Genomic DNA, 72,089 nt, shown 5'->3' on the forward strand with positions numbered 1-72,089 from the left:
TTACATAGTCTTAAAATTCATTTATTTGAATGATGCAAAATGTTCTGAGGAACCTTACATTCATCTCTTATTGAGCATTGACAGCAACAACCTTGCAGCATTTCCCTCTCCTTTAGCATAACAATGTATATACACTACAACGGCTTCTGAAAGCCTAAGATTCTCCACAGATAGTAAGAACATTTTATAAATTAAAAAGCAGCATCTAGGATTACGATTGTTCAATCATCCAAACAAATCAAGCACTCATTTAGAGACTGGTAGTCTCAAGGGCCCCATGCATGTGCCGCAGACTGTAAATCTCCTCTTACTCTACTCCTGGCAGCAAGACCAAACTGTTAACTTCAAGAAGCCTCTTTCCACTCTATTAAGGCTACCAGTTCCAGCACCAGAACCAACCTTGTCAGTCCCAGAGGCATAACTAGATGTGTGTATATATATATTATATTATTTTTTTTCCTATGATTTGAAAGGAACATGAAATAAAATAGTTTCAGAAATAAAAATATAATATATATTTACAAAATCAGCACAGGACTAAATCTGAACAAGAAAAAAGAAATCCCATTAAATAAAGGTCTGATAACAGACAGGGCCATTTGAGCTCTGAACAAAAACACAGAGCAGAATATTTATTTTCCTCTCTCTAGGTAGAGAGAAAGAAATGGTTATATTCATTAGCTAATTTCCAGTAATGCACAGGTGCCCATCATCATTGTATGATTGCTAACTTCTGTGACAATTAGCCAATACACTGATTTTTATCACTGGCACAACAGGGTCACATTTTCTTTTCCTGCAGAAGCTTTCTTTAAATAGCATCTTTTGGAGACAGCTGAAGTTCATCAGCTGATGACAGGAACTAGACAGTGCCATCTGCCTTAGCAGCAGTTCAGGTAATAGCAAAGAAAAGGTAATCGCCAAATGTGAAGTGTGCAGGAGTAGAATATTTTTTATAGCTTGCCATTAAAAGTGGATCTATGTGCCACTACATGATACTTTGAAGAAGCACTTTCCCAAAAAGTATTCAAACTGGAGGAGCATCTAGAAAAGGGGATGTGTGAAGAAGTCACTTTTAGGAAGCCCAGTGGCAGCCACTGCAAGAGGTGACTGATGACTCCAGGGAGCAGAAGCCCAGAGGTGCAGTGCTCCAGTCACAGAGGGCTGCCAAGCTCTGGAGGTGTGGGGGGAAATCCCAGGCAGCCTCACAGGGAAGGGGAAATGCTACCATTCCTCCATACAGCAAGGCTGAAAGCTCAGGACAGCTCTCCCCCTTCTGAGGGTGTTTTGCAGGTACATCAAAGAGAGAGGAAGGAAAATATTCAAATGGCAATGACAGGGACAGTAACGCTATTCCTGTTTTTCATTTGGCAGCCATTTTGTTTAAAACACCTAACTGCAGTCAGGGACAATACCTCAAGTCTGCTGCATCCCACATGGATTTTCTTAGTTCTAGGTCACAGATTCATGTTTTCTCCCACTTGTTTCTTGCATAGATACATCATTTTTCCCCAACCCCAGTAGCCCGGGTTCATGAGGAAGAGTTACTTAACACCAGGTAGTCTGCAGTGAAAGTTGGGAAATGCAGGGTTTTCTCATTAAAGTGAAGCAATCCATGGATCAGGACCTACTCCCCAGGTGCTCATGTACCCCACCACACAAGCTGGTATCTCAACAAAATAGCAGCACTGTTTCAAAGGGAAATATATATATATATATATATATATATGGTCACTCTGGACAACTCACCTGTTTCAAGATTAGGTTATAGCCCCTAGAGCTGCACAGGTCCTGCCGCCCTTGCAGCTGTGGCTAGGTGGGCCCAGGACAGTAATCTGAGCTTACAAATGTTCCTGCACTTGGAAGAATTTTAGACCACACTATGGGGAATCATGGAAAAAGTAATGGCCTGGGTTTCTGGTGCAGGCCTATGAATACCATGCAGAGAGCCAACTGCCCAAGTCTGGGGAAGAGCACAAGCATCAACAGATGTTTACATAAGATTACGCTCAAATAACTTCTTGGAATTACTGCCTGTTTCTTAGAGATTATCAATAGTAAAACTCTAGTAAAAAATAGCGTACACCTTTCAACATTGTCTTCTAATCAAACTCCAGTAATTATTTATATTACTGAGTAAAACTATTTCATATTTAGAAGATCCTTTTGCTGGCTCGTACACAAAAATTTCTTGGACTCGTGCACTGATTAGAATATAATTTCTATATTGGGGATCATTAGAAAAATTAAAACAATGTCTCCTGTAAAATTAAACACAAGCTGCATGGGGAATCTGTACAGCCATGTTCTCACTTTAGAATTTGGCAATAATACTCAGCCCTTTAGGCCAATATCTGTGTAATCTAGATGTATTATTATCATTTCTGAAGTGCCTATAACACTGGTATCTACACACTGAAGTATGCCAAGAATCTGAACTCCCAAAGCAACACCTTTCAAAAACTATTAAAAAACTACCTTATATACTATGTTCTAAAGTGGATCATACACTTAAAAAGGTCAAATTCTGAATGTGTGCATAGAATAGACTCCACACAGCAGACATCAAGATGAGAAAGGCAGTACTTCATCTTATCACTGCCTGTACAAAGATATTCATACTAATTAAAAACATGAGAATTTCTAAAGAAGATTTGTGTCCTGCTCTGCTTCTGAGACACCAGGGTTGAGAACACCCAGTCTTCTACCCACTAGCTTTAAGTTTAGCATCAGCAAAATCTTTGCACCATCACAGATCTAAAAATGAAAATCTGTCCTTCTCCAGAATACACTAGAAAACATTTTATGCCTATCCTTTTTTTGAACCTTATAATCTCTTTAAAAGTCTTTTTATTTCTTCATCCTCTGAATCAGAACTGGATAATAGTCTGGGAAAAATTCTATCAAACTAAATTCATCTCTAAGATAATACCTTTAACCAAGATTTTCTTTAGATCGATGAGAACTATAACCTTCAGCCTGTGATAATGCAGACTGTCTTTGACAGGATTACAGAAACCATGTCTAAATTATGCTTCTCTATGAAGTTGTCCTGGACTGCCACATTCTCTCTGATCCAAATTCCCATGAGCCAAAAATGTCGGATTTGGCAAGTTTGCAGTTACACATGGTCTCCAGCTGTTCTATGATAGGTTAGGAAATAAACTGGCCTCTAGCCAACCCAAGAGACTCATATCAAAAGCTGTGTAGTAAGCATTATATGAGTGCAAATGTAAACATTCACATTTTATTTCCCCTTTCTCAGCAGTGCACAGATAATTTTCATATTACTGATAGAAAAGGAAACAATAGCCAGGACTTGAAAAAGGAAAGGATATGTTTAACTCAAGCTGAGAACTATATGAAGTCTTAAGTATTAAGCACAGTCTCCTAACAAGCATATACCAAAATTATAGCTGCTCCACAGTTCAAGCAATATATACCTAGTTTTCATATAGAAATAGTGGTTCAGAAGAGACTCAGCATTCATTAACAAAGGTATAAGTGGTTGTATTTTTGTTCGAAGCATTAGAAGTACCTTAATGGCATTTCTCAACCATTTAAAGCCACACATACATTACAGGAATTTGTGTGCATTTTCTTATAGGAAATTAAATTGAGTTCAGTGATACACTTTAACTGACAGGATAAGGTCAGTTAAAAAAAAAAAAGAAAAAAAAAAAAAGAAAAGAGAGAAAAAAAAACTTTTATAATGAAAGAAATGTGTCCTTAATCAGCATAGAAATGAAAATCCATCCATTATCCACTGATTCTTATCACCAAAAGGCACTATAAATAGCATCTAATAGAAGACCAAGAACAGTGCCCTCTTGCATGCCATTTCTGAAGCAGAGAAAACCATTGAGTTAGTTAGGTACAGAAACTATCTGAACAAGAATCACAAGATTAAATTCAACCAATTTGATACTTAAATAGAATTTCTGGCATCAGATCTTAAGAGAAGTAATAAGATAGAGTGATAAATTATATCAGAGAGGTGACTAATAAGTCTAGAAAAGTAAGTCAGTAATTGCATTAGCACCTTTTGCTAGTAAATCATTCAAAGAATCTAAGCAGGTCTTACTGTAGTACTGATTTTGATTAGACCCATGACTGAAATGTGTTAGTTACTCAGCATGGACCAAACGAATTATATAAAGTGAAGGAACTGCACTTCATAAAACTCTTGACAAACAATATTCTGCGACTGGTATGTGAATAGAATGTAACTGGCTACATTTCTGTAAGATTAGATTTTTATTAAAAGCCTTTTTATTTTCATCCTATTTTTATTCTACTGTGGAATTTTGTATAACTTATTGTTGTGACAGTATACCTTTGTATATGTTTTGTATACCTTACTTTTAAATAAAAAGGATTAAGAAAAAAATAGCTAAATGATAATAATTTACATTTCCACTAACAAAAGATGTGATTTGGAAAGCATTTGCATCACAGCTGTCTCTACACAGCCTATCTGAAATAATGCTAAACCCTATATCAACAAATAGTGGGGTTCCGCTCCTAGGGTCCTGAACCTAAGAGTTTACAGTGTAAATGGGGGCTACCAAGGACTACAGTAAGTCTGTAAGTGGTGGCTACCAGGTCTCCACTACAGATTTCACTACTGTTGTTGACTTTATATGGAGAGTATTATAGGAGGTACAGAGTATACTACTGGCCTACTGGCTAAAATAGAGTCTTAAAATTGATTTCAGGATCCTAGGATATCTAAAACCATATAATTAACCAAAAAAAAAAAAAAAAAAATGGAAATGGGAGAGGCTTAAGCCACTACCCAACTGGGAGATATGCATAGGCACCACCAGCCCTCTGCTTGCTCTCTCACTTGTATTTGGGTGCCCTGGCCAGGGAACCTAGCACCCACCACTGCACACTGCCCATGAAACACTGGAATTAAGAGACCAGGACCCTGCCAAGTGCTATGGCACCCACCCGCAGATCACATCACAAGTAGCCTAAGTGATGTCAGGAAAAAAAAGTTAGGGATCATCCTGGAATAGAACCAAGGATAACTATCTCCTAGCCAAAAGACTGCTCATTTTTATATTGTGAAAGCTGACCAGGAAGAAAATGATTATGCAGTTTAGATTAAGAGTATCACAGAAGTGTGTGGAAGTAAAGGACTTCCAAGCACAATCAATGTGTTACCAGCTGCCCAAGTGGCCTCTGGATGCAGATAATAAAGAATGTTATGCTATCTCCCTTAATAGATTTATCTTCTGATCAATAGTAAAGAATTTGTTTTCCTCCAAAGGCCAGGCAGACCAGAAGTAAAACAACTTTATGCGTACTCAAAGGTAAAGGCAAGCACATGGAGCTTTAGCTGATTAGTGATTACAAGATTAGCCCTTGGAGGAAAAAAATCTTCAAGATATATAACAGGAGAGCACTTTTATAGGCCTTTGTGGACCATCTGATGGAATTTAACAGAAAATTATGCTTGCCTCATACAATTATTTGCTGGCACTTTCCATTACATCCAGGGCTTTCTCTGTCAAGGATTTCTCCATACATTTTGCTGACACTAGAATTCCCTGGGTGAAGAGATGAGCTCTGCGCTCATTATAATGGACAACTCCTCTCCATTCTCTCCTGCTATCCCTGGAAGCCTAGTAGTGACACTAAAAAGGCACATTTTGAGCCATTTGCTGGCAAGACATTAAGCAGTTCTGTTCCTCCTTTAACCTATAGGGCAACATGCACTGCACAACAAATATGCTCTATAGCTTCTTTGTGGTTCCCTTTTCCAGTCTTTTCAAAACTAACGAAAGCATGGCATTGCCCTTACTCGTGTCCATAGAGTATCAGTCTATTTCAACTTAGCCTATATTTTCAGTACCTGAAACTCCATTTCTTTTCCCTCTTCTTCAAACTAAAGTCTTTCCTTCCTGTTCCCTGCTTGAGACCAGTTTCTCATAGGAGACCTAGTCTGGCACAGCAGTGCAGTAAAAAAGGCATCATGATAGATTCTCTATGACGTAAATTAGAGTGCTGCAGTCCAATCACATCCCCATCAAGGTCCTCAAATGAAACCTCCCACTGAGATAGAAACTATTGGATTTCCATCTGTGTGTCTCTTGCTGTCAGTGGCTATTGTTTAAGTAAACATTGGTTTGTATTACTTTCTTTTTTTTTTATTCAATACATGTTGATGCCTGGTTAAAGGGAAAGAAAATTGCAGTATTAAAAGAGTAGTATTTTCAGTGTCTTGTGATGTAAATCGCTAATTTAAAACCCAAAATATTGTTAAAGTGTCTTTACTTAATAGCAGACGATTGCAAGCTGTAATTTGCAAGCTGTAGTTGCAGATGGCAATGTTTTTCTCTCTTTTCAGCAGTACAGTACAGTATTTACTGCAGTGATCTGCAGACAATGACACACCAACTGCGAAAGAAATGCTCAGGGGTAATACAAACTATCAGGATTCCCACGAGGTCCAGCATATGAGATACCTGCCATTAAAGCATGAAATTTAAATGCCAATTAAAATGTTAAATTCTCTTACCTGGTCTCAGAAAACAACTCCTTGCAGTATACATTTTTAGCACTTACAATTGCCGAGTGTGTTTCTAATCCAAAACAACAGCACTTGTTTTCTTTCCTGATTTTTAATCCCTTTGGATAGAATACACTTATTTTCCAATTCAGACCTGGAGGCCCAAGTCTGGATTTGAATCTGACAGCTACCATCTGGACCACACGAGCAGAAAGGGTTGTATGTGATCTGGCACATGTCTAGCGTGCCATTCCACTTTTTGTACATAAGGACATGCCAACATACCAAGCATGTATATTATCCTGCATTTATTAAACTAATTCTTTGCCTTCTATTTCATTTTGTTAAACAATTCGTTAATGTTTATTTTTCAAGACAAAAATTATTTAACATTGTCTATTCAGCAGCATTGTAAAAAAAAAAAAAAAAAAAAAAAAATTTAAATACTGTATTCTGTAGTGCCATCTAGGGGATTTAAAACCTGGAATAAAGTGCTCATCTGATAAAGAAACAATAGACATTAGGAAATCAACTATGACTGCCAGGGCAATTTCTTATGTATATCTAGTGTTTGGGATTACATTTTGTGTTACAATAGGAATATTAGAACAAGGTCACACACATAGTGTCATATCTGTAGAATCCATAAATAGGAGAAGATGTATTATGCTATACTTCTGCTTTATAGCCCAATAATTCACAAAAGCAATCTTTAAAAAAAAAAAAAAAAATCCCCAATAAAATCAGTGTCATGCTCTGAAACAGGATTTAGAAAAAATGTCCAATCTCAATTCAGATACCAGGAAATATATGGGATTTGTGTGTGCTAAAGATATTTATATAAAGATTAGACACATTCTTGTATAAAAATTATAGGAAACTGAAATAAAACAGGAGAGCTATGGGCACTTTCTTCAACACTCAACCTCATTCAGATTTTTTTATCTGAAGTTTCCTGATCCTTACATAGTAGATGTCATTACACAGTAATTTCCAGTGCATCACTGAGAACATTGTCAGAGATTATTAATTGTATAACATGTTGATAGCTGGACTGATAGCAGAATTACAGAATCATAAAATGATGGAGGTTGGAAGGGACACCAGGAGGTCACCCTGTCCAACTCCTTGCCTCTTGTCCTGGCATTGGGCACCCCTGAAAAGAGCCTGGCTGAGTCCTCTTTGCACCCTCCCTTCAGGTGCAAAGAATACATGTACACATACACATTGGTAAGACACATACACACAGTGAGCCTTTCCTTCTCCAGGCTGAACAGCCCCAGTCCTCTCACCCTCTCCTCATAGGAGAGGCATTAAGAGCTATCTCTTGACCATCAACAGGCATCAGTTGCCTAAACATCACAGAAATCAGTGGATAAGTTATACAGGTGAAGAACCCGGCTATGCACTCATGCGATCTTTTATATTTTCACAGTCCCAGTGATAGTACATTCAGTTTCCAACCATCAGGATGAGAGACAGGATCGCTACTTTGCATTTAAATCACCAAACCTCCTATTTTTGATATTCCATGTGGAAACCATGTGCATTAAATACTTACTTTGATGTCCTGAGCATTATTTGTTCATCAGGGCAAGACTCTAAAAGCATGTTAAAAGTGTCCTAAGAACACATACACAATGTTTTAAATGTGTCTTTTATTTGAAGCTATTTTAGACAGTTGTCAGCCTTTCATCCTGAGAGTAGTTTCCATATTCAACTGATTGCCCCCAGCTCACTATCCTGTCACTACAGACCCCATCACCCAGATATGCATTATGCTTTACATCCTCTAGTCACCCACTTTGCATCACACACACACATATACAAATAACAACATATTCCTGCATTATCACCTCCCTAGCCCATATTCCTGTATCTTCTCCACATTTTTTACCACGCTGCACCAACTCAGTGTTACACTGTGTCTTCCAAGGCCCCTGAACTTGCTTGCAAGGACACATTGCAGCACTGCCTTGGGCTCTTGAGGGTGCATAAAGGAGGAAGCAGTGGAGACAGGCTGTTCCTCCATGTTCTGATCAGTAGTCACTGTAGTTCGTAGGCTTCTGTCCAACACAGACCAACGGGTATGCCATAGCTTAATGAAAGGAGAGACAGAAGGTCCATATTCCTCTGGGAAGTCATTCTATTATCAATACTTAGCCCAGACCTATCTAAAACTGATTTATAGGGAATGACACAGTATCTGAAAGTCTGATTCTGCCACCTTGTGAAGAGACATGTCTTAGGCTCTGCCTGACCCTCACTGGCTGATGTTTTTGACCCACCTACCAGATGACAACACTGCAGATTTTTTCCACTTCTCATTTATTTTGTGGAATTGCTTTCCTAGCCCATTGTTTACTTCATACCAGTGCTAACCGCAGATGAAGTAGTGCTAATGAACAAAGGAAGGTATCTTCTTCATTTATTTTCCAGTAAGTACAGAAGGACTATGAAGACTACAGCACAAGAACAGGAAAGCAGTCAATATGTTTGAGGCTCTCCAGGGTACAGAACCTGGATTCACTTGAAAACTTTGAATGAAATAAAGTTTGAAGCAGTGTTGATATAGACAAGGATGCAAAATACAGGCTTTACAACAGCAATTATTTTTGAGGATAACAATCTGTTCACATAAAACACCATCTATATTTAAAATAAGAAGTCACAGGAGATCAGGGGAATTACAAAGCAATGAGACTTGCTGTGGTTTCAGAGAAAGTAATTAAGAGCCTAATTAAGGACAAAAACAAAAGTAAAGCTTGATGGAGGAAAAAAGCATCAAAGTTTCTACTAGGGGGAGGCACTTTTCCTTCTCTGATATATTTCTTTGAGGCAATGAGCACTCAGACAAGATTCTGTGGGCCAAACTGAGAGGAACTTGCAAGAAGTCAAATAATCCGTAGCAGGGATAACATCTATCTCACAGTAGTATAAGGTAGAGGCTTTTGTTGACAGCTTTAAACTTGGGAGTCTACATCCAAAGACAAGTTGGAAAGTGGTGCATATGGAGAAAGCTGAAATGGCTGAAATGGCACATTCCTGCTGCATGCGCTTCCATACCAATGTGTACAGCTCAGGCAAGAAACAAGACACAGAGCCTAATTTTTCTTTGTAGTGGACTACAGCAACACAAGATGCAACAGCCAAAAGCTGCAGCTTGGATGGCTCAAAATGAACTAGTAAAGCACATTTCACTGGGTAGTGCAGCATTCTTTCCCTAGAGAAGTTGTGGAGCCTCCATTTCTAACAGCTTTGCAGACTTGTCTAAAAAAGCTATCATTGAACCTGCTGACAGTAGTCCTCCATTGAGCTGGAAACTGGACTAGAGGACTTCCAAGCAGTACTTCGGGGATCTTGCGACGCATTTAATGCGCTTTAGCTGCTAATTTGAATTTAGTCTATCGGGCAGGACCGCAGCCCATCTGAAGAAAAACAGCCAGAAACTCTATAATGTGAATGTCAGCTCCTCAGCATCATTTCACTCTGCAAATCTGTTCCTACTGTGTTGCACTACTTACTAAAATAGACATATCCAAAGAAGACAGTTTTAATACCTGTAGGAACTTAGAGGCTACTGATACAAACCCAGTATGATTTTCAAGAATTTCAATATCCACCTGTATTTCTTCTAATGTGAAGCTGCATGCTTCTGAAAATCCCCTTTGGCATCTATCTGAATCTTCAGGAACCTTTTAAAATTTAGCCCTAAATTCTCTAAGCTCCTTTGGAAAATCCCAGCATTTATCCTTTTAGGATTGAAAAGAATGAACTGCACAACTTTAAGTTAAGAAAAAGTAATAACCCGTGCGCACAGTATCAGCAAATTAACTACAAATGTGTACTTAACATTCTTCAAGAGAAAAGCCTTGCAAGAGATAAGATGCATCAGAAAGCTTATAAATCAAGATAACAACTATTTTCCATATAATTCTTCCAACCTGATAGCAAAGGCCTCATTTTAAATTATGTAACAGTTTTGATCAGGCCACTGTGGTTTTATTCATTGTTCGCTTCACTGATTAACATAAGAAACATAATTATCCCTCAAATTTATAAAGTTTACATTTCATCACCTTTTTAATATTATTAAATTAATCATGCAGGAAGCCCAAATGCAAAGTTTAGAATGGATCATATTAAATGAATATGATCTGGGGCGGGGGGGGAATGCAAAAACAAAAACCATTTTATGGCAAGCTAGCATGTATGTATCATGTAAAGCTGTTGCCAGTTGTGAATGATTTCTTATTTCTACCAAACAAAAGAAAGGAAAATTTTAAAATGATTTTCATAAATCTGTGAGGAAAAATACAATGATAGTAAGTTGTACAGCGTCTTTCATCAGGGATCTCCAATGATTTTCCCAAACACTGAACTGCATTGGCCTTGCAACTCCTCTGTGAAGCACTAGTGAAACAAAACTGGGTAAACTAAGGCAGCAAAAATTATATTCTTTCTCATGGTAGAGCCTGAAGAAGAAAATAAATTTCTGGCTTTTATTTCAAAAGTGTATTTTGCCAGCTCATGTATAAAAACCAAATCCCTAATTCATTTATTTATTTTTTTAGCTTGGCCCAAAGCCTAGCAACAATCCTTTGGGAGAAAACACACTGATTTTACATGACTTTAGATCATCCACTCTCAGACATTTTTAGGTCAGGAAGGACAAAGACAGATTTGTGTAGCACACTACCTAATAAACTAGCAGCTGAATCAAAGAGCTGATGCATATAAGGAGCAAGAAGCATTTGTAATTAGATTGGCAGGGTATAAAAAAGCAGGTTCCCCCTCCATCCTATGCTATAGATAACCTTCTTCTTGTGATGTTCACCGCCCAGACTTCTATTATACTATTAGCAATCTTTTAGCATCAGAAATAATACTGGTGACACTTGTCGTCTAATCCTTTCATTACAAGTTAGAGTAGGATCAGCAAAAGAGAATTAAGGAAGAAGTTGTACTTCTCTCAAGTTATCTCCTTAGCAATGGCTGATTTAATCCTAACCTTCACTTTATCAGCTCATAACTTTGTCCTCTGCAACAAGAAACTACTTATAGAGCATGATACATTATTCTCTATTAATATTTTCATCTTTTGACACATTGCACATCTACACCATAATGAGACAATTAGAAACACCGTGGTAAATCTGCTGCTGCAGCTGAAACACGCTGAATATGTTGAGTCCTGTATTGAACAGCTAGCTTGAGACTTCTGCTCCTTGGCTTGTTTCTCCATTGTGCAAGTCAGCCACTTGGGTAGGTGAAGCAGCCATTATTACAATAGGTCAGAAGAGTACAGAAACCGCAAATGAATGGAAGATCTGGAAGCACGTGGGAAGTGATACGTAGAAGAGCTATTTGCTTAGTTCAGTGGCACTTAAATTAAATATTTCTTACATGACTCCTCTTTCATGGGAAGTGTACTGTTTTAATCTCATTGGCCTGGCAGTCCTACGCATATTTAACTCTTTATACCAGCCTGTATGCAAGCTCTCCGCAGCACTCCATCTGTGTGATATTCTTCAAAACAGCCCCAGCTTCTCTTCTTCATGCTGCATCCTCACAATCCCCAGAACTGGCATCATCTCAGCAGAATGATACTGAAGATGACAGCCCTTTGACATGGGACCATACATACCATAGTTGCTATGTATGGTCCCAACTGAATGAGAAGAAAGAGGAGAGTGATCCTATTGCTCAGGTCAGCTGGAGGCCATTTGTCCTGGATGCTGACATGGCTAAGAGCTCTGACATACAACTATATGCCAATGCCAACTGACTGGTAATTTCAGAGGTGTTTAACCTCTCCGCACCCGGCAGTCTGTGGCTGTAGTACATGCAGGAACTGTGGCAGTTGTCTCTCGGTTGCTCTTCACCTCCGTTTCAACAGGGTCTGCCCACCTGGGAGTCATTACACAAAGAAGTAGAAACAATAAAAAAAAAAAAAAAAAGGGTCAAATCATTCAAGCCAATAGAGAAGAAAACAACATATTCTAGGGAACAAAAGCCAGCTGAGAAAAAAAAATCTTTGTTCTTTTTTCATGCTCTTTTCACTTCCATCCATTTTCTACTATTACCATACATTACTTTTTTCTGATCAGTTTGGAACTGAGAAGCAGTAGTTGTTTTCCTGAACTTATTTTCCTTTCACTGTCAGTTGCTTCCTTTGTTTCTTCTTTCTCACTTTTTGCCCATCTTTTTTTCTCCACACATTAATTCAGTCCTTCTTCATTTTAGTTATTCATTTGATTCTTCAACATCTCTTCTCAATATTGTGTTCCCTTTTTCACCTTCACTGAGCTCTCTACCTGTTGTTAGGCACACATTAAAATCTCTCATATGTTGGGCTGTGAAAACTTAGTACATAAATGGATGCATGTCAGTATAAAACCACAGCTGTGTAGATGCATATGTGATCAGCTGGATCCTTCTGTTTAATTTCCATCCAAGGCAAATGAGATGCTTTGATTTAATTTCATATTTTGTCCAAAGAAGCAAGATTACTATAAATAAATGAGCAATCAAGAATGGTACAAAAATATACCTGACATGCTGATGCTCTCCTTGATACTTGAAGATAAAATGTATCATAAATGCCCAAAAATAAATGTTAAGTGATCATATTTCTATGGTCATTTTTCTCAGTCAGCTATATGAAAGCTAAATATGCTTATTCCCTGACACTAGTACGGATTACTTACCTAATGGTCTATTTATGATGGGTAAATCTCAGTAACGATTACTTTGTATCACTAAGAAGCTATGACACTGGTCCTGGTCCTTTAGGAAGGCAAGGAAAAAATAAATAAATAAAACTTCTAGAACCATAATGTAGATTCTCCACCAACAGGCAGCAAGTCATTAATTGCACTTGTCAGAATTTCGAAAAGAAAATTTAAATAAAAGCTTTAGTACTATCAAGATGCTGAGCAATTCACAAAATGAAATAGTGACTAGCCTCACAAACAGCATGCTGGACGACCTACACATATTTCATAAAATAGTTGAAAGGTCCTGTATGCTGCACAAAATATCTGCATAGGATGCCAAGAAATCATCAAGATGCTGCACAATTAATCTGGTTAGGATTGTTTATTTGGATGGGTTCTAAGAACATTACAATGTCTTTTTCTAGGTCCAGACTAATTAGAAATATTTAGTTGATATTGTTATTAAACTCAGAGTGATTCTGACAGACATAGCTTCATAAAACAGCTAAAATTCTAGCAGAAGAACAGAAAAACCAGACACAGAAGGGCTGGAGTTATAGCTGGATGTTACAATTAATCTTCAAGTTCCCCTCCCCTGCCACTGGGTTCCCTTTCCCATGTTCCTTTGTTTTCTTTGCTGGACCATGGGTCTGTACAGCTATGTTCGATCAGGGAAATATCTTTAAATACACGTATTTGGGGATCCTTGTTAGCTGGGTCAGTTCCTTAGCATGGGTTTACTGTGCAGTTGCCTACTCAGAAGTACCAACACAGTGATGGAAGCTGTGTGGGGATTCCCTGACTGTCATGTCATCTTAGAAGAGAGGCAATATGCATTTACATCCCAACTTTTAGAAGGGAAATGCTAGTTATTAGGTTGCCAACCAGAGGTAAACTCCTCCAACTGTGTTTTTGAAACAGATGTACCTTTTCTTGAGTCTATTATGACTGTCACGTGTTAGGCTTTCCTTAAGCATGGTTGCTGGACACAATTCCATGGAATTTCAATCAGGGACATCCATCTAATCACTGAGCCCTGTGAGGGGTTAGGTGAGAAATGAGTGCCAAGACTGGCAGCTTGGCAAAGGACTATTCCTCCAGGAATCCTCCACTGCTGGAACCTGAGTTCTGCAGACAGCATCAATACCTAAGAGGTTAGACTACAGATTTCCCAAGGCTTTAAACTCAGACATCTCTCCCACGTCTCATTTTGAGAATGATTCTTTTTTTTCCCCACAACAAGAGGATTTTCTTTTAACTTAAAACAAAGAAAAAATATCTTCTTAAAGTAGATATCATAAACTAGAATGCAGACTGTTCTTTTACAGCGCACTCCATGCAGCAAGTAAAGGTACACAGCAGGAAGCAATGAAGAGGCAGCAAGAACAGAAGAGAATATGAGGTAAACTGAAAGATGAAGGAAAAGAGGGGGAGAGAGAGGGAGAGAAGGACAAAGAAGAAAATGGCACCTGTCATCCTAATTATGCTTTGAATTTTTAGTCACTGACACTTTGCTTCAGAGGCCTTTCTCTGCTTTGTTGTTCTGCTTCTACTGCCTGTTCTCTAATACACCTGTTCCTCTCTCCCCCATCAATTCAAAACAGGGAAAATACTAGAAGAACTTCCATGTTCAAGATCAGCAGAGACTCAATTTCAGAAAAAAAAAAAAAAAATCTTTAGAAAATTTTAAAAAAATAAAAAACAAAAGGTTCAATTCAGAAACTTATTCAAGGAGTTTGAGATTCATGTTTCATCTGCAGTAAAATTATCTGACATAAAATGTGCTCTGTACTCCTAAAGGCAAATTTATATATTCTTCATTACTGAGACAGAATGTAATAACACCATGTTTTACCATTAAAACTACTGTTTATAGGACAATGTATTAATTTTCCTCCACCAATGAAAATCCGGAATATAGAGCCTAACGGACAAAACCAGCAAACGTGGCAATTTTGGTAAACACCGTTGTGTGTCTAACCATTTTAATTACACAGTTTCTTCTCCAATTGAGGAAATCCAATCTCACCCCATCTACAGTGCATGACTGGTCAACTACTTACATTGTTTTATTTCCTGTTTCCTGAGTGATTCAATGAATAGCAGGTATTTTTCTTCATGTATAAATACTCTTGTTCTAGCACAAATATAAGAAATTTCCAGGTGATTATGCAATCAAAATCCATTAGTGTTAACTTATATCAACAGCTATGAAAGAGTGATAGGTACATGGTCAAACCAAACAGCTGATTGCAGTCCATCCACTTAGAATTCATGAACACACTGATGGAGGTATTTCAGCACTCCTGACAAGATGTATGTCAGACAGGATCAGATAATCCAGCAAACAAACATGATATGTACCTTGCACTATTGAAGTTGATGGGTGCATTAGTCTAGATTTTCAAACATAACTCAAAGACACCAATATGGAGACAGGAATCAAAAATACTTTAGGAGTAAGTCTTAACTGGACAGGTTAATCGATCAGGATTCAGTGGTGACTTGTGGAATAAAAATGTTTCTATCTCCTGTTATAAAGAACAATCCCACTTCTATCTCCTGTTTTAACGCACAATCCTACTTCTCAGATAAAGAAAGAATGATATTTTACTAGTCACTTAGGGCAGCAAGTATTTTCATTGGTCTGCAAAAAGTCCAAGACAGAAACTTTTATCATTGTTCATACAGAGACAGTTAATGATAAGACAGCATCCAGTTGCAGGCCTGATGAGAATATTCATCACAAAGCACATCCTTTAAATTTAACAGGCTAAGTATACATGTGCACACACACACACAACCCCCTTCCCCCCCCCAAAAAAAAAAAAAAGTCTTTTTTTTCTCCTGTCAGTACACATGGTTTCTCAGACTAAAAGATGTATTTATTTATTTATCTCTAGAAAATCCCTTGCCTAAGTTACACAACCTGTCTAATATTTCTCTGGTTATTTGTTCTGGTATGGACTACACCTCAGCCTTGTTCCTTGCTGAAAATGTCAATTCAAGCAGCCCCAACAACACCACTACAGCCAGAAAATCTTTACCAGAGCTAAATCCTGCAACCTTATCTAATTGTGTCACCCTGTCAACCCCTTCAGTACCCTCAGGTGAATCTAATCCTGTCCAAGGTTTTGAAATCATTCAGTTTCTCAAAGCAGTCCCTAACCTGTTGTTCCCCTACTCCTTGTAGTCCTCTCCTCCCTGAGCTGTGCTGGTACATGCAGAAAATTTTGCTTGTGAAGACAGGGGCAAAGCCAGCATGGAATGATTCAGCCTTTTCTGTACCATCTGTTTCTCCTACACTCATCAGTGGACCCACATTTTCTTTTAACATCCCACTGATTCTAGCATATTCTCTCATTACCCCTTATGTTCCTCGCTACTTTTATCTACAGCTGGGCCTTGGTCTTTCTGATTTTCCTCCAAATGCTCAAGAAGTTCTGTTTGTGTTGCTTCTTCATTGCCTGGGTCTTTCTGATTTTCCTCCAAATGCTCAAGAAGTTCTGTTTGTGTTGCTTCTTTGTTGCCTGGTTTCTACTTCTTGTGTGTTCTTGTGTTTCAGTTCATCCAGGGGCTCCCTGCCTAGCCAAGCAACCGTTCTGCCAAAAATTTTCATTTTTATGTACAAATGGAAGAAAGTTTGTTTCTGAACTCTCTGTAAGTTTTTTTTAAAGATCAACCATCTTGCTTATGCACTTTTTCTCCTCATGGAAGCTTCCAGAGGGAGTTCTGCTTCAGAAACTGAAATTTGGTCAAAGAAATTGCCTAAACAAACAGAAATCTCATTTTCTGAAGTCCAGAGCCTGACTCTGCTGCTCATCTTTCCAACTTTCCTTCAGATCTTGACGTCAGTCATTGTGAACAGCCAATCATGTACACCATTACACTGCTTGATACTCCTACTTTGCCTTGAAGTTTCCTTATCTGCCCTAAAAATATTAGCAGCCACTTTATTAAGTTGAACACGGGAAAGACAGTTGAGCACAGGAAAATTCACTGGGTCCCTGTGATGAAAAATGATTCTTTCTACAAAAACTAAGAAAAAAAAAAAAAAAAGAAAAAAAAAAGAAAGAAAGAAAAGAAAAAAGCAAAGATGATTAAAAACATTCCAAAACAAAACTGCAAACAATGAGAAATTTCATATATATATTGTATATAGAGTGTACATATATGTGTATATATAGTGTGTGTATATATATGATAAAGGCTTTACGATAAGCCATCTCATTTAACACCTACTGACTGGTTAAAGCCAAGCAGCCTCTTCCTATAGTCCGTCCCCTTAGGATGCAGAAAGAGTGGAAGAAATATCGATTTTCAGATTTGTGCAGAGTACCTCATTTTCATTTCACTCAATATAGAAAAATAGCACACACACACACACACACACACAAAATAAATAAATAAGTCACTATTTTTCTATATTCCCCATGAGGAAATTGAAATATGTCCAGACTGGATGCTACAGTAAGTCTAGTTCAAAGAGGTATGTCTCAGCTTAATAAGGTCCATTTTATTTGCCAGTGAAGAGACACCTGCAGGATGTGAGAGATAGAAATACCATAATTTGCTCTCCAGAAACTGCTAGCATCACTTTTGGTGCATATTAATGCAGCTCAGTACTGTCAATGAGGTGATTATTTGCTCCCTAGAGAGCTCATCTCACAGAGTTTTCATTTTGTGTGGTGCCAGGTATAAGTTCGCTTCTGCGGCTGATTCCCGTAATGCAGTCTCTCAGAGACCCCTCTCCAGCTCTGCTTTTAGCCACTAATTCATAAAGGTACATAAATAACACATGCATAACTCTTATCTTTTTATGGGGTTAAATCAAAAACTTCTGCTTCTTATACCTGCAAAGCCCTTTTACCTCTGTATAGACTTCATATAGGTACACTTACACTTCTCTGGATACCAACAGCTGTAAAGACAAAGTGATACTGACTTCAGCAGAGCCACATTCCCTAAGTGCTGGTGCAGTGGTGTAGGTAAGTTTCTCTGCTTTTGCCTCAATTGGAGCAGTTGAACCTGGCTGAGACGTGCGTACACAGGTTTTGATCACATCAAAAATTTTGTTTTGAATATTGGGCTGAATAGAGCTACTGTATTGATTAGGGACAATGGGGATGTAAATGATGCATTTACATTATTGCTTTAATTCAAAACCTTTAATTGAAAGATTACTTCCTGCACTCCAACTTAAATCACAGAGTCTTGGAGCACACAATCTGGATGTCTTTTGGATGAAGCTCATCTCACATACCCCAAACACCAACGGGCATTCAGTCCACCAAGCCAGGCTGGTGCTAAGATGAAGAAACCCCTCTGAAATTCATGCTGTGAAGACAGCAGGCTCTCAGCACAGATCAGATCACACTAAAATCTCACTTCTGTTGGGATGTATTGCATCCTAATACAAATATAGCTGAACTGCAATGGATTTCACAGCTTCTTGTATTATGAATAAATAATATTACAGCCATTATTTTATTCCTTCATGCTTCTGCAAGACAAAATCTTGCAGTTAATAGTTGGATGCAGCTTACAACAATTTAGCCACTTAAAATTTAATGAAAATACATCTCATTTTTTATATTTGCTTCCTGTTTAAGTCCTTCAAATTATTTTTGAAATTTTAATTTCTACTAGTGCACTCAGGCCCATGTGAAGTTATCTACAACATCTTTAAACCAACTTGTATGTCACCCAAGAATTGGCAGCAGGATTTCCTTTAGTTGACACATACAGGGCAAACACACTGTGACACCTACCGGAACCCAGAACTGTGTCTGGAGTGTATGTAACAGACCAAGAGGATCCAGTGCTGGACTGTCAAAGTAGGAAGGAAACACCTTGCCATACTGGCAGCTGCTTTAAAGGGAACTAGATGGGCATGTGAAGACAGTCACTTGGGATGTGACCAAGGAGATACATTTTGTTTTCTCCATTTGGTAGATTCTTGTGTGACTGGTTGTGATGCTAGAACACTTTCACAGCCCCTCTTTCTTGTATAGCAAGAATAATAAGGGTGGCTGCCTACACAGTAAACATTTCGATACAAGAGCTAGTCTTCCAGATTAAACCTAGGCAAATTACTTTTTATATTCTCAGGACAAAGAACATAGCACAGAAATATTTCTGTCTTAATCTTATTAAAGTGAAACAGCCATTGTGAATATTGCTCCTAGCATAGTTCCAATAAATTTCCTCTGCATGATGACCAAAAAAAAAAAAAAAAAACAACTAGATAAAGCAAGGTTTATAAGTTGAGTTCTCAGCTTGTTATTGATTTTTTTCATCACCCAAATTATTAAAATGAGAAGGAAATGCTGTATCTTAAAAGCACCTTTCTGGAGGCTTCCTTTTCATATCTTATATCAAATATTTTCTTCTTGTTACTGAAAGACTTAATAAGCACCTTCCACTTTGTATTCCACAATGGTAACTTTGTGCTACCAGTTCCTCTTAGAGGCATAAGATGCTGCAGTAGTTATGGAAATTACCTCTGTGTCCCCACTAGTACACATTTTAAAACAGCATTATCACCACAGCTTTGTGGCATATCTGTTACAGACTGTGTTTGTGTATCTTCCTGTAAACAGTTCCTTTTAATCTTCTGAATGCAGAATCTGTAAACTCCCTCAGCAAAAGAAATAGTAAAAAATACCTGGTCACAATGTCACATATACAAATGTATGTATGTCTGCATCCACACATATATAGCCATAAATAAATAATAATAATAATAATAATAAAATCCTTGTATCTCATTCACAGAAGTTAACTCTGCTTGGTCTCAGAGAACAGAATTGATGTTTAGTGTTGCTACAGATAGACTACAGCTAGGTATCTTCTTTATTTATTTTGTTATTTCTCTAGACTCACCCATCAGTGTGTGTCATTTTAAGAGTCATTAGGTATAAGAAATGCCACCTGTTCATAACAGCATTTGAATGAAAGGCAAGCTTGGTTCCAGTACATGCTATATAAATTTAGAACTTGTGCATGTTTGTCGACATCAGTAAGCACAAAAAAGTTACCCAAGAACATTAATCCCAGCTCATAAGCACACTGAAATCAACAACAAAAGGTTTTCTAGCTTTTAGTTGCACAAATCAGATCTCACATAAATCGCTATGAAAAATCCTCCCCACTCCACCCAAAAAATTCCTCTTTAAAACTAACCTCTTAGAATATTTATCCCCCCGTTGTAGCATTTATCATAGAAGGCAACACAGCGATGAGTGATGTGTGTGAAGGAAGAGGAAATGCTGTATTCCTTCCACAGAAAATGAAAACAGAGTTCTTCAAGCATTTTAATCTTTTCTACCTAAAATCCTCAGACACAAATACTGTGCCCATTACCCTAGTCTATGTTAGTCACAGGGAAAATCTCCTTAGATTTTCTATCATGCTCTTTACCACACTGCATTAAGTGACCTGATTAACTTGTGTTCTCTTCTAACAAAAGACAAGCTACATGAGCAATTCATTTAATAGGATTCTCAAAGTACTTCTAATGCATAAATATAAACATGTTGCTATCTATGTATTTCAGGGAGGAAAGGTCACAGAAATATATGGTCCACTTAGAGCAAACATGAATTAATCAGTATAGCATGCACTCTGTGTCATTTGACTGCAGAGAGTCTGCACAGCTCTATTATTGCTGTCCAGCTGCATCCCAGCTGAGAGATGATGGATCTTTTGGTGATCCATGCTTACAGGGAATTCATGCCATAGCTACAGGCTCAGGTTTTTGAACAGATAAGCTGAATTCTGCCATGGAGTTATGTTGTGTCAGGGTGAAGTTACCTAACATCCTTCATCGAGCATCTGTGACCTGCAGCTTCAGGTGATGGGGGGAGGGCCATGCTTAAACTGCAGCACCCAGTGGCATTTCCTAGCTTCTGGGTAGATGCTCTGGTACATGCTCTGGCTACATACAGCACACGTGAGCCCCAACTGCTTGCTCCCTGCTCCTCATCAGTAGAAATCCTATCTATATTTGCCAGAAGAACCCTCCAGTATGCTCCAGCCTGATCCCAGTTTGGACAATGAAGAGAAAGGAGCTCCAAGGTAGACCCTCAAAAAGACCTATCTACATGCAAGCCCAAAGTATCATTTTCCCAACATTCAATGAGAAATCTATGCTGAAAGAGGAGAAGAGTTATTTAAGAAAACAGGTAGATTTAAAGAGCAGTCTAAGATCACTGGCTTCCCAAAGCTTTCTGTTCAAGGTGTCATAGTCCATGTGAGACTAAGTAAAGGCATGGTAATATAGGAAAAAACATCAGTGAAGGGGACACAGAGTCTCCAAGATAATCAAAGACAAGATAGAGCAGAACCAAATGTATGAGAGGCCACAGTTCTCACAAGGTATTGGTATGGAAATTAACTCCTTATAAATTGTACAAACAGAGTCCCACACTCTTCCTAACTAGCAAAAACAGAGACAACTACCTGCAGATGTAGCATACAAATTCTCTGAAATGCAGCTACTCCTCAGAGCTCTGTTGAGACAGTATAATTGGCTCTGATGAAAGACTCTGCCTAAATAATATCCTTGTTATAGAGCTACATAATATATTACAATGGGCTAAAAAATAAAAAATAAATCAAGAGAAAGCAAAGCCATTTTCCTTCCACCAGCAAAGTTCAGGTGTTTCTGTGCAAACAGGCTCATTGTTAAACAGTGTCAGCATATTTGGTTTTGCAAGCTTTTTGACTTTGGCTTCTTCTAGTTATCTCATTAGTGAACAGCTCATATAATCAATAAATTGCCAACTGGGCAGCTAAGAGTTTCTTATCCGCAGCTTTGCATGTTTCAGTGTTCTCAGAAATATTGATGAAACTGCATCCTGTTTTCCTTAAAACAGCATCTCTCTTTTTGGTTCATTTTAGTTTGTGTATCACAGCAATTGGAATGTTCTTGATGCTGTAAATAGTCTTACTGTGCCCAAAGTAGTTTCTCTATATGCTGATAAAGCTAAAATAGATTTATTTTTGTTTGTTTGTTTAGTTTTGCTTTTTTCAAGAGAGATTAATTCTCTCTTTCCCAATGCCCCCACATAAAATCTATGGATTTCCAAAATGTTATTGAAAAAAGTCCAGGATTTGAACTTGTAGTATGTCAGTTATTCCAGTGGAATTATCTGTCTGAATACATCTTCTTATTCTGTGACAATTCTACATAAAAGCAAAGCATCCCTCTTCAAATAGTGTGGGGTAGATAAGTGGGCACTCTACTGTACAAGAACACATGCTTAGTTCACTCCTTAGCTTACCCAGCACTAATTTGTCCACATCCATACTTCCAGCAAGTCTAATGTTTTATTTTTATATACAACAAAAATGAAACAAATTCTATGGCATGTTTCTTAACACCTTTCTGTGCTCTTTTCCACATGGCTCTACGAAGTTTTACAGCAGCCATGGTGTGGTTTTATTCAGCTTATTACAAACTGCTTTTCCATTGACCACATACCATGAAGAACTGAGATGCTAAAAGATTCTCATCCAGAGTATTGCAAGCTAGAGTAGTAGTAGGGCTTCAGAAAGTCTCACATAAATTTATTCCCCTTTGTTGACAAGAGAATTGTTTATAATGGATACCAGGGTGGTCTAGCACTATCCATTCTTGAATATGCTTCTCAAGGTACACTGAAACTAATAACAAAAATAAGGAGCAAAAGTAAAATTCAGTTTACTTTTTAGTGAAAGAGAAAAAAAAAAAAAAAAAAAAAAAAAAAACACTAAAAATACCTTCTGCCTAAAACGTTTTTGATAACAAGTCTGACTACACTTGAAATATGCAGACTAACACTTTGAGCTCTTTAAATGCAATCTTTCCAATCAAACCAACTCATTTCCCCATACAGGAGGTAACAGTGCATCTGGCTAAAATTCCTTACTATCAGGAATGCCTACATGAGTATTTAAAAGCAATTTGGCTCTCTAATGGTGCAAGTGTAATATTCAGTGCTTCTTAACATCTTGCCTCATAACAATTCTGCTTTCCCAGATGCAGATGCCAACATATCTACTAATATAGAGGCACAAGAATCAAAGTACTCGATCACATCAAGGTCCGTCAGGTCTTAATGATCTCTAAGCACACCCAACAAAATTGTTTCAGAGGAGAGTACAAAAATGTTACAGACTGGAAATTATCTACAGTCTGCAGTGAGTTTAATCCTAGTCTCACATAATTAGAGCTAAATTTAAGCTCTGAAATGTGAAACAAAACATAATTTACAAAGTTCTTAAAATTGACTGTAATGACCCTGGATATCCTGATTATCATTATAAACATGCAATCCCATTGTAGTATTGGTAAATTCATGGTCTCATCACTTTCTATTGCAGTACAGTTCTGCCATTTAATTATGTTGTGTGTGCAAAAAAAAACATTATCAGTTCTCAATTTACTGTCTTTTACTGCACATGCTCCTTCACTGCTTTCTGTATAGCATGTAGATGACTGTCCGAGTCCTTGTGGAACTGGTTATCCTAGTGCTGCTGAAGTTTTATGTAAAGATATTTATTGCGTAATTATGTTAGGAAGCCTAGTGTCTTGGATAGACATCTATATTATTCTAAATATAAGTAAATAAAATGAATGCTTTCATTAATGGTCTTTTTGTTTTTGGATTATGAAACAGAAGGAAAAAAAAAAAAAAAAACTCTTAATCTTTCTACAGTACTCCGAATTTTGCATATTTTATGTCCCCACTTAGTCATCTTTCCAAAGAAAACCCACAGCCTCTCAATTTTCTTACAAGAGCTATTCCAGATTCTCTATAAATGCTATTGTCCTTCTCTGAACCCCCCTATAGTTCTTTAATATCCCTCTGAGATGGGGTGATCAACCCTGCACACAGTATTATACAAGAACCCCTATTACTGACTCACAGAAGCATTATAATAATCTCTGTTATTATTCTTCATCCTATTTCATATGCATCCCAATATCTTGCTAACTTTCGTGACTGTAGCTGTGCACTGAACTGCCTATAATTATTTCACTCCTTTTCTTCAAGCAATAATCTTAGCTTAGAATGCTGTAAAGTGTACAAGTAGCTTTACTTTTTAACTTTAGCATGCAATACTTTGTATTTATTAACAGTGAATTTCATTATTTTTTAGTTATTTACGCAACATTTATAAGTCTCTGAAATTGGTCAAGTAACAGGTCTCTTTTCTGGTCCAGGAAATTTCTTTCCTTTGGGAGAGATTAAAGTGACTATTGGATCAACTAGATATAGTTGACAGGCCAGCATATTATGACTAGATGATAGAACAGTCAAAGTGGTCAAGGGATGGGTCTAGATAATAACTTCTCAGTTCTCAATTAAAAAAATAAAATAATAAAATAAAATAAAATAAAATAAAATAAAATAAAATAAAATAAAATAAAATAAAATAAAATAAAATAAAATAAAATAAAATAGTACTTGCCAAGAAATGCAGTTAGATACATAAATCCTTTTCTAGTTGTAAACCACTGGCATTTGAATATATGCAAACAGAAACACTATACATGCTACTAAGAATGATATATGCCATGTATTGAGCAAACAAGAGATGCTCTACTAGCATTCAAAACTTGGTAACGTGGTGTTAGCACAGCATATTATTAATGCATTGATATGTATGACCTTGTATTGTGGATAGGTCTTGTTAAAGGTGAATCAGAACAGTAATAAATTTGTGTCCAGCACCTAATTATTTTCTTTTTCTTTTCTTTTCCTTCTTTTCCTAAAGGGGAGTATTGCTGTTAGTCACCCCCATTCTTTTCTTATTTGAATTCTCATCATTCTGGGATACATATAAGCATGATTCATCTTCTAAATGTAATCAGTTGCTTTAGATAGAGAAAACATTTCTGACTAAATTGTCAGTACTTCATATCCTAGTAATGCATAATCATGATTTTCATAACCATTTGCATAAAATTCAAGCTTTAGTATAGACAACTAACTTAAATTTATCGTAACATCTTAAATTTGTATAAAAAGAAGTTTATGGAAAAATGTATTTTGGAGAGCATGTAGTTTAATATTAATCTTAACATAAGAACTCCATTCTAAATAAGTCTGACTATGCCTCGAAACACTGTGAATACAAAAAATTAGATGACCACACTAATAACCAAATTTTCTCATTTGCCCTGCACATTCTGATCAAAGAGATTTTTGTTTTTTTTCACATACTTGCCCATATTAATGGATTCTTCCTTCTCACTTTATTTCCAGTGTAAACCCAGAGGTATTACTGACTAGGAAAGAGCAACAGTATGAATATCACAAATTACCATGTCACACCTCTGGATATGTCTTCAGTTCATTATACAGATCTCACTTTCCTTTTCAGTCTGTCTCCCTGTGATGACCATTGCTTAGCCTAAGCATTTTTATTGATTAAAATAGAATGCTTTATATATGCATTTATTTATTTATTCATTTATTTTAATTGGGGAATATTAATTTCAAAATTTCATTTTAGGGTAAAGCTAAACATCTCTTTTTTCTTATTTTGGGATGGGGCATGAAAGTTGTTTGTTTTGTTGAATCATGTTGTTTGTTTTTATTTTCTGAAGCTATTTATCAAATACATTAAGATAATAAATCAATTTGCTTTGTGGTTTTAAAAAACATTCTCCTGAAATGTTTTGGCTTGGTCTAATTATGGCATCATTTAGTTTTTTCTGGAACTATAGTGCTCAAACTAATTGCATTTACCTTCAAACATAACTTTCCTTCTTTTTGTTTCCATCATTCCTTCCTCTAATTTTATGACTTGTTTTTAACGAATGCATGTGAAAATAGCTTTAAGCAGTTGGGAATACTCAATTCAAAAGTCTATTTTTGGTTACACATCATTCTCAGAAGTTTCAGTATAGTAAGAAACCATGCCACATAATCCTTCCCCCACTAAAACTAATCAATGTTTAACCATGACCTTCAATCAGACCAGAACTGCATCCATGATTTCTGCACAATGCTAAAATGCAGAAACAAAAATAACTTGAACAAAATCCATTCAGGCACTCATGGAAAAGAGGGAAAAATCCATGTATTCCAATTATAAAATATTCTTGCAGCACCTACTTGAAAAGCTCTAACACAAAACAAGTCATAGCAGTGACCTAAAAATCTCACCAAAAAAAAAAAAAAAAAAAAAAAAAAAAAAAGCTCTAAATATAAACAATGTCTCTGGTGAAATTTATTTGATTGCACTCATTTTTTATACTCTTTCTAAATCTTCCATATAACATATTTCATATACAATTCTTGTGCTAGTAAATACCTGTAGAATACCAGAGAACAAGGTATTCATGCAAATACAGACGATATAGACTTTTTCTAGCTGCAAATACGTTATACTATTTTCCCTATGAAAGGCTTTATTAAAATACCTTTCATTATTAAAAATAAAAATGCAAGAACAAAGTACAAACAATCCATGCTAAATGTATTAAACGTTGCAATCTGAACAAACCTGTGGCTCACACCCCATGACAGACATACATACACTACACGACATCTTGCCTCCATTACCCAATGACTAGCAATAGAGTTATAACAGGGATGATTCAGGTCCAATGAATTATCATATCAATTTAGTAATTTCAGTATTGGAAATTAGTTACTTTCAAAAGGTGTCCAGTGACTTTGAGGAAGATGAAATTTTATCACAACTGTTTGAAGGGAACAGGAAGGGGACTAGGATGGCAAGGCACTGGGATTAAATTTACAAACGTTATGAAAATGCAGGGAGGAGGGGTCTTTCAGCTTAGGAGTCTGGATGATATAAATAAATACTGTCTCCACTTTCTTCTGCTGTAGTTAATTAGGACATCCTAATACTCACCTGATCTGTACACATTGAAAACCTGCACACAAATGAAAAGAGGTTCTTTAAAAGTCATTTCGCATCCAGATGGAGGGATCAAGCAGAAGCTCTTAGAAAAGAGGCCTGACAGATCAATCAGTCTTTAATTCACAGTTTTCATTACTAAGTATTCTCGGTGAAAGATGGAAGGAAAATCGCTGCTGACTCTTGAGCGGGTTGGCACCTCTGTACACGAAAACCTGCTATTTTTTCTTACTCAAAAACATGGTCAGTTGAAGTTTTTCCTGTATATTCACTTTGATACTTACAAAGACATTAAATGATTATATGATTGCAGTGCTGTCAGCAAGACAGTCCAGCATTTCAAGTTCTTTCCCATCTGAGATGAAGCATTTGGTCTTTTCAATAAGCGTAAATGTGAAGAAAAACTGCAGCCTGAATGATTTTCCAAGTGAGAGCTGATTAAAACTCAGTATGAGCTCACAGGATATGAGCAGCTCATACTGGCAGAACAGGTGTTCGTCTTTGTGCTTACAAAAGAAGGCCAATGGGAAGATACAATGGGGTTGCAATGGATCACTGCTTGAATTAGGAAAAACCAGTAGGAGCTTGTAGGGCAAGGGTTATGTCCTATACTAAAAAAAAAGTTGGAATGCAATTCCAAAAAGTAATGCTGAACTGCATAATATACATGGTCCCCACACGTTTTAAAGCAGCTTGTTCCAAAGTAGAGTGTGCACTTTGCTATTGCTTTCTAATACATCCTTAGGCTTTCACTTTGGCTTTTTAAATTTCACCAGGACTTTGTATCATTGCTGCTGGCATTCAGAGCCACATGAAGGTTTTCTTCAGTCATGTTCGCTACAAATGTTTGCCTTTCCCTAATCCCTCCCCCTCCCTGCTATTTGAATGACCATGCATTTGCTCCTTTAAAAACACCTTATTTTAAGTGAGAGACCTGGTGTACAAGAGGTATCCAGAAACTACAGGTTGCAAGGGCAATATCCAATTGTGGCATTTTGGAAGGACCCCTGTTGAAGACTGAAGTATAATGCTATAGTTTTATCTGAATAAATAGCTGAGGTGCTAGGGGAGTCCCCATGGGTACATGCCTATTTACACACCCTGAGGTACAACTTGCAGATGTTTCATCAAGCTAATAACTACCTTAAAATGTTTACCATTCCAGGATATTTTTCCTCCCTTTCTTTTTGTTCTCTGTCCTTTTCATTTTAATGTACTTATTATCTTTTGTGTTTTCTTCTCCTTACTTCACCCCACTGCATTTTCATTTTTCTTTAATTCCTCCTTTTTCTTAAACCTCACATACCTTGTGCTCATTTTGCTTGACCTACTGTGATTTTACATTGTTACCCTTTAAATATCTAGAAGATCAGTGGAAGAAAAGAGAGTAATTTGTTGATAAACAGATCAGTAAAGGAAGAAGAATAGATTGTTAGCTAGAAGGACACAATTAAAGGGACATTGTTATAAAAGCAATTATAGTCTTTCATTTCTTTTATATGTTCAGTGCTAAAAATTTCTCTCCAGAATGTGGAAGAAAGTTACTCCCTTTGTGCGTCCTTCAAATTAATTTTGAACACATCAGGGTGCATCCTCTTCACAGTTACATCAATTTCATTTGGATAAAGTTCTCTGTTTTACCAAAACTGAATTTGGGAAGCTCTATTTGTGGAGCCTGGTGTCATTGTAAATGGTACAGCAATAGACAGTAAAACAGAAAGCACAGCTGTGTTTCAACACAAGAAGAATCCATCTACCAGAGACAGTTTCTACTTGTTATAACGCTGAAAGCAAAATGTGTGTGGTAGGTTAACCCTGGCTGGGTGTGAGATGCCCACCCAGCTGCTCTCTCACTTCTCAACAGGACAGGGGGAGAAATAATGTGGACAAGCTCATGGCTTAAAGACAGAGATAGTTTATGAATTACCATCAGGGGCCAAACAGACTTGACTTGGAGAAGATTAATTCAATGTATTGATAATTTAAAATAGAATAGAATAGTGAGAAACAAACGTAAAACTAAAAACACCTTCTCCCCGCTCCCCTCCTTCTTCCCAGTCTCAAATTCAGCCCTTCATTCCCAATTCTTCCACCTGCTCCCATCCCACACAGTGCAGGAGGTATAGGGAACAGGGGTTGTGGTCAGTCCACAGCACTTCTCTATGCCAGTCCTCAATGTTTGCTTCTATGGAAGTACTTAGTGAAAAAACAGTAGCAACTTGAAGATAATTTTATGAAGTAGCAAACTTGAAGATAATTTTAGTAGTAAGAGAGAGAAAATGAGAGCTGCAGGATAAACGATGAACTCAATTTTTACTGTAACTAAGACACTAGGAAAGAAAATCGTTAAATATTTGACATGTCCTGACAAGTGTGAATCTTGCTAATAGTGAATGAAACCTGGGATGTATCGAATTGTAGGAAAGGCTTCCTGGTAAAAGGTTCTTCTTTGGAACTGAGACTTTATCATCAATATACAAGTAGTAAGTAGGCATTTTCTGCAAGTGGTTTATGCATTATAAATTGTCCTTAATTTCTAAGTTATCTGGGCATAAGAACTGAGAAAAGGGGAATTTACTGGAAATATAGTTAAAAGAATGTTTGATGCCTATAATCAAGAAAATTAAGCAGAAATTGTCAAGTAATTGATTGTACAACTCTACTGTATCCCTGTAGCTACTCGGAAAAACAGTTTCAGAAAACCAGGCTGTATATATTTTATTCTTTTATACATTTTAATGGAGTATATAAAATAATCACCACAGACAGAAACAGATTTGAAAATTGACTAAGAGTGAGCTGCTCAAACTAAAAGGAAATGAAAAATAAATAAATAAATAAAAATGAAACATACATGGGATAGTGAAATGGTTTTGGTATCTTCTATGTGTTTGTTTGTTTGCTTCCCAGCAGTGAACTGTATTTTTACACATGCTTTGCTTTTGGATGGATCTGTAGTGAAAAGAGTTGAAGACAGCTGCCTCCTGTCTAGAGGCTGTAGTCCTCTTCCTTCAATTTCCCTAGCACCATAAATAAGAGCAGTGTCCCACCTTCAAACAATCAGAGCCTAAGTCTCCAGCACAGCACAAGGATGTCTTTTGCCAGGGAAGTGGCAGCATAGGAGCCTCTTTTCTGAGATGACACAACGAAGTGGGTAACAAAAGAACAAAGTGACAGTTTAAGACAAAGGAGACAAAACCAGTGTTACCTTACAGGGAAAATAAGTAGCTCCTATGGAATCTCAATGACAAGGTATTTGTCCCATAGGGGACAAATTACACTGTGTATAATTCAAAGGTTTTAATTTATGAAGCTTGCAAAGTAGGCAAGAAGAACACATTTCTTGTACTTATCATGATGAAAGCTGGTCCTGAGGCAGGATTAACATTGCAAACTAATATCAAATACACACAAAAATCATGAATATTTATGATAATGTATTTCATAAACACATAGAGCCAGTAACTGCAATCCCAAATAACCTGGTACAGTTAAATCTACAAACAAGGAAGTTACAAAGAAAATGATGCAGCATTTCTATGTAAAATACCAAATGGCATATTCAAATAGGCTGTAAGAATTATTATATTAGGGATAGGAGGCAAATGAAATAAATGTCATCCACAACAAAAGGCTGACTAATGTTTCAGCACCAGACTGTGTCCCCAGAGGAAAAAAAAATACCTTCAAGGGTGGAAGAAAACACTAATTTAGTTTAAAACTTTAAGTAATAAACAGAAAGGAGACACAATCATGTCATCAAATAATCATCAGATAGATAAACTAAAACAAATCAGAAATAAGCGTGGCTAAAGAAGATCCAATAAAGGCAGAACTTCTGAATGGTAAAGATTTACCAGGGAAAACACAAGGATGGAAACAGAACTCTAAAGAAAGAGTTAAAGTCAGAAAGGCAAAGGGAGCAGGAACCCAGTTCTGATAAGCTCATAGCACTTTGGAGGTAAAGTAAAGCAATCAGACCTTTACAAGGACTACACCCAGATGCTTTCTGGAGGGACTGCCCACTCAACACTTTGGGAAATGTAACCCAGAGGGAGAAATAAGAAAATGTCAAAAGTAGGCAGTGTTTTTCATGTCCCATTAGGAAAAAAAATATATATATATATATATATATATATATATATATATATATCATCAAAGCAACCGGGAGCCCTGACTGTGCAGAGTGCTTTGCACAGAAGGGTTCTGCACACTGTTCTACCCTGCCCCAGCAGGGCAAGCCCAGAAGATAGAGGAGATAACAAAAAATTGTTCATTAAGCAGTGAGACGAATCAACAGCAAGCACATACATAAAAATTAACCCCCTAGAATAGAGGGAAAGGTCTGGAATGACAGCAACAAAACTACCTAATGCAACATAGAAAAACACATAATCCCAGGATTTCAGTTTTACTTTCTTCTAGATATGTCTAGTAGAATATCTATTTTGTCTGTCTGAAGCTACAATTTGGGGATTTCCAAAAGACCTGCAATTTAAAATTATCTATAGTTTTCTTATCACAGCATGAAATCATCTGGTACCTCAGCTGTTCAAAGAGAAGTTTTGTTTTCTACAGCTGCATCCCATGTTTATCTTGTATTTTGTTCTGCATGACTGCCATCCAAAAAATATCTGCAGCAAAATTTCCCTGCATGTTAGGTAGCTTAAATTTTAAGTATTTAAACACCTCAGGAATAAAGAAATCATCACCCCTCAGAATCACTGCATTTTAGCACTTACAACATAAAGGATGAAATTGTTTGTGTTCAAAAAAAAGGATGAATGTTACATGACTTTACCTGCAGATCAGCTGTGTCAAGTCCTTACACTGGAATTTCTATATGAAAGAAAACACATGATCTTTCTGCTTTCATAGTAATATAATAATTAATAGCTTTTTATGAAATTTTAGGGTGGTCTCTGAACAAATTTCCTATGGAAAAGAAAAGAAGTCTCAATTTTCTAACCCCCTTGGCTGTATCTATAGTTTATATGAATATAAGGCTAGAAATTTCCTATAGTACATTTCATACTTGTCAGTGTCTACTTTAACGTGCATATGGCCAAACAGATTCCACACAAACAGTAAATCAATATGACAAAGCTATTTTGAATTAATAGATGTTACGGAAAAACTAAGCCAAAGTTACAAGCAAGCTGAGATTTCAGTCAGCAATACATTAGAATATGCAACCTGACGTGCCTTTGATTAAGTAACTTCAGCACATTTAGCTGCAGTTCTGAACAAAGAGTCAAATGAAAACTTGCAGTTTTTTAGCAATTTAATCTATTCCAGAGACTGCATGAGTGTAATGTGGCAGTTGCCATGGTAACCACATTTTTCCTTGGAACTCGGAGCAGATACATGTGTAAACGATTTCTCCATCTCATTGTCTAAGCTACTGTTGTGCTATCATGCTGCAGTAGTAACCCACAGTTGGTATTTTTTTAAGTATATTTACAATTTTCCAAAATATCGCTTTTTGAATCTTTAATTCTATCCTGTGGTGGTCTGATTTTGCACATTTTTGTAAATCCAGTACGTGACAATTTGGAGAAAGGAACAAAGATGAACAGTTGCCAAAAAAGTAGTGAACATATCCACTTATAATTTATAAATTAAATTTAATTTATAATCTACACTTCTATAAACATTTGTCAATACTTTATCCTTAAATTTACTTTTTAGGATGTTCTCTGAAGTATAGTTTGGTGGCAAAGGATCCCATAGGAGATGAAACTGTTAACAAATCATTACTTATTGATAGTCACTGTGAAGCGTCATCATTTTGTGCCACATTTTCACTGAACTCACTCTTAATCAAAATCATCCAGGCTCAAGCCATGTTGGTAATTTACACCTCTGGAAATGCATTAGCAGGCTCTGCTGTTTCGATGCCTGCCTTTCCGATTAACTCACACGTATAAAAGGTGCAGGTATCATTCTACTTGCATTAAGTTGCAAAAGACTAAACCACTAAATTTGCTAGAGGTGCAAAGGTACAGTAGGACAGGAACGAGAAAACGTATATTTTCACATTAGCCAATACATCAGCATATTAGTCAGAAAAAAGACTCTGCACTCAAAATTGTGGTGAAATAAATGGAACAAATTGAATACATGGTGTCAGGGACTTCAGGGGTGCTGTGTGGCCACAGATCCAAGTGAAAAGAACAGGAATTGACGTCAATGGAATTATACCAGCTTTCAGCAGCTGTGAATTTGGCCTCAAGGTGACCTAATATGTCTTTTCCATCTTTCATTTCTGTTCGACAGCTCTCAGCACAACCAAAATATTTACTCTTCTTCACAATCAAACTAAGCAAATAAGTTTTATAGAATAGACCATTTAATATATTGAGACACTTCCCTGGGTAAGAATTGTCAAAACTTGTGACTATTGATTATCATTATTCAAATTCTGCTGAGAATATTTTTATATTAAAAATTCCCATAAAATCCTCTCAAGTTAATAGGAATCAATTTCAAATTCAGACGGGTGTAATCATTTTGATTGGACACAGAGTCATCTGTTTATATGTTATATCTGAGTTAATACAGAACTTCAACTATAATTTTTGATCCCTATATTACCAATTACAAATTTAACATTTTAATTTTGCAAAGGGCCTTTTCATTTTCAGTTTGTCAAACAGTACTAGCCCTACCCAGTAGTTTTCTAGGAGCAGGGAACAAGAAGCTGAGGCTTAAAATCTGAGTATAGTGCTCAGACAAGACTCAGTGGGATCTGTTGATGTAGCTTTAGAGAGGCTTGGGCAAATCTTTGGTGTCCCACAGAGCTTCATGGGCTTCATTTCTGAAAGCTGGTCATTCCTTCCAAGATATTAATGTACTTTTTATGTTGGCTGTGACTGCCTGTTACAAAGCACTGTCTCTGACACAAGTGATGGCTTCTTTTATATAAAAGCTTGCCTGACAATGCCAGGAGCCATCAGGGAGTAGGAAATAGTCTTGATGTTCTCCTCAGTCTCAGATAATCCTCATCACTGGCAGAACTCTTCTAGGAGAGAAATGGATGTTTTACCTCTCCTGTTTAAACCAAACCAGTGCACAGGAAGTAATTCAAGATGTACTGCTAAGCAGAAAGAGCAAAAATATCATTTTTTACCTCATGTTTGCATATGCAATGCTTAATCCAGCTGGACTGGTCATGAAAATATGTTAATCTGGCAACAGCAGCTTCACCATGGACTGCTATGGTGGGCACTCCAAATAAAGATGTGCACAGGGAAAAATGTTCTCCGTGCCTCATCCTGACATGCAGCCAGGAGGAGATGACTCGGCAGGGAGTCCACTGGTCTTGGTGCCACACACCTGGGTGCTTTGGTATCCTTACTAAGTAATTTAAAGCTGATACTAGTGTCTGCAGAAGCTCTAAATGTCATACTTTCAAAGTCTTCCGTGTCACAATGCTGAATGAAGCAGTGCTTAAATACCTTTAAAAGTCTCTATTTTTCAGTTTTACCCTCTGCAAAAATGACGGTGTTGGCAATGTTGAAAATAATGATCTATTTCACAGATTTATGGCAAGGACTAATTAGTTAATGTTTATGTAGCATCTCAGAGGCAGCAAGTAATGCTGGTAGGATACATGATTAAGTCTGGAGCCAACATAAAGCCTCAGGAAGTTTCCCTACTTTTGGAAAATGAGGGTGTACTGACCTTGTGCAATGTGACAAAACACTGTTAGTTCCCAATGAGTGATGGATAAGACAGATGTCTTTTCCTGCAAGGAAGGCTGGTGGTGTGCCCTCCCCTAGTTACCATTCTGAATTAAATTGCATTTTGTAATCTACTCATATGTGCAGTGCAAAGGTCAGATATTTCTTATGTTTCTCAACCAAAGCAAACCACCTGTCATCTTTTTCTATTTGATTTACTACATAACAGCTTATAACTGCACCAGACCTTGTGACTATTTCCTTCAAGCAAATTTGCTATTTCTTATCTAATCCAAATAGCAGTAATTGTTTACTGTACCTCTCCTGTCAGACTTAAAATATGAAGCCACTATTGTCAACAGCATTTTGATTTCCACGTAGACAGCACTGTTTCTTGGTATAAAATTTTCATTCAGCAAGCTGCCTGTTTCCATTACCCAAAGTTAAACTTCAGATTACATTTTGCTACTACTTTGCTTTCCCTCATTTAGTTTGTTTTTTTCTCTTCTTGCTTTGTCCTCCTACTCCCAGTATACATGTATATATTCAAGATTAAGAACCAACACAATAGAAAAAAAAAATCCTTGTTTAATGCAAACAGCTCTGGGATACTGACAGATGAGTTAAACTTGAGTTGTCAGAACATTTGTTCTCAGCTTGAACCCAGGTCATTTTTTCCTCTTAACTTAAAATAGTGTTTCTATAACTCAGGTCATTGTGGTAAATCCGAAGGAAATAATCAAGAAAGTACCACCAACATCCTAACACAGCTTAATTGCTAGTAAATGGATTTCTTCTGTGTCCTTACTAAATTAAATTGAAGTGTAATGATTTATAGCATTGCCATGTGACGAGAGTCAGTACATTAGACATTACATTATCCATTAAGCTCAAAAGATTTTATTTATACTCTTTTGTTTTTCAGAAGCATGTGATGACCTCCACCAGTAAATAAGTATTATGTCACCATAATGGATTTCACATGTAAATTGCAACTCCATCTATAACACAGCTTTCCCCAGCCTGCCCAGTTTTAGTCAAATAAATATTCTTACTAAAGCAAGTAATCTGTTGTTCCTATTAATCTGTAAGATGGATTAAAGAATCAGATTCCTTGAATGTTAATCTTTTTGCCACATTCTGCTAATATTTTCTGAAGTGTTCAGAGCCTACATGTGTTAAAGTATTTAGGCTCCCACATGAAATCAAGGGGCTTGTATGATACGGGCTTACAGGATTTAGGCTTTTATCCCATTTCAAAAGTGAGTCAGGCACATGGATCACATTCATGGGGCTTTAGGAGAAAGATTTTTGGTTCTGTCTTCTTTCCAATTTATAGAAATACAAAACAAGTCAATTTCTAAATATTTTAAAGCAACTGTAATAGTGATGTACAGCTCCAACTCAGAAACCAAGAACTTTGGAAATGGAAAATTTCACATTTTAGCCAAAGGAGAAGAAAGATTAAGAATAAAAGGAAAAGGAGGGCAGGACTGGTAGTACAGTACATAATAATGGCACTGATATTATTTTGCAGTGAGAATACATTTTCATCAAGTTCTTTGTTGTTGTGCTTTTAGTCTGCTGTATTTCTCTCAGTTTGCAAGCATAGGCAATGTATACATAATAAAGACAGATCTGTTCCAGGGTCCAGTGCAAGTCAAAGTTTAAGTGCTATTAAATTTTCTCTCTCATCAGAATGAATACAATACAATAGCAACACAACACAAAACGCACTCTACCCAGTCATGTATGTTATAGGAAGGCCATAAACTGTTACCATCAGGCTGGGAGTGCGACACTGAATTCCCCTGACTTCTTTTGTTTACTCCTTTTAGCTTAAATTAACAGAAAACGTTTTTTGTTTACTTGTTTGTTCATGATGAGGCTTTTGTGAATGTTCTACATAGCTAGGGAGATATTTTTAGTTAATCTGAATGCAAAATTATTAACTGCCTCACAGCTGAAGTCATCTTCTCTGTGATCATGCTGACTTATGGGGACACCCATGCCTCAGAACAAGCACAACATAATCATTCCTTTGCTTGAGGATTATGGTGGTTTCAATTGCCACCACATATAATACCCTCTGGAATAATCTATTTGCCACTTGGTGATCATTAATATTCTAATATAATTTGTATGATCTTTACACTATTAATCCAACAGCAATATTTAAGCCATCTTGCAGGCACAGAGAAGAGCGTTAAGAGCAGCAAGTCTTATTCTGATGTAACTGCATCTGTTTCAATATACCTCATGACATTTATTTCAGTAGATTTAGTCCCAGCATGCCCTTGCTTAGACAGTATCAGAATCCAACCTTAACATAAAAGTGAAAGTATTTATTTTTAATGACATTTTTTCCAGTACTGCCACAGAATGATAAACAGCATCTGCATAACTATAGACTAATATATATAACTAATTTTTAAAAACACATTATTTTTTAAAATGATGTAAGACTTACTTTCAGATTGATGTTTAGAGACTACACTGACCCAAACCTTATTGTTGTAGTAGCTTGTTAAAAATCTCTAGTACATGTTTTTCTCCTTTTCATTGTCATGGTTTTTCTGATTTTTCATTCCAAGTTCTCATTTAATTTTTTATTCAGCAAGCTTTTGACTTTTCTACACCATTTTTTTGCTAATAGCTAAAAATGTTTTACAGATTGGAAAAAAATAATAATAAGAAGAAGATGGGAAAAGAAAACAGGAAAAGAAAAAGAATTGGCTGCTGGTCTCCTAAATTCTGCTGTGAGATCTTCCAGTTCTAGAGGCATGAGAAAACCACCAAGCCACCCATCCTTCTGGCTTTCAATGACCACGCTCATTGAAACAAATTCTGCTTGCATCAGAGCTACTTCTTAATTTCTGAGGACAACAGCCTAATGAAATCATGTGGTATTAGGAGATATTACGCACAACATATATTTAAATGACATTATGCAACAACAAGGTATCACGCAGTAGGCCAAGGAAAAGCAATGACAGCTATTACATCATTGCCCAATAACAGTACACAGACTTAATTAGTAAAATACTCCATGGCACTGGAAGACATCACACAGTTTTACCTGACTGCCAGGGCTATGACCATCAGTCTTGCTGTGTACAATGAAAGAAGGCTACCTGGAACAGCCTAGGACTAGCAGCATCTGTTTTATATTAACTAATGATAAACCGATCTAAAGCTAAAGTCCCTTCTGTTTGTAAAAGACTCAGAAATTTTTACCATTTCACCTTGCTAGCTTGTGCTGCTACTTATATTTGTTCATAAGAATTCATATTCGCACTAATGTAAAATACCAGACAAAATGCCTGCAAATGAATTGGCAATATGAACAGAGAAGAGTGAGACATCAAACACATCAAAGAGAAATGCATACCTGGCAGTGGTTTTCAAACCTTCCAAAATACAGGAGGCAAGAGGTAGATATGGAGAGTTAAATCCAAGCCCATTTTGAAGAACCATTTTATCAGAAAACTGCTGAGAAAAACAAAAAGATTAACAAGGATGAATCAGGGATAAAGAATATAGGAATATTTCTCTTTCAACTTTAATCCCACCAATTGCATACAAACATACAAAGCTTTGTAGTCAGACATAAGATTAAATTTTCTATATAATTGCATTCCAGACTACTTTTTTTTTTTCTTTCTTTCTCATGTATTCATCCTCTAATTAGGCCCAGGAAGATGACTAAACATTTTTATTTCTATTACCATATATGGAGAATCCAACTATGTGTTGTTATCCACAGACTGTGTCAGATCCATTCTACAACAAAACTGTAGCTCACATAAATTCTGAACTACATTTATATATATATATTTTTTACATTAGTTGATGGAGCTTAGTGTTTTGGAAACTCTCCGTGTCCATTCACTTTGAGAAAAATAAATCCAGATGCAATGTACAATTAGCTATGCATTTAGTCTTAAAGCCTTCTTACTATGCTACAACCCAGTATAGCCAAAAACAATCTGCATGCACTTTTTAGAAACACTGTTAAAAGATATGAAAGCCATGATAAATTACTATGATTGAAAAATATTTCAGACTTTTTCATTGTTTCTTTTCCAATGAGTTTCCTTGGGGAAATGCAACTTTTCTCTGTGGACAGAAGTGGAATCATGTAGCTCTGAGACTAAATGGAATTTACCTCTTTGAAACAAAAAGATTGCCTTTGGTATGCCAATTTCATAATTGTGGCTGTCAAATCTGAGCTGCTGCCTGAGAAAGGAACAGCAGGGAAATGAGGGAAATACAGCATTTTTCAATCAAAAAGTCAGGTTCAATTTCATTTACCAACATCTCCTTTCTCCTCACATATTTTACCAGTTTACATCATGAAAATCAGACATTCATCCATATTTGCATCTTGTGTAAATTTGGGGCATTCCTGTTTTTATCTGTACAACTGCACACACACACAAATACACGTTTTATACTGTTATACTTAAAATTGGACAGAAAGGCAGAATACAAGATATATTGGATTTCCCACAAAACTATTGAACTTAAAACTCATTTATTGGTATTAACTTGCAGTATTAGTTGTAAAAACTATAAATGCACTGATTTCCTTATATGTTTCCAACAAATAGTCACATTAGCCCTCTTATGGCTAATGTATATAACCACGTGCTGAGAGCCATTCACTGCTGAGGATGCTGCATGAGTCTTCTAGGACGCAGACCTTTAGAATTCAGTGCAGAGCCTTGCAGAGCTTCTCAGCACAGACAAAAAATGCAACATTTCTGTGTTTATTAGCACACTCACCTTAGTCTTACATTGCCTGCAGAGAAGCACTCATTCATTAGCTTTGACAGAAGGCTGCACTAACACAGCTATATTACTTTCAGGATCCTTGATAGTACATTCAAGACTACTTGTAGTATCCCTGTGCATAACTGTGCCATGCAAACATGGTCTAGATGGAAACTCCAACAGTTAAGGGCACAGCTAATTTGGGACAGTTATATTCATTACTATGCAAGAGCAAACTTCACCTGTGTCAGCAGATGCCACTCACTCTTCTGTATCAGTCTACTTTCCAATAGAATTAAATAATCTTACAAATGATCTCAATTTTTTTTAATGTTATATTGAGGAACTTTGGCAACTATCATCTTTCTCAGGGAACTTCAGTGATCTTCAAAATTATGTCTGTTTGACTGCTATAGAGTCAATAGGACCTTCTCTATGTGCAAGATAATCCCCCAAGTATTATAGCTCCTCTCAAACACTTAATTATCACTTTAAAGCCCTCTTGAAGAATCAGGTGAATTCTGAAGTGTTCTGTTTGCAGAAAAAGATTCGTTTTAACTATTTTCTGAATTATTTAAACAATCTTCAATCTACACCACTGCAATATCTGACTTGTATCTAGCTTATCTCATAACGCTTTCCATCACACTTTCCATAAATGCCTAATAACACCTACGCAATGTTGTTCAGTGCAAGTTTATCAGCCTGTTTTGTTTCCCTTCTAACTTAACATTAATTATTGGCCAGCTAAAACAAGCATGACCAAGGAGGTGAGCTGTCAGAGTCTTCACTTCCACTTCTAAAAAAATATGTAGCAGGAGAGAGGACAGTTTGCATTTATGTCCCCTCTTATGAAAAGACATTCATGAACACTTATGATTACCTAACAAATATAGCCCCTCACACCTATTTGTTGGCACTGTTGTAGGATGAACTCATCCTCCCTCAGACACAGAGGCTCCACAGAGTTGCTCACTCTTAAGACATAACTCCCTAAAAGCCAGGCCTCCTCATTTCCACTGCTCATTGAATTACTTGTGTCACACAAATATATACCAAATGCTGTTGATTAGTATGCTGAATGAATATATTATGCTATTCATAATAGTGCAAGCAGAAGTATAAACCTGAAATTGTGGCATATTATTGTGTGAGGGATCACAAAACAAAATAGATTTTCCCAAAATTAATATATCTGATGAAAGATCTGTGGTTAAGCGCCAATACAGACAAATTGCAGGCTGACAAGAAACATATTCACTTCTTCTTGCTTGCTTTGTGGCCTCTAGGCAAAATATGAATACAACATCACCAGTCAAGAGAACAAAATCTGCTGATCACAGACTGTGACAACATAAGGCAGTCAAACATTTCAGCATCTGCTCTGTTTCTGTATGGTTGCTGAGGGTGATGTGTTAGGCTGCATCTCCCCCTTGCTCACCTCGAGCCTAATGACCTCTTAAACCTGAGTCAGCAGTGACATCTCTGCAGAACAACAGAGAAGTTCCTCTGGATGCCATCTCTACTGAAAGCTGAAAAACAGGTCACAAAGTCCCAGCAGAACAACTGCACTGAGTTTCTATTAGATTTAGCATCTGTTAATCTTCTTACAAAACTTACAAGTAACAGCTACTGTTGAGATATTTGGGACAAAGGGGGAAAAAAAAAAAAAAGACATTCAGATTTAATAGTAACGTCTGCAGACAATGCAGGCACTCCCAGCTACAGCTTGGGGATCCTCTCTTGGATTCCCAGTTGCTCTTTCTACACCCAAAGAGAAAAGCTCCTCATTCTTGGCAAGCCACAGAACATTTTGAACAATTTTTGCCATTCTGCAAATCTGAAAGTTGAAAGAAAAATCTCAACCCTACGTCGTTTTCACTGATCTGCAAAAATCCATTGTCACATTAAGCTGACTTGGACTTTGGAGCCTCACAGAAAGAATATCAAGGTGTGGGAAAGTGTCCCTTGGAAAGAATAGCGTGCCAGTGGGAAAAGCATGTTAGGTGGAGACTGATAATTACTGCTTGTCGAAGCTGTCTGAAAGAACACCATCTAAACAATTCAGCATAGTAATAATTCAGGCAGTACCACTGTTGTACTGATCCAAATGCTTCTAGATAAAATGGTTATACCTGATTTACAGTACCCAGAGGAAAAAAAAAAGTTCTGAATCTTTCTAAGGCTTCCCAAACCTTCTGATCTCAAGAGGATCATGAAGAAAGGAAAATCATTCTAGAAGTATCAGCAACATAAGATTCTGTGGTATATTTTCTCATCACCTATTACCAAATACTTAAATATGTTAACACCAAGTTCTCTTTCATTAATGTGACAAGGGATTAGGTGGGCTTCTTTTGTCACAGAGAGAAATGTAAATTGGAGTCCAAAACAAAATTATTTTGAGACAAATAACCAGATCCACAATTTACCAAAACAACGACAATAAAATCCATTTTAATAACTTTTAGTTTCTATTTACCAGATGAAATATTTCCTTCTTTTAGTACATTATATTTGCACAAGCCAAACATTATTATGAAAGTTTGAATAACTTGGAAAATGATTTTCATAGTGCTGATTTAATTAAGGCAATAATATCAACAGAATTTGAAATATATTTTCTCTTATTGATACACTTCATGGATTCTGTCCTTGCTGAACTTTTTGGTCATTCTTTATTCAGGTCATGTCAAAGAAAAGAGCAGACTGGACCTGTGAGTAAAAGCACTCTAACAAGCTAAGATAAGACGTTCCATCACTTTGTGATGAAATATTCAAACACGTTGCCCACTGGTATCAGCTTATTCATGACTGATTTAAATGATACACTGAAAAATGTGCTTTAATCTTCCATATAATAAGTCTTAAAAAATTAAAACTGAAATCACAGTTTAAAGAAAAAAGCTAGCAGACATTTCAGTCATCTTACTTGACTGTACATTTTCTGATATTAAAGTGGTGGTTTCATTAGAGAACTTAATATAGCTGCAAGTGTAATGCAGTTTATGATCTAGAGTCAATAATTTGTAAGGTACTGAATGTCTTGGTGGGTATTGATGTCATTACCCTTCACATTAAAAAAAAACAATGTTCTTCCCAATTATTTTTCACCCATGAAGAACTTGCCAGCAAAAGTGAAAAGAATATATGTCCCTAACCTGTTGTCTGTCACTTTAAGTATCATTCTTTAAAATTAAAATGAGAATATTTAGAATAGCTACTGATTCAGAATGATGTACCTGACTTTGAATACCCTTCTGCCACTTAATTATTTTTTCTGTAACATATATTTGGCACACAGAATGACCTATACCACAGGTTTAATCAATGCCAATAAAAATATATGAGCATAAAGGATCAGAGTACATGGACAACAGAGCTATGAACAGAACTGATTGTTCAAATAGACTTTTTTCTTTACAACATATTTCCATTTTAATGAGAGTTTTTGTCTTCTGTATTTTAATAAATTCTTTTCCTTTTGAACTATAGTTAAAACAGAGGGAAGTTAACTCTGGAATTTACTATGACCCCAAGAGAACCTGGATAGACCTTGCTCACCAGTTTATCACTGAATGTGTTAGTTTTGCCAAACTCCATTTGTCTTTTTATTTAGTTGGATTAACAGAATAATGTTTTAAAGCATTAATTTCTGGGGACAACACAGTCAAACAATTAGCATTTACCTGCCTCCATTAGGTCACTGGTATATACACATTGTTCTTTCCTTGCTGTAAATTAGGAGTTTTCTTTGTGAATGAATCAAATAACAATCATTAATTATTATTCAGGCATGAAACTGACAGAGATTTACAAGTTATGACTCCTTCCCACTAGTCTCATTTTCTCATTGATTTATTAAAATTTCATGGAAAGGACAATAAAATCTAAGACTCACTCAACACTTCCTTCCCAAGGAAATGAGTCACATTTGTTTATTAAGTATTTAGTAGTTTGTTGGTTTTTTTTTTTCAAATAAAAGAAATGGGATTACATCAGAACTAGTGAACACCATTTCAGAAGCAGATTAAAAGCAAGGGCATTAGAACCAAAGGAATCCTGTTGGGATACAGAGCTTTTCACTTACACATTTGCCAGATAGCTCAAGGCAGTCCTGACTGAAAGATGTTTACCCAAACTAATCACTTACAATGTAAAATCAATTGGCAGTGTCTTTCAGTTCTCTTTCTAATATGCACAAAAACTGCCATGTTGTTAGCATCCATGCTAGTAATGGATGTAAACACAGAAATCAAGGTCTAAAGAGATGAACCTGATTCTGATTCTTGAAGATGATCTCCACAGATCCAAATTAAAATGGTCTGAGTGAAAAGGTTGGTCTTCCAACATTTCCAAAAAGCTTCACAGACATATTAACTCTTCTTCAGATTTAAAACACAAAAACTGGTGAAAGGCTCTTGTACTAAACCCTTTTATTTTTCCAATTTTATGATATGACTTTTTTAAAAAGAAACTTATCTGTCCATGTATCTTGCATCATTTATAGACCCAGATCATTACAGTTATGATAATATTCCTACCTGAAATAGATGAAAAGGACATTGTCAGAAAGTATATTCAGTTATTTGCTTTGGCAATGCCATATTCTGTTCAGCAGAATGGACTCCATTTCCCAAATCTTAAAGAATCCTTATGTTGATTAAAGCATGACCAAGAAAAAGCAGCTCTACATCCTTATATATCTTTGTGGATTTGGGTATATTTTCTGTCTTGGGAACAATGACGTGTACATTTTGTGAAAGGAATAATGATAACAGTAGAAATATTCTAAGCGTGTTTTTCTGAAAAATCCATTGCAGATTTGAAACAAAGGCTTTAACTTTCTAATTTTATCTGACAGTGTGTACTCTTTGTGCACTAAATGCTCAATTATACTTAAAACTATGTTTTCAATTATGTGATTAACTTTATGCATTTGTGTAGCCCAATTGAGCTTCATAGAATTACTCAAGCAGAGAAAAGTTTGCAGAATTACAACCCAGACTTGTCAATAAGGTTTTGTCAGTTAAAAAAGAAAAAAAAAATCACAGTTCAGTCATTCATTGAGGAACATGGAGTTGTAAGTATTTTAGTTTTTTAATTACAGTACATTATTAAATAATAAAGATAGTACTTTCCTGGAAACTGCGTGTTTATCTCCATTCTGTAAATTTATGAGGATAGAACTGTCTCTTCAAAAATGGCATTTCTGATTTGTTTTTTATGAAAGAAATCACTGAGCATTACTCTGAAACATAATAAATAAAAGTAAACCATCCATTAGAATGAATAAGCCCTAAAGTTTCTCAGAACATACCACAGAAATACACAGTCATTTTACAATTCCTGGAGAAACTATAAGAGTTTCACTTTCAGGAGCTGCATTTGCCTGCTCTTGGACAAAATGTACACTTCCATTGAAAAGAGCAATCTTCTTCAATCAGTTTAAATTCAGTCTTTTCAGTATTTTAAAATCTGTGCCATCATTTTTAAGCACAGCTTAAACCACAGAAGTAAGTCAGATAATGTGTGGCAAGAAAGTAAATTATTTACCATATTTTCTAGTTTACTGATGCAACATCAATGTGCACAACAAAGTGAAAGTGGCAATATCATAAATATAAGTAACAAGAATAAGCTGACACAAAAGGAAAATTCCATACTGCCTTCATTGCCTCAGTCTAATGTGGGAGGCTAGGTAAATTTTTACTACATGATCTTCAAATCTTATTTCAAACTAAGGTCATATCCTACTCTTTTTTCAGACAACTAGTATAATTTGAACAGATATGGAAACGTGATTTCTTTGAGCTGAGCTCTGTACCAAGATGATAGAAAGAATGCTTTTGTGCCCCTGTATTTTCTTTTTGAGCTACTATTTGCAGTTTTATATATCCGTGTTTTTAGTGCAAATTCTGACTGAATCACCTGTCCTGGTGTTATTAAAATACATTACAAATACTTCATTGCAACTGGAAATAAAAGGAACATATACAGAAGTGGGATGTGCTTGTCTTGCAGTTAAAACTATTCACTGAAAGCCAGTAGATCTACGTTCATTGCTTGCTCAAACTGACATCTTTTGAGTGATTTAATCTTTCTACAATTCATGTAATATGTCCTGTTATAGATCTTACTTAGAACAAAAAATTTATTCAATCAGTTCCTTCAAAGTTCCTTTGCTTCTTGCTTTCTAAATGTACAAAAATTTGTAGGCCAAATTCTTGTTTGATCTTTCTAGACACCACTGTAAGGAAAAAAAGTATTTTTATTCTCAGAAGCAACCTACAACAATCTTGTTCTCTTTACCTTCCACATGAACTGACACTGTGGACAATGGATAGACTGTTTACTTCTCTGAACTTAATGGTTAAGCTACTCTTGCCTTCAACAGAGAGCACGATTTCACTGAAGGTGTTTGCAAAGGATCAATTAACTGGATTTTCTACTTTGCTTTTCTCATCTGCCTGCAGTAGCTACAGCACTATTATTTGTGGATCAAGAGAGTATGAGCTTGCTCCTGCTTGCACTGAGCCAAGTCTCTCAAGGGCTCCAGTGGGAACAGAACAAAGCTGTTGTCAAATTCAAGCTACAAAATTAATGGTGGATAGTTATTAAGAGCTACATGCAAACACACAAGTAGGAAAATGTCAAATCCATTTTCAGCCTGATTCAAAGAATTGCACCTATCAGAGCTACCTTAGTGATTGACAATTCATTTTATCAATTAAAACAAAAGTCAGAATCATTGCATTCAAGAACAATTTTAACTGATGGTGATCTTCTGACCAAGACAATATCATCTTATTTAGACGCACCTCTAAAGCGATTAGATTGGGTTGTATAACCGAGATATTATGCTCCTGTACTGATTCGCAGACAAATACATAATTTGCAAAAAATCAGCCTGTCATTCAAGCATCTAGTTAACAATTTTCAGGTATCTATTTACATCAAGTACATTTTAGTGAGTACATATAGTTCAGCTATAAAACAGTCACAACCTTTACTTGGTATTTCTGAAGACCAATACCTTTTGTAGAGGTTTTTGATTGAGAAAGGATATAGCACACTAAACCATAGAATCACAGAATAGACTTAGAATAGACTTGGAATAGACCAAGATCATTTGGTCCAACCAACCCCTTTACCACTAATATTACCCACTAAACCATGTCCCTAAACACCTCATCCAACCTTTCCTTAAACACCTCCAGGGACAGTGACTCCACCACCTCCCTGGATAACCCGTTACAATGCCTAACTACTCTTTCTGAGAAGAAATTTCATTGTATTTACAACCTAAATGTTGTACAGCCTTCTTATTTCAGCAGATTTCAATATGTAGATGTAGCCTTTTACTTAGCATTGTCAACGTACACGATATTGGAATCTCATCATTACACTCGAAAGAAGTAGTTTTCTATAACAGTAGAATAATGAAGTTAATGTTCACAAATGATCTTGAATTCAAGTGTTTCACTATAGACATGAACTGTGTTATCTCTGCATAAAGACTGACTTTCCAATTAGAGACAGTAACTATTTGTTCATTCATATGTAATTAAACGAACCGTATATGGGAACTTTAGTGAACGCTGTTCTCAACAATATCCCTTGTAAGGAAAGCTAATTATTTTTAACACAGTGTGAATGTTAATGGATACTTGAGCAATCCTGCACACTTTAGTGAAAGATTACAGGTAGATCTTAATGTATGGAGAAGCAAATTTGACTGAAGAAAGGCTTCACACCAGTGTCTGACATTCATAAAAAGTGCAACCGTCAGAGAACTTGAAATGTCCCCAAGTCCTCTTCAGCTGCACCAGTACACAGCGATGGAAAATATCCTTAGAGATCTGCTGAAGGGCATGAAACTTCAAGTCTACAGAAAAAGCAACGGTACAGCTTATTTACTAGTTTCCAACTGATTGGAATCCCCATTAGAAAAGGTCAGGTTTAATTTGACACAGTTGCATTCAGAAAGCCTGTGGTCCATCATAGTTCAGGTAAGACAGAGGAAAATAAATGCTGCTTAACTCACACACTAGGAAATTGTTCTATTAAACTATGCATACAAAATATGTACTCAAGGGCATGTGGCTTTATTGCATAGCTACTGAATGTTAAGAGCATGCAATAAATAAATATTGTTCCTAAGTCACAAAAGGAAGAAGATATTTGAAAAATAAGACAGACATTTTTGAGCATATATGACAGAAGAAAGTCTAACAAAATTTAACAATAGGTATTATTACTGCAGCTGTCATATCAGGATTTTGAATTTTTTAATATCCATTTTAAGTAGTTCAGAGCTATTTTGTGAAATCCCTGTTATATAATTAGCTTTAAAAATGACTCGAGTCAGCATTTTGTCTATACGGCACAAATGAAGGATGGAACTTTAAAATAATGCCGCCTATTCTTCACACAATTGAAAAGCTGTACCAATATTATCTTTGTTGTGGCAGCAGCTGCTTGCAAATGCCTTTAGAACTGATTTGGGTCTCTCTGTCATGTGCTAATAGAATCAGAGACAGGCTTTAATAGCGTGTGTTCAATGTATACAATTCCTGGGTGATCCTACCAGAGCAGATAATTTCCTAGCAGCACACCAAGTGTGCAATTACAATATCATCATATCTGCATAGATTTTTCTTCATCTAGACATACTTTTTTTTTCTTTTTTTTTTTTTTTATAGTATCTATCTGCTCCTTTAGTAGTCCTAGGTTGTTAGCTGCCTGGGTTTAGCCATTATACCATGCATCTTGACCTTGTGGACATCATCAATATTGCCAGGCAGTTCCTCGGACAGTTCTTAGTGAGAATTGGTGACATGAGAAGTCCACGGTTTAGGCATATGAAACCAGCTGACCTCCAGTTACAGCAGCAGAATAAAGGGAGATAGCAGCCCAGGGCTATGCTAAGGAATAGCACACTGCACTCACAATGAATTTCTGCATAAAGCAATTCCCTCTCATTTTTCATGTGCATTGCCACTAATTAATTGATGTTGTTCCACTTACTCCTTGCAAGTGGGAAACAATAATGTAGACAAAAGGACACTGTAGGCATGTAGGAACTGAGTTTTAAAATGTGTAGTAACTCTCAGCATGCACGTATGCCTGTCTAGGATTTGACAGATTTTTTTTTCAAATCATATTAAGTATATGTGCTTTCTTCACAGACAGCTCTTTAAAAAAACTCACCCATTTAAAAATAACATTTTAAAAAATAAAATCTATTGTCCAAAGAAAGTTAGGAAAAGTAGAAAAATTCTTGTCACTCGAGGCTGGCAGAATGAGAGCAAAGTGAAAACTGGGACAGAGGAATAAATCAGGTAGTCATTATTTTAAATAAAATGCTGATCTGGTTAAAGAAACTATTGAAGGTAAATTAGGAGTGAGACTGAATATCTTCTATCTATGTGACCATCCCATTAGCACCAGTAGAAATTTCATTCAGAAAGCTTTCCTGAATGGAGTCTTATTGTAATGGGAATAGCAACAAAGAATTAATGATTTTGCTTCATACCACTGGGACATCAAAACGTAGTATTTTGCTGTCCAACATATTTAAAGCGCTATGTTTCATTATATGGAAAATCATTCTCCTGACTGAAAGAGCAAAACATTTTATTGTGTATCTATTTTCTGTTGTAACACTGTAAAAAATAAAAAATAAAACACTATGTTAGCTGAAGTACAAAAGTACCAACAGTTCTCTTGTGAATTGATGGCTCCACATGATGTCCCCACTGACAACACTGCAGAACTACTGACCCTGTACAAGAGGTAAATGAAAACTCTTTTGCTTATAATCCAAGAACACAAGTCCTATGAGAAGCACCTGAGGAAGCTGGGGTTGTTTAATCTGGAGAAGAGGAGGCTCAGGGGATACCTCTACAGCTACCTGACAGGAAGCTGTGGAGAGCTGGAGGTCGGCCTCTTCTCACAGATAACTACTGATAGGATTAGAGGGAATGGCCTCAAGTTGCACCAGGGGAGGTTTAGGTTAGAAATCAGAAGAAATTTCTTCTCAGAAGGAGTAGTCAGGCACTGGAACAGGTTGCCCAGGGAGGTGGTGGGGTCACCATCCCTGGGGGTGTTCAAGAAAAGGTTGGACCTGGTGCTTCGGTACATGGTCTAGTGGGTGATATTGGGGGGGAGGGGGGGAGAGGATGGTTGAACCAGATGATCTTGGATGTCTCTTCTAACCTTAATGATTCTACGATTCTAAAGACTGAGATTTAATACACTTTACCTGGGTGTTGTTTAATGCAATAGATTCAAATGGAACACAGTCCTTGGATATGAAATCAAATTTAGCGGTCAAGATTATGAAAAGTCTTGAGGAGGATTATGAAACAACACATAGAGGCAAACAGAAATAGTCACCTACCTGAGCTAAATCAATTGAAGTTAGATGTCCAGTCTGCTTTTGTGATCTTGAAAATCCTATTAGATACCACTAAGCATCTAAATATCTTTGAAAACATATCCTTCTGTGTATCCATTAATAAGAATCACTGCACTTGAAAGGCTAAAGGGACTCAGCCTCATCTGTAATATACAGCTGTACTTTTCAAACAGAACTCATACAATCCAACAGTACAGCTCTCCAAGCAAAGATCCCTCTACCATCAACAGAGGAAGACAGAAAAATCATAAAACCTCACATAAAGGATAAAGCACTCTCTGGAAATACCTTTCTCAGACTTTGTATAAATTGGCCTCTGGAAGATACTTAGAGTTTAAATGACGAGACACATAATTCATATCTGCAGTCCAGAAACACAATGCAGAATTCTCTGTACTACTCATTTCAGAAAGTCTTTTGTTGTAGCTTCTGCTCTTCCCCAAACAGCAATTAGGTTCATGTTTTAACCTCTACAATCATGATGGCTGTTATATTAAAGGAAAAAAAAAATCAATCTACAAATAAGTTACAAGCCCCTTTTTTTCTTTTTTTTTTTTTCTTTTTTTCTTTTTTTTCTTTTTTCATTTTTTTATTTTTTTTTCCTTTTTTCATATTGTCATGCATGAATCCCCAACGTACTGCTATGTATCCATGTGTTGAGTCACTGGGTGAATGCGTAAGTTCACATAAAGGCACAAAGATGCAACCATACTACAATATGCATGTTTATTTAGAGACTTCTTTTAACACAGAGGCAGTAAAGTGCTCTCCACTCTCTTCTCCTCCAGTATTACACACTCAGCAAAGTTGGTGAGTGCAGTCTGGGACAGCAGAGCATGAAATTTGAGTCCCATAAATTTGACCCTAAATTTGTGAAATTAAGATAAAAATGAAACTATTCACTTGAGGAAGTGGCAAATTTTAGAGCTCAATGGGTGAAAAAACTTCCCAGGGGATATTCTAAAATAGTGATGGATGCAGGAACAGTAATGTTGATGTATGTCAGGCCAGGGGCAGTAAGGTTACAAGCAGAAGGAAATGAAGGGAATTGGTGAATTGGCTTTGAGAAAATGGCAGAGATAATGAGGACATGACAGCAATAACAAATACCATTTTTTCACAATGCTCCCTATACTGTGAAGTGCCCAACAATTCATTCTGGACGCACAAAATGTAGGAGGGAGAGAATGAACATGCATTCTCATTCTTCCCACATCTTCCATAAAATCTTATTCATTCACTAGCTTACAATTAATGGAGACACCTTTTGCAGCCATTCCCTCTCATTCCATTAAGTTTTGCTCTGCTTCTAAGCTTGGAAATGTGACTGACCCGCAAGCAGAATATTAAGTCAATTTGTCAATTCCCCATTTATTTTGTTATCAATTATTATCATTACAATTACTATATAGTATTTAGCTACAAAATTAATTTCACGTGGCATGAGCAATATTCATGATATCATGATAAACACTTGAATTTTAAAGAACATTCATTTTTTAATGCAAGAATAGGTGAAATAAGTCTGAAATTGTCTGGGAAAAAAAAATGTATATTTCTACAAATATTATTTTTATAGAAGCTTTGAAAGCTTCACTACGGTTGAAAAAAAATCATCCAACATGTTTTTGAGCCTGGTTCAACTACTTTTATACTCCACAGTGTCCATTAAATTCAAGGGATGTCTAAACAGAACTATATTATTTATCACTTACCTTTTGGATTTGTCGAGACAGATCAGAAACAATGGAAAGAGAAGAATCCTAATGCAAGTTTCTTGAGTGTGTGGATTAGGAGTTTTCATGCTCACAAAGAAACTCAGCAAACTTTTGATCTGAGAGACTGGGAACGTAAATGATCAGAAAGAATGTCATAGAGGATTTGTTTATATTTTTAAAACTGTACATAAAAATTATTTATAAAGGAAACAAAATGCAGGCAAGAAATGAGAGACATTCTTTGATAAATTAAAAATGTTTGCTTTCTGCTATAATGTGAGAAAGCTAGATGTAAGAGAAGTATATTGTGTGTATGTTCAAAGACTTAACAGCATGAGGTATGGAAGTATTTAAAATGGTAACAGCTCAGAAAATAGTATAGGTCTTGAAATTAAATCATCCTCATAAATAAATCATCAAATAAAGGTAAAATGACAAATTGGTATTAGTCTAATACAGACTTAGCTGAAGTATTAATATCCTTTTTTTTTTCCCCCCTCTTAGAAGGAAACTTGCTATTAAAACTTGAGTTCAGATAAATGTCTAAGTATTTGTGGGGCAATTCTTCATTGCTGTTGGCCACTAGTAAAAATTCTAGTGATGTCAAACCATCCTTAAGATGTCAAGCTACAGAGCACACCCTGTGATGCACTCTTGAAATCTGCTCTACTGTTATGAAAGGTAATGTGGGCTCTATAGCTCTCCTCTTACATGTTAGCTTTGCACTAATGTCCTTGGGAAAAGTGCCCTATGTTCCTTGCTTTGGACCTGCATTCTTAGTGGCAGCTGAACATTTCCTTCCTGACTGGATGATGACGTGCCACCTCACCATTGCACGTAAAAGCTTGGTGGGCTTGATACACATGAAGGAAAAGATGGCCTACTTTGCACAACTGACTGAACCCAGGATCTCACAAGAAACCTCCTATGAAAAGCTGATGAACCTGATATAGGACACAGGATTCAGGAGCATATCTCTTCATTAAACAAGAAGTCATAAGAATAAGGAAAATCCCAGCTGCCTAGCTCTTACCAGAAGATAATTTTCCTTATAATATGCTGCCAGAAGGAAATTTTGCATCATTTGTCTTTTCAGCTACATACAAGTTATTTTTTTCACATAGAACTCTTCTGACCCATCCTGCTCCCACTGTCAGGCTTCTAATTGTTTGTTCTGAAACCAGCCTAATTAGGTGGTGAGATTTGTAGGGTGTGGACCTTGTCTAATTGTTTGTTTTATAACACTGTGAAAGTGTATAGAACATATACTACTAATAAAACTAAATCTTATCCTGCACTTTATTATGATTGGAACGGAGAAACAGTTGGACAGCTTGTTTTCAGCCTGCTTTCTAAACTAAATACGGCTTATATGATCAAGGCTATCTGTATCTCCATGCATGTGTGTACTCAACAATTTCAGACCCTTCTACCGAATGTTAGCTACATTTACATTCCCACACAATGGGAGTGAGCTTAGAGATAATAAATGCCTATCATGTTTCATGAAAACGGACAGGTGTGTTGAAGATATTACTTCCCTGAGGAAAAGAAAAAAATGGGAAAGAAAAAGAAAAAAAAGAAAAGAAAAGAAAAAAATGCAGTACACATTCAGTATTTTCAAGATATTGTAAAACAACAGATAGGGACACTACTTATAGCTCAATTATGTGGGCAGAACATCAATCAGAGCTCACATTTTTCATTTGCCAAAATCAAGTATGTGTCACATATACAGGAAAACAGCTTCAATATTTGTGATGCTCATACAGCTACTTAAGAACTTACAAGTGGATCTGGTGGTTCATACCAAAGGTCCACTCTATCTGGTAACCTATCACAGGCTGTGATCAATGATGGGCACCCAGTGAAAAGGGCAAATACAGAGCAGTATTTCCCCAGAATACTGCCTCCAGCAATGCATGGATCGGGGATATTCTAAGCCTGGCATTATGTCTGTATGCTGGACTCATTACAAGGGTTTCTTTAATTGCTTTTGGCACTTCTGTAAACATCTGGCATCCACAGTTTCCCATGGCAGAGAAGTCCCACAGCTTACCTACACACTGCATAAAAATGTCTCTTTTTGCTTGTCTTGTACTGCCACCTGTTAGCCTTATATTATACTCCCCAGAGCTTATTAGGAAAATAAAAATAAATAAATAAATAAATAGGCAGCTCTTCCCCTATTTATCCACACCCTAAAACCTGCAATACTATTGACCCTGGTCTCTCAGTAGCTTCTTTTTCAACAGTTTATGGCAAAGAATTAGAACTGCTTTAAAAGACATTGGAGCTTCGCTGACTCTGTGGCCTCTGGATCATTTTCAAAAGAGGTATTCACAGAGCACATTAGGCATTTGATTAATTACCCTCTGGGCCCAAACCCAATCACTATCTCTTGAGGTAATTTAAGTATTCAACATCATATTTCTGGTAAAAATATGGATATATTTATGTACTTTTACATCTGGAATTGATATCATTAAGTTAGAGACAATGCATGTCTCATATTTGAAAAGAATGGTATGAACATTGTGATAAAACTATTTTTTCCAGATTAAAATAAGCTTTTGAGATTTACTACCTGAAGAACAGAAAGGAAAAAGAAAGACCAAACACCTTTCCCCTTATCATCAGGGCATAAGATGTAAAGGGAAAGAAAGCACTATGGTAAAATAAATGATGGGGCCAGGGTGGCTTAACACCATTTCCAGGCTAAGTTCCAAGTCATTTCTATAATCAAGTTCCAATCCAAGTACATGTTTGCCTCATTTCCTTTGGATCTGACAAACTTAAGTATAGGAAAGTCAAGGGCTTATTTTTTCATTTTCACTTTGATGAAAGCGTTCTTGCTTTTCATGCAGTTTTCAGATCAGATCAATTGTTTTATTTTTCTAAAATGCCAAAAACAGCATAGCTAGGAGGAAACTTATGCAGGAAAAGAATGAGCTGCTGCTTCTATACTTATTGCACAATGTCACTTGCTTTTTTCATGTGTTCTGTTAGTTCTTGTAGATCCCACGCTCTCTAAAGCTGTATTTCAGAAAAGGAAAAACTGCAGTAATTATGGCAAAACATGTAAGGATACACAGCACAGCTCTTTTCACCACAACTCAAGGAGTATGGCAGTATTTTGTCACATACCTCTTAAACATATGTGTTCTGCCATTTGCCTTACATCAGAAAACGCTTCCTAATGCAATGCAACAAGACATTTAAAAGATAGCATCAGTAACTGCGAGTCACTTTAGAAATAAATCTACACTATTCCATCAGAGTAGCACAAACGAAAAAGCATCTTTTGAATGCCAAGGCCAAACATACAATACTCTATAGGCATGGCGCTTGCTATGCCCTTTACTGGCAGATTGATTTTCGTGTTCTGGCTAAACTAGCAGTTAACAACATTACACTGCTGGTTGAGTAGCAATGACGGCCCAATTAGAAAACACAGTCAATGAATAGGTCAGGCAGCTAGGGTCCAGATATTCTGAGCAAGACTAGGCCTTTCGGTTTGTAAAACTTTCTGTTGACCTTTTCCTCATCATAAGTGACCCACCATAAAAACATGTCAAAATTTTGTGCAGAAACAAATCAGAAAATAAACTGTGACTTATCCAAATAAGCAAACAGTTTAAGAAAACTTGTTGAAGAACTGTTAGCACAGGAAAGAAAAGAAACAGGTTAAAAGGGGCTTCCTGATTTCTCCATCAATATGTGCAGTGTACTGGTTGTTGGCTTTCAGGGGATGTTTTGGGGCAGTCTGTTCTAATCAGAGATAACAATCAGATATACTTTGAAGGCTTAGAACTACCAGAACTAGTAAATGGCATGGCTGTATTATTTATCCCACTTAGTTTTCCATACAAAAACAGACCAGTTTGATTTTTGGCTTGATCCTACTTAAATATACATATATATGTATAATATACAAATAATTCTATATGGATTTTAAGTTGTGTGGCCTGAAAGCAGACAGTAGGGATTTGTCAACATACTACTTATATAGGCCAGATGAATGTAGGGATCAAAAAAGAATTAAACACACTTATGTAGGATGCTGCATAAATTGCAGTGCTTGTAAACTGCAAGGGGCAAGTAAATTTACTCCGTCAAATTAAGAGATCAGCATTGAAGGCACATTATTAGCACTACATTGTGAAATACAATGTTCACTGTCCATAAAACAAATTTATTTGGAAATAAAGTTCCCACCCCTTCCAAGCCCCCCTTAGAGTTTCAAAAGGGCTAACATCTTTCCTGAAGAATACTGACCTGTTATACTCAAAATAGATCTCCTTGTGATACACCACAGAGGGCTTGATTATCATAAACACAGCTCTCTAATATCTCTGTTATTATCTTTATTGAAACACCTTGGCCATACCTTTTGGCAAATTTCTCTTTTGTTCAGAAATGCCTCTACATACACCTCAATAGCTCCCATCACTGATTTTTCTTCTATCATTATCTAATCTTACCTTTGTGTTTAATCTTGAACCTAGGTAGACTTAGTGCTGTACATGAGCAATAATAGCTCTCAACATTTATTTTCTCATATGCCCTCAGGTTTCAACTCCTATGGTTGACTGTTTCGTGTGATCTATGCTCTGCTGCAGACTTTATAAAAGGTTGACTTATTTTTCTCTTAATTTCCATGCTAACTTGATGGTTTTATGTAAATAATAAGGAATGTTAACAATAGCAGCATGTGTGAACATTCATTAAACTCTCTTCAAAATTCTGCTAGTGATTTTTGTTGCATATTTAGCAATGTCGGGATGCCATTACAAAATCACAGCACTAACTGAAACTGTACTTGAAGGTTCTGGTATGTGCTTGATGCTGTTCTCTGAACTGCAGTGTAGGCACATCTGAAATTTGCTTGCTCACACTAGAGAAACTACTTATTAGCATCTGTATATAACACATCATCACCACAGGGAAAGCTAGTTTAAAATCATAAATGTCAAGACATAATTAACTCAAAGGTCAGGTTTAATTACAGTTGTTGAAACTGAAATATACTAATTACCATTACTATGTCAGAAAATTTCTTAAAACGATTTAAAATGTTTTGTTGGTACCCGCACTTTTCTGCAATCGACATCTTTTGTTCCAAGACAGAGATGTTTCAATGGGCCCTTTTTACTAACTTTGAAGCTGAGAGAGAACAAAACAGGAAAACGATGAACAAAGCACCACCACAAAGCTCAGCAAAACCTGTGCTCTGTGTTATGATATTATTAATTACTTTCTTGTAAATGGCACTTCAGATAATTATTTAGATAATTGAATTATTTGGAGAATCTGTTGTATGGGTGAAGCAGATTTTAACTGTATGGTGTTTAGGTTTAATGGCAAAGCAAATCAATAAGTGAAACAGACTGGTGAGAAAATAACTCAATAACTGCAAAATTTGCTCTACCTGTAGGCTTTTTCAAGGATTCTACTGGGAATAGTTATTGACTCACATAAGTATTTTAGTTCTCTCTTTCCCCCAAGGTACAGAAAGTTTGAATGCTGTGATTTCATTTTCTCTGCTGTTACTTAGTGTTTATTCTCCCCTCCCTGCCACAGCCAGGATTTCCAGCTTACCATATCTTATACTTTGTATATAGCAATAAACATCTTTTTTTTCCCCATTTAGGAACCATTCCTATCTTGGTCGAATGCAGCATGGAAATGGTTAAGATATATGAAGTTGAAATCCCCACAACAACAGCACATACTTTAGCTACTGTAGTGCCCCTGTGCAAAAATTCAGAAGTCTAAAAGTGATTGTAGCATACAACTCTGGAGAAAAATGTTACTAGTTGATGACAAGAGGCTAGCAAGTGTTCTGATAAAAGAAACAAACCGGCATGTTAAGTTTTCTTTGTCCTCCACCTGAGGTGCTGAGTCATAACAGCAACCCTGGTCCTGTGAAAGAGTGCTGGTGCCCTCCAAAGTGTACAAGTCACCTAAAGCCAAGGAAGGCTTGTGCCACTTGAGGAGATAAGCCTACCAGTAGGCAGCTCCTTGTCATCTGTCTTTCACAAGCCCCAGTATTTGGAGCTTCAAGCAAGGCAGCAGCAAAGAGCTCAAAAGTGTGAACGTAGCTGAATACACAGCAGCTGAAAGGCAGTAAAGGACAGTCTCAGGCACATGAAGTGCATGTAGCAGGAAAGCAGCCAGCAGTTCAGGAACCATTCACAGTACACCAAAAAAATAGCCAAGGCATGCTTTCTGATTGCAAAAAGCAAGCAAAATAAGAAAGTTTGCGCTGCCCTGCACCTCAACAAAGGGGATGGAATGGCATTCAATTAAGAGTTCCCTGCCTCCCAGGTACCAACGACATTGAAATCAGCACAGACATAAGGCATTAAAGCTGGCATCACCCCAAAAAAATCTCTTATTTAAGATTTACAGCTGACTGTTAAGAGAAAAGTGAAAAATTATTAAAGGCTTCCATCTGGCAGAACGCATCATTAGTATTCAAACTGATAGCAGCAGTGATTTAAATTTAATAATCCAAGTGGAGATACGCATCAAAAAAGAATTCTTCTAAAATATGTTTAATAGCAATAACTGACTTCTTTATTATAGTCTGCCTGTGAAAAATGCCAGATATCAAAGAATAAGACATCAAATGTTAATTTCAGTGTGTTCTTCTGGTTGAAACTCACATTAAAATAATATAATCAGTGTGAATCAAGGAGCACAGGCTGTACCTGTTTGTACCGTTCTTGAGAAAGATTTGGAAGAGTACAACCCAGAAAAAAAGGTGGGAAATTTCCCATAATTGCTTGTTTTGGGTGTGGGTGCCCTTGTGCTGGCAGTGGGGGCTGCAGGAGAGGAGAGGCCAGGCCGCCCCATGACCAATGCAGCCGGTTCCTGCTATTTCCAGCTGTCGCCAACAGCCCCACCAACCTGCAAGGTTCAGCCCGCCAGCCAAGAAGGTGGTGCCTCTGAAAAACATTGTTAAAAAAGGCCAAGATGCTACCCAAGAGAAAGGAGTGAGGAATAAAACACAAGAAACAACCTTGCAAACATTAAAGTCAGAAAAGAAGGAGGGGGAGGAGGTGCATCCCGCACTGAAGCAGATTCCCCTGTGGCCTGAGCAGAGGACTGCACTGGAGCAGATATCCACACAAGCAACCCATGGAGGACCCGTACTCAAATAGAGGAGAATTGTGAGGAGGAAGGAGCAGTTACAGGGTGAGCACAGCCCCCCATTCTGCATCCAGCTGAGCTGCTCAGGGGACAGGAGGTAGAGGAGCTGGGAGTGAAGGAGTAGATGAGTCTGGGAAAAAGGGGTGGGGGCTTGGAGGGTCGTGTTTTAGCTTTTGTCTTTGTTTCCCACCCTCAGGCTCTATTTTCATTGGCAATAAATTATATTAATTTCCCCCATTTCACCCAGGATGGAAATCAGTAAGTGATTTCCTTGTCCTTACCTCAACCCTTTTTCTTCCTGCTTTCTGCCTGTGTCCTGTTGATGAGGGAGGGCAAGGGTGGCTGGGTGGGTGGCTGACAGTCAGATAAGGTCAACCCACCACAGATGTGTTACCAAATCTCATAATTTTGTAGAGAACACATCTTCTGAAGGAGTATCTTGTGTCCTACCTAAGAATCAGACCAAGAAGGCTGCATGTAAAAGACAATCCCTAAACTAAAGCATCTCTTTGATTTAATATTATAATACCAAGCTTTTTTTTTTTCTGTCCTTCTTTTAATTAATTTTATGAAGGTATTGCTCTACTTTTGAGTTATGCAGCTGTGGTTTCATGCATTAGGTAGCATCTGTTTCTCATTTTCCTTTTCTTATGGAATCAGTTTACACTTTATTCTTTTATATCTCAGCTTCATAATGCTGGAACATAACAAGAACAGCTCACATGAAGTCAAGGTGACAACACAATGCACCAGCATAATAGCCATTCTGTTAATTTTTACTAATGGCAACAAAGAACAATCCAAAAGTCCCAAATAGACTCATTACTATACCATCAACTAGGTAAAAAAAACAATAGATGCACGCAACCAGCAAAGGACAATTTGTTCAGGGAAAAAAAAAAAATAATAACATGAAAATTAAGGCAAAATGCAAGCTTCACAAATTGAAGAGGTTGCAGCAAAATAAAAAATAAATAAATAAATAAAAGTTGTATTCATTATAAGAACAAACAGAAATTGACTATCCAGTGCAGAATTTACATCATTGGCATTGTACAAACAAAAATACAAATCAGTAACCCTTTTAACACTTTTTTCCTAATTGCAGATTAATGGGCAGTTCAACTCTGCAGGTTGGTAATTTGCCAGTATGATCTGTGTGCTTTTTTGTTTTTCATTTTGTTTTTTTTTCAAAGTTGAACAAGAAAACAACATTAGAAAGCTCTAAATATGCTTTTGGGAAGAAGCCAGCTTAGGCTGTCTAAATTGGACCAGGTTCTTTAAACGTTCCACAGGCTTGTTGCAGGAAGTCAGGAGCTCTGCATTGGCAGTGTAATAACAAGTGATCGATACTGAGACATATACTCCTTTGTCACTTCTAGCTCAGCAGGGGTGAGCACAGCTAGAGTCTGAAGGAGGAAGGCTTTCACAGTCATCAGATGGCTGTTCAAAGCATCCTGGATACATCTAACGGGGATTCAGGGTGGGGGATACTTGTGTGATGGTGGCTGAGGTCCCCCAGCCCCTGCTTCTCTCTAATCAAGATACTTGCAAATCCTCAGCACTGCAGAAAGAAAGAAAAAAGAAGAAAAAAAAGAAAAAAAAAAAAAAAAGAAAGAAAAAAAAAGTAAATATTTTAATTTTTAGTATTTTTCCTAAGCCTTTTTTTTCAGTTTGAATATGGATTCAGTTCCAATAGGCACTCTGAGAATATGACAGGGGTTTCCAAAAGGAAGGGTTTGATTTCAATTTTAAAAGTCTGAAAACATGCTCTGAAAGTTAAAAAGAGATCCTTCGTATCCTTTTCAAAATGAAACTGTATTTTTCTCCTTATATGAAATGACTATTTTGGAATGTCTTGGGTTTATTTTAAAACTTTGAATTAAAAAAAGCTATTTTCATTTCCTCTTACATGTTTTCTTCCAATTGATACATTCTCAACTCATCCTAAGTTTAATTTTTATTATAGATGAGAATGGGTTATTGCATTCTTTACAAAAATCTCAACAAACAGAAAAAAAAAAAAGCCTTTTTTGCTTAGCTGTATGTCAAAGTCAGAGAAAAAAAATTTAGCAATTCAGATTCCTCACCAGCCACTGCTCCACAATAAAACACTCTACAGCAGCACTGATGGTGCTCAGACTGCTCCACATATATGTCTCAGCTTACAAATCACAAAGTTTTCACACAGTCTTTGAACTCAAAAGCTCATTATCTTATACAAAGTAGACATTGAAAGCTGAGGCATTGTTAGGGAGATAATGGATGATGTTACAACAGGAAGAGCAAGAGCTTAAAGAACACAGGACTGCCAAGAATACATGGGGAATGCAGCCTTTCTAGCTAATAATATCAAATTCTTAAAGCTACTGTATATGTTCCTTGCAGTGGCAGATCTCAGCTTTGCACAATTCAGAGCTTCTCAGCTAGATCCACACTGTGGTGCCAGAAGGCCCAGCTTCACAGGCAGTGAAGATGCACCCTAATTGGCTCTGTAGGAGCCAGTTATGGTCTGAAAACATTGGGCTATGTTTGAATTAACAAGTTGAAAAAAAATATTGTCACTGGAAATGTTTTCCTCTCCCTCGTAAACTTTAAAAAATCATGATGAGTTTATTAGCTCAAGCACAGAACTACATAAATGAAACTGCACTGCTCCGACTAAACTGCATCTTATAGAGCTATAACTCACTCAGTACTCCCAGCTTTATGTTATGTTGCATGACTATGTATGTCTTCCTTTACAGAAATTCATTAAAAGAACAAGAACGCAACGACAGAACTTTATAGTTCATAAAAATGTAGGCCTATGAGGTTCAGTCCTGCTAACCACTATAACATTTTTTATAAATCTTTGTCAGCCTTTTCTAAAATTTTATTGCATATTTGTGCCCTTTCTTAAATCCTGAAAGCTGTTTGAATCAATCAATACCTCACTTTTCCTTGAAAAAACACAGGTCATGAATAACCATCACAGAAAATCATCTTTTAGCAGCTCAGAAATTACAAGACAAATAAACAGAATTGATCATGTATTATGTTAAAATAAAATCTCATATTTCTAGGCCATGAGTGTGTGTGATTATTAAATACGTGGTATCACTTATATAGAAGCAAAGATTTTTTTCTTTCATAGGATCAGAAATAAAGCTATGCTTTATTTAAAACCTAAAATTTGGAAGCCATATAAAGAATGATATTTCACAAAGCAAGGGCAGGCACAGAAACACAGTTTTTATAGTTCCACCATTGCCATAATAATATACCCAGTACAGGTGAATACTTCTGCCATGTGCACATACAAATTAGGAAAAAAAATCTTATACCGGACAAATTAGAACTGGACATAATCTGCTTACCCTTGACGGCAACACTTGCTGCAAGAACATAAGCATAGCAATATATGTGCCACCTGAAGTTCGCTGAATGTGATAAATCTCTGTTAAAACTCTATAGCTTATTAAAATCCCCAGTCTAAGGAATCTTAATATAGCTCCACTGGAAAAGTTTGAAACATACAAAAGGCTGCAGTCAAACTAACCAGAAAGCCATCCAAGAGCCGAAAACAACCTTCTTTGGTCTATTGGTTGCAGCTCAAATTTCAAGATAATATATATAGGAACATTGAGCCAGATTCATCAGAGCTTTATTGACTCATTAATGTAGCTCTGAATAAATGAGATTTTGTGTGTAGATTTAGTTTGAACGATAATTGCTAGGATCAACAGTGTGATATGTATTTAAACCTGGGACTACTGCCACTGAATAAATGAAGGAATCATCAATAGTTAATCTTTGTAGGACAGTGTGTTCCTGGTTGTACCACAAAGTATCAGCAATAATTTCTGCCATGAATGGAAATACTCCATCATTTACAATCATTAGATTTTACCGTTTTGCTGAGCCAGGAAAAACTGTAAAACTTCTGGAAGATTTTCTCAGCATATTGTAGCTTAAAACAGCAGATAATGTAGGGCAAGAGTTTTTATGCTGTAGACAACTGTATTTTTAGAATAACGTGTGTTTTGTAAATTCTTTCCATTCATTTGTTTCACTATCAGTGCCAACCCTAGAATGTAAGACTATCTGATATAGGAATTGGTTCCTTTGGTCTGGAAGTAAGGAACAATATAAAAGAATTTTAAAAATCCTTAGCTACAGGATTTTTTAAATATATATTCTAAAAAAAAAAAATGGGCTAGGATGTCATTGAATCTCAATTTTGGAATGTTGTAGAGACCTTCACTTCAGAGCATTCTAGGTCTCGAGATAACAGAAGCAATCTGATTAAATAAGGATTTTCTTAATTTAAAAAAAAAAAAAAAAATATATATATATATATAGTTTTCACCAAAGACTGAAAAATAACAATAAATAAATAAATAAATAAATAAATAAATAAATAAATAAAAATTAAATTAAAAAAAAAAATCATAACATTTTCAGGCTACTTTTGAGCATTGGAAGTTATTGGGTCCAGCTAGATTTTTTTGTGTGACAGAGCTATCCTCCACAGAGAAGCCATTAGCCTGGCGCGCCCTAACTCGGTAAGGAGCTCTCCCCTGATCCAGACCAGAGATGTGAGAGCTGTTTCCTGCCCCATTCTGTCTGAGGTGATTCACTTTCTCTTGTTGGCATGACTCCACTCTGTACCAAGAATTTATTGTTCATGAACTCTGGCTTCCCAGATCCCACATGACTTTCTGTCCACTAAGCTTTACAAAAAGTCTTTTTTTTTTCCCTTTTCTCCATAGCAAATGAAATAATGTTGTAAAACAAAGATTTTGGTTTAGATTCAATACACAGTGAGAATTACATAGATCCAAGACAAATTATCAATATATTAATTATAAAATATTAAACACTTATATTTGATTTTATAAAACTTATAAAATATCTACATTCAAACATCCTTCAGTAGAATATTTATCTGTAGACGGTCACTCCTGACATTCCACTGAGATGACCAGTGATGTCCAGCCGTTCTTAGATAACTAATCAACAAAAGTGATTTTCACAGTCATAAACCCCAAACAAAATTTTTAGTTTTTATGCCACAGCTCTAAAGTGACAAAAAGCAGAATGGATTCATTAGCGGACCTTCAGGACACTGATTGCACACCTCCACACAACTTAGGAGGGTCAATCACAAAACTAAGGGACTTTACACCAGCAACTTCATCTTTCGTGGTAATTACTTTGGGTGACACTAATTTTTAGGTTAAAAGTGAATGTTAAAACAAATTTATGTACACTTTTGTATTTTGAAACTATTAGAAATATTTGAACTTGCACTAAATAAATAAATAAATAAATAACATATAGAGTAAACAAAGAAGAAAACAATAGATTTGAATAAGTTATTCCGGGAGGTGGGGAGGGAGGGGAAAAAAAAAAAAAAAAAAAAAGAAAAAAGAGAGAAAAAACATTTTCTGATTACAATCAGCCAAAAATTATGTGAATAAGGGAGAGAGATAACGAGCCAATGCGCACTGAAAGAAAAAGCCATAAATAACTGAAAAAATCTTATTCTGAATATACTCAAGTTTCCTGAACAAGCTAGTAATGATTTTTAATAGGTCAAAATAACAAAACTGAATACTGAAGCATGATTTATGCCTCTGTCAAAGCATCCATCATGTCTAAATTAAAGTCCCTCTGATTTTGCAATTATAATTAAATGCATCCTGCTCTTCATCGTTGTTCCACATTTCAGTAACATTTTTAACAGCTTCATTGTTTTCTCTGGATCATCCAGACACACCCAGGTCAAGCTGTTTATAAAAGTATTCTCATTAAATGTCTTTGAGGGAATATCTGACAATAAAAAATATTGTATACATCAAAATCAGTTTACTGTGTCTAAAACTATGGGCTAAATTTTAAACTACACCATTTGCATTACATGTCAAATTTAGTTATAGCAGATCAAAAGAAAAACAACCACTGTTGCTTTTTACTGAGTACAAAGTCATAATTTCATATTCCAGTAAATATAACTGATTAACCTGGCTACAAAAATACATTAGCATATATCTAATGCCCAAAATGTTACACAAGAGACATCATACAGTCACTAATGAACGGTGATTACAATGGTGAGGAGAATGAACAAACAAGCTACTGAAAAGTGAAATTGTCAAAGTGATCTATTCCTTCTGTTCTCCCTCTTTCTTGATGATGCCCTCTATAAAGAGCAGCGATGTCTGGCGGCACCCATGCAGCCTTGCTGCAGTTAATAGAATTGCAAATGAACTTGTGCAAGTTGTATTGGTATTGAGGTTACATTCGGTTTTCCCTTTACCCAGTACTATATTACTTCAACTTCCCCCATCTGTCATAAGTAGTAACATAGACGAGAGAAAACCATTCAAGTCTGTCTGTCCCCTTCATGTATGTTATCTCTCTCTATTTTACTATAATCAGATTTTGCCCTTTTCTTGGGTGTCCTGTGTCCAGTCACAGTCAATTTACTTCTATTTGGTTTTCTACATTTGTGTAATGAAGCTGAATTTTCACGATACCCAAAGAAACATTTTTTTTTTTTTATGAGTGCATTCAGCTTAGCATGTGTGTGCATACATATATACAGAGCAGTAGCACTGGTCAAGTGGCAGAGTATGACTGTGGTAGGACTTGCATGTAAAAGCAGTACTTCCTGTGCTGGAAGTGGCGTCAGAGGTCTAGCATGGTGCCTGGTGATGGGAAAGGAAAAGTTCTCCAGTACTAAAAAACACCCATGTACCTTGCTGTGTTTACTAATGTTGCAATGAATTGTGCAACTTCCTGTAGGAGCTGCAGAATCACATTATTTGCAGTGAATTGTTAAGGCTTAATGGTACATTTAAAAATACATAGCAATGCATATTGCGCTTTCAAGATTAGATCTGTCTCTGCTTTTGTTTTTGCCTTCTTTCTTTCTTTTTTTTTTTTTACTTTTTGTTGTGTAGAACAAACACATTCGCTGCGCTCAAGCACGATACATTGAACTGGTGTCTTGCCAGGTAGTGTGTTAAAAGTGAAGCCCAGGAAATGAGTCTGTGGAGCAATTATGCATGAAATGTCTTTTAAATATATTTATTCATTACTACTAATAAAAAGGCTTGTCTTTAGATGATTCATTCATTTGTTCCAGACGCTAATATTTCTAACTGTCCAAAACATAAGCATCTCCTGTTGAAAATTATGTTCTTATGGTTATTTAGAGAAAATGATTTCTGAATATGAAGTTGTTTCATTCTGTTTAGATAGTTACATGTAATCTCTAATATAATAAACTGCAAAATTCATACACCATTTTTTTCCAGACTAATGTTTGGCAATCATTGACGCTAATGAAGTAGACCTTCCAATCACACACCAAGTATATTACTATTTCACAGATGAGAGAATTGAGGTAAAGAGAAACAAAAGAGAAACAAAGAAAGACAAATAGCTCCAGGGTCTCTTTCCTCTAGGGAAAAAGATTCAAATTCCTGACTCCCAGCTCTGAAACAAGAGCACAGTTATACATATTTTTTCTGTAGACTCCAATTTTTTTGTGGATCTTTGTCATCATGAAGTCAAAAGTACTATAAGGAAAGTATGCCCATTGCACTGGATATTAACATATAAGTAACACACGATGTAGCTTTCTGTGAGACCTATTCAAAATTTTTACTGGTAAAAATTCAGTCATTATTAAAAGTATTAAATTTCATCCTCATAATCCTCTACACTGCAGTAGTTCCTAGTTGGCTCTGTGCTGGAGTTCATTGAATTAGACTCTCAATACACGCTAACAGATAGCAGTGCCCAAGAGTTGAAAGTCTATAAAGATGGAAAATTGGTAACTGAAAAACAGATGTCAACCACTTAAGGATCAACCACTTACAGCCTGGCTCAACGATGGGAGACACTGCACAGAGAAATGTGTACACGTCTTGCAAGAAAAGCCAGTCCAGGAGTGTCTATAGCCTTGTGGAGATGTAGAAACACTTGTAGGTTGGCGTGGTTACCACCTGTAAATCTATCTAATGGCTGCCAGAGTGTTGAAGAGGTTTCTCACCATCTCTAAGAATGGCCTCAATGCTCTGCCAGATGGGTACGTAGTGATACAAGGTCCCTCTATCCTAGATTCCTTTAGGACAGTTTTTGACTTCACCTTTTCTTTTGTTTTTTTCCCTTGCCTTCTCCATGAGAATTAAATATTAACAGGGATATTTTGGTTGTTGTTCTTAACTGTGGTAAACTATTATTTTAATCATCCTTTCATCCAGCAACTGCAAACATTTATTGTTACTTCTCTATGTGCTTCCAAATTGCAGTGATCACCAAATGCATCTCTGTTCTGTAAACAGATAGCTGAAAGCAAAATAATCATGTCACAGGTTGGCTAAATTCAGGGAAATCACAGGTATCTGATAAATATCTAAAGTTGCAACATCACTCAACATTTACTATGGAGAAATAAAATAAAAGCTACCATTGCCTTTCAACCCTTTGTGATCCTGTCCCAGTTGCCTTAAGGATTAATGGTACTGAGTTCCCAAAACATCTGAGTTTCTCTCTTTGAAGAGCTGTGCAAATTGCTATTTGTATGCAAACTGGAACATTAGTCTTTACTCTCCTAATTTTAATTGGTATACCATCATGCAGATGGATGCTAATAGTAGCTTGATTTCTAGATTAAGGTCAACAGACCCAAACTGCACAGTATTATTTGTTACAACTAAAAAGATCAAAAACATAGAATAATGATAAAAAGGACAGAGTTCAAATCAGAGGAGAGTCTGGTTCCTCATCTTCCTAAGGGTATATAACTGCAGCTAAACATTCATCTGTAACAGGAGTTGGATTGATTTTGTCTGCTTGGTCAGATAATTTCTGAACAGCTGGCAAATTGAAATGATTTGCCATTTATGTACAGATACTATTGACAGATCCTGGGATCTTGCTGAAGGATAGGCTTCCAAATGGTATTGTCAAAACTGATGGAACAGTTTCTAGTGCTGGGAAACAAATATTGGATTTTTTTTCTGGAATCTGTCAGCATTTCAACTAAGTATTTTTCAAGTGGCTTACAAGTTACTTTTTCACTTTTGCCCCTTATACCGGTAGTAGTTCCCATGAAAATACAGCCACAAATTTCCCTCCGAAGCTTGTAAATAATACTGGCAAGAGATGCTTATAGAAAAATATATATATATATTCCTATGCAATCAAAGAAGGAAACTGGGTGAAAGAAATTCTCTGAGTATTAACTTGAAGATTTGTCCTGGTTTCAGTTAGCACAGAATTAATTTTCTTCCTAGTAGCTGGTGGAATGCTGTGTTTTGGCTTAGGATGAGAAGAGTGCTGATAACACCCCGATGCTTTAATTGTTGCAGAGCAGTGCTTATACTAAGCCAAGGACATCTCAGCCTTTTGCTCTGTCCTGCCAACGGGCAGGCTGGGGGTGCAGTAAGAGCTGGGAGGGGACAGACCCAGGACAGGTGACCCAAACTAGCCAAAGGGGTATTCCATACCATCTGACGTCATGCTAAACAATATATAGGGGTGGCTAGCCGGGGGGAGGGGGCCGGACTGCTCGGGGTTAGGCTGGGCATCGGTCAGCGGGTGGTGAGCAATTGCATTGTGCATCACTTGTTTGTACATACTATTACTTTCGTATTATCACCATTGTATCATTATTATTATTATTGTTATTATTATTTTGTTATTATTATTTTCCTGTCTTATTAAACTGTCTTTATCTCAACTCACGGGCTTCACTTTCCATTTCTCTCCCCCGTCCCAGAGAGGGAGGGGGGAGGGTGAGCGAACGGCTGCGTGGTGTTTAGCTGCCGGCCGGGTTAAACCACGACAAGATTTAATGAAGAAATTAAAATATGTAGGTTTTAAGGATTGTTTCTAATGTCAGGTTTAACAGTAATCCATTGGCTTTAATGACCATGCTACATTTTATACCAATAACAAAGTCAAAATTGGGTCTTATGCTTGATTGTCTGATTTGATTAGAGGCGTTGAGACATCCAGATCAGTTCAAAAGGGCTTGGTTCAGAAAGTCTCTGACTTCAATATCTTTATTTCTAAAAACCCATAAAAAAAGGAAAAATGGAAATGAACAATTCTTGTTTCCACTTAATTGTGTCTCTCTCCCACTACAGTCTCTCCTAAAGAAAACTTAAATAGTACAAAATACAAGCCAGTATGCTTCTGCAAGTCCTCAATTAATACAAAACTATACCTCCCTTCACCTCGGAGAAACGATTCAAGCTAAAAAGGGCACGCAGTAAAGAGCCCCTATTGTTTCACCAGACAGGGCACATTACAACATACTCATATCACACACATGCACACAAAATGTACTTCAATTCAGGAGAAGAGAATTCCTGAACAGAATGTAATTAACATTACATGCCAAACCAATTAGTGAAGTGTCATTGGAGGCACAGCCGTTGCATCTACAGCTCCAAACTTCTGGGCCAAGATCCGGAAATTATACCACTTGAAAGCCCTTAGCAGGAAATAATGAGCATTTTTATGGCACCAGAGCCATAATTCATATCAACCATGTAATGTGTGAACATAATTAAGCAGTCAATATACTTTGGTGTAATGGCTGGTTTTTAAGCTCTCCTCTCCCACTCTAAACATTACAAATATGAGTTAAAGAAATCAAAGGGATTTAAGCATCATAGGGCCTAGCAAGCTCCTAGACATCAGGATACCAAGGAGATCTGCAATCAAGCATCCAGGAGTGTGTCATGAGGAGGTCAACATTATGGAATGCCTGTCATCTTGTTAAAAAGAATTGAGAGAATTGAGTTAGAAACCACAGCAAGAGTAGGGTAGTTTGCATAGGCCAATAAGGCAAAGAGAATAATAATAATAATAATAATAATAATAATAATAATAATAATAATAATAATAATAATAATAATAATAATAATAGATTTCCGGTTTTCCTTTACACAGAAATTAAAAGGAATACTTTTTTTTGTTTGTGTGGAAGACACTAGGCTTTGACAATGTCTGTAGTATGCCTACAGTGGGATACAGAAGTCCATTTCTACTTACATTGCCCCATAATACAAGCATGGAGAGAGTGGATGAAATTAAAGTAAATTTTTTATACATAAAGGAGAATAGATTTTATTCACCATATAATTACCATAACTGCCTCAGCCCTTTAAGATATTACTAAAGAAAATAGCTTGGTAAGATTAAATAAATTACAAAGGTCACCACACCTCATGTTTATAGCACAAACTAATAACTAGCTGAAATAAGGAATAAATTATTCTTCCTCTGCCCCATTGTATACAAACTAAAAATAATATATAGGATGGCTCATGACTGTGCATGAGATGTGCCTTACCACCCCTGAAACACATAAAATAGACAGACTACTGTAAGAGAAAATTACCCATGCAAACAGTTCTGAAGGAGAAATCTCTACACCCCTAAACTGAAATACAGAATCCGTATCTGCAGATTAGGGAGTCTTCTGTGCCTGGGCCGTATCCAGACTGCATTCATACTGCTGGAGATGTAATAACAGCCAGCAAAGAAAAGCACAATTTCCATATTAGGTCTGCATGGAGGAAAGACCACATAAGGTCTAATGTTATTTATGTATTAATTTTACCCTAAAACATAGTGGTATTACCCTAAAACATAGGGATATTGACATTTTCTTGATGCTTTCTGGCTTGTGCAGTTTACCATAGTGGTTATAGCTATACTGTTTTTCAAAATGCTGACCTAAAGGCAGGTTGGTTGCACTCTATAACCCACAGTCTACATTTCTGCACAGTTACACAATGACTTCTGTAGCTCTATTTACAGGCTTGAGTGTGTTATGTTTAGCCTTTCTAAGAAGGAGTCTGCTTGACTTGGTTGTCCAGTGTCAATCACAATGCACACCAACATTTGCACTGATTAAATTAGTAAGATGTGCCTGCACCTTTGCTTCTCCTAGTCATCCTACATGGATAGCAAGACCTACAGCTACCATGCTGAGGCACCATAAAGCTCAATGTTTTTCCCTAAACATACTTCAGACCTGGCTCAAGCAAGGTTGTACCCAGCCTACACTTTAAAATAGAGTATAGATATATGCTTTATGCAAATTTATTTTCTACAATTTTATCTTCATTTCAGCAAGGAAAATTAGATCTTACCATTAAATAAAGAACTGCAAGAGTAGTCACCCCAGCACAGCACACTTGTCATAGTGTGCATGGACATGAAAACTGAATAATAGTATGAAATACACTACTGTATGTCTGAATATATTGAACAAGATACTTAGCAAATAACAGTCAGGTTACTTCTCTTGAGCTAAAATTAAGATTATGAACATAAAGAAGTTCACCACAGTAAAAATGGATCTTTAGGGAGGCTGCATTCAATTGCACTCTGAGTTTGGCTTCTGTACATCTTTCCTTGAATCCCACTAACATGAATCCTGCCAGGTCCTCAGCATCTTCTGGAGAATGGAGTTCTGGATCCACTCCCTTGTAAAACAAAAGCTTCTATATCCCTCCATCTTAAAATACATTCAAGTTCATAACACCAAATTACTAACATTCTCTCTGTTTTCTGAGCAGACTGGAAAGCAAAAGAAGCATCAGCCAGTTGAAGAAATACAAATGGGAAAAAAAAAAAAAGAAAAAAAAACAATGAAAAAGTATGAAGTATGATAACTCATTCTTATGTCAAAGACTGTGAAGAGGAGAGAAAATGTGATAAATTAATCCATTCTAATAAGGAGAGATTGTAATAAGAATAGAGACTCATTCAATTAATCCACTCTTAATATAATCCTATAAGAATGATATGGACCTCCCTGGATACCATATCTCAAGATATGACAGTTCTTTTTTTCTTAGCCAGCAGTTCCCGATTACAGAAAAGCAATTAGGAAAAACTGTCTAATAAAATGGTATTTGAGAGATAATCAAAACATAACACAGAAAGGACCAATCTAAAAATGTAGCAGATTAGTTTATAGGACCTTTTTAAAGAGCTAGGTCTGGTGTAGGGTAAGCGAACTGACTCACAGCTTGATTCAGGTTCTGACTTAGACAAGACTTGCTTTTTACACCCACTGAAAATATTCTGGTTGAAAAATGTTGTATTCAGATTAACTGCTCTATCTATATATGACAGGATATATATATTTTTTTTTAATGTAGAAAACACAAAACATAGGAGAAACTG

The 72,089-nt window shown here is 36.5% G+C and overlaps 1 long non-coding RNA gene across 1 annotated transcript; it reads right to left on the reverse strand.

The window, feature by feature from the left end:
- Window positions 1-8,921: 8,921 nt before the first annotated feature.
- LOC110352675 (uncharacterized) lies at window positions 8,922-38,299 on the reverse strand. The gene is made up of 4 exons (XR_005265147.2): window positions 38,197-38,299; window positions 15,303-15,376; window positions 13,231-13,309; window positions 8,922-12,430 (listed from the first exon to the last, which is right to left on the reverse strand). It is a non-coding gene; the product is annotated as an uncharacterized lncRNA (long non-coding RNA).
- Between the last annotated feature and the right edge of the window lie 33,790 nt (window positions 38,300-72,089).

Source organism: Anas platyrhynchos, chromosome 4 (assembly GCF_047663525.1).
Source record: "Anas platyrhynchos isolate ZD024472 breed Pekin duck chromosome 4, IASCAAS_PekinDuck_T2T, whole genome shotgun sequence".
Classification (NCBI taxonomy): domain Eukaryota; kingdom Metazoa; phylum Chordata; class Aves; order Anseriformes; family Anatidae; genus Anas; species Anas platyrhynchos.